The following is a 72089-nucleotide window of genomic DNA, read 5'->3' as shown; positions in this document are numbered from 1 at the left end:
GGTTTTGATGAAAATGATCTCTTTAGTCCTCCGAGTATTGAGGAGAAAGTTTATGTTGATTATGATATGCCTCCTATTTATGATGATTATAATGATAGTGGTCTTTTGGTGCCGCCTACTATGGAGAGTAAATTTTATTATGACTATAATATTCCTCCTACACTTGATGAGAATAATAATGATAGCTACTTTGTTGAATTTTCTCCCACTACAACTAATAAAATTGATGATGCTTATGTGGAGAGTAATAATTTTATGCATGAGACTCATGATAAGAATGTTTCATTTGATAGTTATATTGTTGAGTTTGTTCATGATGCCACTGAAAGTTATTATGAGAGAGGGAAACATGGTTATATGCATCTTAATAATATTAAGTTTCCCCTCTTTATGTTGAGAATTTTGAAGTTGCGCTTGTATTGCCTTCTTATGCTTGTCACTTTGTTCTTCATGAATTTATTTGTGTACAAGATTCCTTTTCATAGGAAGTGGGTTAGGCTTAAATTTGTTTCATACTTGCCTTTTAATGCTCTCTTTTGCTTCAACTACTATTTCTTGAGAGTGCATCATTAAAATTGCTGAGCCCATCTTAATGGCTATAAAGAAAGAACTTCTTGGGAGATAACCCATGTCTTTATTTTGCTACTATTTTGTTGTGTCTTGGAAGTTGTTACTACTGTAGCAACCTCTCCTTATCTTATTTTATTGCATTGTTGTGCCAAGTAAAGTCTTTGATAGTAGGGTTGATACTAGATTTGGATTACTGCGCAGAAACAGATTTCTGTCTGTCACAAATTTGGGCAGGGTTCTCTGTAGGTAACTCAGAAAAATCTGCAAATTTACGTGCGTGATCCTCAGATATGTACGCAACTTTCATTCAATTTGAGCATTTTCATCTGAGCAAGTTAAGTGCCTCTGTAAAATTCGTCTTTACGGACTCGTTCGTTTTGACAGATTCTGCCTTTTATTTCGCATTGCCTCTTTTGCTATGTTGGATGGATTTCTTTGTTCCATTAACTTTCGAAGCTTTGGGCAATGTCCGGAAGTGTTAAGAATGATTGTGTCACCTCTGAACATGTGAATTTTTGATTATGCACTAACCCTCTAATGAGATTGTTTTGAGTTTGGTGTGGAGGAAGTTTTCAAGGGTCAAGAGAGGAGGATGATATACTATGATCAAGAAGAGTGAAAAGTCTAAGCTTGGGGATGCCCCCGTGGTTCATCCCTGCATATTTTAAGAAGACTCAAGCATCTAAGCTTGGGGATGCCCAAGGCATCCCCTTCTTCATCAACAACTTATCAGGTTTCTTCTCTTGAAACTATATACCTACTACATGGTATTTCTCTGCCATTCCAAAGTAAATTGCTTGAGTGCTACCTTTAAAATTCTATTCTTTGTCTTTACAATACATAGATCATGGGAAAATAGCCTTAAAAAACTATTGTGGTGAAGAATATGTACTTATGTATCTTATTTCTTAATAAGTTGCTTGTTGAGCGCTAACCATGTTTCTGGGGACGCCATCAACTTTTACCTTTGTTGAATATCATGTGAGTTGCTATGCATGTTCGTCTTGTCTGAAGTAAGGGAGATTTTCATGATGAAATGGTTTGAGTATGCATATTGTTAGAGAAGAACATTGTGCCGCTAACTAAAGCCATGAATCATGGTGGAAGTTTCAGTTTGGACACAAATCCTCAATCTCTTATGAGAATATTATCTGTTGTTAAATGCTTAAGCATTAAAAAGAGGAGTCCATTATCTCGTTGTCTATGTTGTCCCGGTATGGGTGTCTAAGTTGAGAATGATCAAAAGCGAGAAATCCAATGCGAACCTTCTCCTTAGACCCTTGTACGAGCGGCATAGAGGTGCCCCTTTGTGACACTTGGTTGAAACATATGTTATGCAATGATAATCCGTGTTAATCCAAGCTAATTAGGACAAGGTGCGAGCACTATTAGTATACTATGCATGAGGCTTGCAACTTATAGGATATCTTATACATAACACATATGCTTTATTACTACCGTTGACAAAATTGTTTCTTGTTTTCAAAATGAAAAGCTCTAGCACAAAAATAGTAATCCATGCTTCCCTCTGCGAAGGGCCATTCTTCTACTTTATTGTTGAGTCAGTTTACCTACTTCTTTCTATCTTAGAAGCAAACACTTGTGTAAACTGTGTGCATTGATTCTTACATGTTTACTTATTGCACTTGTTATATTGCTTTATGTTGACAATTATCCATGAGATATACATGTTACAAGTTGAAAGCAATTGCTGAAACTTAATCATCCTTTGTGTTGCTTCAATGCCTTCTACTTTGAATCTATTGCTTTATGAGTTAACTCTTATGCAAGACTTATTGATGCTTGTCTTGAAAGTACTATTCATGAAAAGTCTTTGCTATATGATTCAGTTGTTTACTCATTATCTTCACCATTGCTTTGAATCGCTGCATTCATCTCATATGCTTTACAATAATGTTGATCAAGATTATGTTGGTAGCATGTCACTTAAGAAATTATCCTTGTTATCGTTTACCTACTCGAGGGCGAGTAGGAACTAAGCTTGGGGATGCTTGATACGTCTCAAATGTATCTATAATTTCTTATGTTCCATGCTAGTTTTATGACAATACCTACATGTTTTGTTCACACTTTATATCGTTTTTATGCATTTTCCGGAACTAACCTATTGACGAGATGCCGAAGTGCCGGTTCTCGTTTTCTGCTGTTTTTGGTTTCGAAATCCTAGTAAGGAAATATTCTCGGAATCGGACGAAATCAATGCCCGGCATCCTATTTTTCCATGAAGCTTCCGGAACACCCGAGAGCCGGCGAGGGGGGGCCACAGGGCCACCAGATGACAGGGTGGCGCGGCCAGGGCCTGGGCCGTGCCCCCCTATTGTGTCACCGCCTCGTCAGCCTTCCGACTCCACCTCTTCGCCTATTTAAAGGTCCCTGACCTAAATCTACGATACGGAAAAGCCACGGTACGAGAAAAGTTCCAGAGCTGCCGCCATCGCGAAGCCAAGACTCGGGGGACATGAGTCTCTGTTCCGGCACGCCGCCGGGACGGGGAAGTGCCCCCGGAAGGCATCTCCATCGACACCACCGCCATCTTCATCGCCGCTGCTGTCTCCTATGATGAGGAGGGAGTAGTTCTCCCCCGGGGCTGAGGGCTCTACCGGTAGCTATGTGGTTAATCTCTCTCTGTACCCCAATACAATGATCTCATGAATTGCTTTGCATGATTGAGATTCATATGATGAGCTTTGTATCACTATTAGTCTATGTGCTACTCTTGTGATGTTATTAAAGTAGTCTATTCCTCCTTCACGGTGTAATGGTGACAAGTGTGTGCATCGTGTAGTTCTTGGCGTAGGTTATGATCATAATCTCTTGTAGGTTATGGAGTTAATTATTACTATGATAGTATTGATGTGATTTATTCCCCCTTCATAGTGTAAAGGTGACAGTGTGTATGCTATGTTAGTACTCGGTTTAGATTGCAAAGATCTATTATGCTCTAAGGTTACTTAAACATGAATATCGAATGTTGTGGAGCTTGTTAACTCCGGCATTGAGGTGCTCTAGTAGCCCTACGCAACGAATGGTGTTCATTATCAAACAAGAGTATATGTAGCACAAAGGAAGAGAACTTATTTATTACGTGATCAATGTTGAGAGTGTCCACTAGTGAAAGTATGATCCCTAGGCCTTGTTTCCAATACTGCAAACACCGCTTGTTTACTGTTTTACTGCATGTTTACTTCCTGCGATATTACTACCATCAACTGCACGCCAGCAAGCTATTTTCTGGCGCCGTTACTACTGCTCATATTCATTCATACCACTTGTATTTCACTATCTCTTCGCCAAACTAGTGCACCTATACATCTGACAAGTGTATTAGGTTTGTTGGGGACACAAGAGACTTCTTGTATCGTGATTGCGGGGTTGCTTGAGAGGGATATCTTTGACCTCTTCCTCCCTGAGTTCGATAAACCTTGGGTGATCCACTTAAGGGAAACTTGCTGCTGTTCTACAAACCTCTGCTCTTGGAGGCCCAACACTGTCTACAAGAATAGAAGCACACGTAGACATCAAGGATCTCGCGCCACCATGGTGGGTCGAGGACTATTTCCCCTTGGAGCACTTTCGGGTTGTGGTGTACTAGGGCTTGCAAATGTTGTTCCCATGACTCCAACTCCTGCCATGGCCATCTGATACAATGCTTCTCTCGGGTCCCCTGCCGGTGGCCTAGATGCTAGTATATAGGCTTGAGCCGCCATGTACCCAGCTTCCGGTGTTTTGGGGCTAATGTTCCCTCTTGTATCTATCGACATAAAGGACATGTCGAGGTTCTGGATCAGATGCTCCCATTCATGCTTAGGTATATGCGCCAGGCGAGACCTTCCCCCTCGCGATGCTCTGTGGTTGTCTTCCGAAGTCCCTGATTGTCGGCTTAGGTTAGCTCTTCGCGCGCTGGACGCTGAAGCTGCCGCTCTCCTTTGCTCAAGTGCAATTTTCTGTTTTTCGAGTTCTCATCCAGCACGGGAGAGTTTATATTGATATGCTTGCAGCTCTTCGGCCGTGGCTGTGGTAGTCATCGGCTCTGTGCCATCCATGGCTCTTGATGCTCTGTCCCAAGCTGCTTGTGGAAGTTGCAACTTTTGGCGAGGTGCGGTTCCGATATACTTGGTGCCCAATCCTCGCGTGAGATCAACGGGATTGATGTATGGATTTCCCAAATCATCGAAGGCCTCCGATGTTTAATCTTCTTGGCGACTTGAGTCTCCAATTGTAACTTTGTCTTCCTCTTCAGGGTCGGTGACACCATCGTATAGAATGACAAAGACCTCCCGAATAGAAGTAGATCTATCGATGAAATCAAAACTGTCGATGCTCTCCGAATCGCTGCTTATATCTGAGTCTGTAGACGACCCGAAGGATATGCTGCCGCAGATGTTAGCGAGTTTTCCGCTTAAAGACGGCTTGGTGAAGCTTGACGGCGAGATCTCTTCGTCGCCTGACTCGAACGATGATGATGATTTCGAAAAATCGGAATCGCCCGCTGACGATCCCGAAGAATTCGGTATCGCGAGACGATGCGATCCTTCTTTTCCGACGCGGAAGTGGAAGCTCCCAAACATCATCTCCATGGGCTCCTGCAGATACGCATATGCATCCACACGGGCGGAAGGGTGAGGAACAAAATCAAGGAGACCAGTTTTGATCTGTTTACCTCCGTCCATCGCGTTGCTTGCTACCGAAGATGTTGACGATGTTGTCGAAGATGTTGACAATGCCATCGAGATCAGCTCCTTGTCGCCTCCAATTCCCACAGACGGCGCCAATTGACAAGGGATTAACTTGTCAATGCCTACAAGTTGTAGACTTGGGTTTCACGGAAGTAGAGGGCAAGTAGATCACGAAGGTTTCAACCGAAAAGGTGCTCGACTGCTAAAAACTAGGATTGAGTTGACAATGAGATTGATCCTTTCTTGGTCCCTCGACTCCCCCTTATATAGGAGGCGGAGCCGAGGATTTCGTATTACACAAGTTACAACGTCAGGAGATTCTTTGAGTTCGTCCCATAAAGTTACAAGTCTCTATTCCTAATCTATCTCTTTTTACTATAGTCGATGCTTTAGTGGGCTTCCGAGCTTCATAAACTTCGGGTCGTGGGCCTTCAATAAACCCCGGGTACCTTCTTCGGCAGGCCCATCCGGGATGCCTATATCAGCCCGGGTGAGCAAGAGTGATCAATCGCTCATCCCGAACGGCGGGATCACTTTCCAAGTGAAGTCTGGGGAGGCCTTCATCGACATAGCGCTCCTGAAGAAGGCGCAGGCCCAGTGGCGCAAGTACTGGTTCTACGTCAAGGAGCACACGGCGAAGGGAGACATCGCCATCCCGTAGTACTCGCCTGAGCCGAGTGTACCGCGGCGATGAACGTGCGGTCGCTGCCGTTCGAACATGAGGAGGTGGTGAAGGAGATGCGAGCAGCGATTCAGTCACAGAAGGATTCGGGGCTGACGGTGGCCAACCTCTACAAATGTTGGCTCGCCCGACGGCTGGTGCCCCTGCGGAGCCGGGGCCTTTACATGTGGGAGTACACAGGGAAGAACAACTGCACCCGCGTCACCACCGCAGAATGGACCGAGGCTGAGTACCGGAGGACGCTCTCCAAGATCACCATGGCAACGTTCACCTCATTCGACGCGGAGCTGTAACCCTTCTCGGTGGACAAGCCCATACCGGAGGTATGTGACGACTCGCCTTCTTTGCGACGAGTGGCCGGGATTTTTCGGAGAGTTACTCAACTTTTGACTTTGATGCAGAGGTGGCAAAAGATCGCCAATCACCTGCCCCCGCTCACCGGGAAGGAGGCTCTAGAGATGATCGAGGGCGAGGAGGGCGACGAGGAAGAAGAGGACGACGAGGGCGAGCGCACAGAGTCAGACTCCGAGGCGCTCAGCCAGGAAGCTACGGGTCGCGCCCGGGGCGCGAAGGGAGGATCGACATCCTCCTCGCAGAAATCTCCGGAGGAGAACATCGAGGAGGAGGAGGAGGAGGAGACGACCTCTCCGTCGGAGGGGAGGGCGGCCGGCGACCGGCCCGTGAGCCGCAGCCCAAGCGACTGCGCCAGACCATCCTGGAGGGAGGGATGGCGCTCCAACGTACGCTCGGGGCCGCACTCACGGTGGAGGAGCAAGTTCAGCCGTGCGTGAAGACGCTCCCCACGGTGAAGTAAGCTTGCATTCTTTTCCATTTTGCTAGTTTGTTGAGGGAGTCGACCTGATGACCGTGTCTTGGCAAGGTGAAGCAGAAGATCCTAAAGAAGCCCGCGCCCGCGCGCGGGGCGGCTCGACGAAGGCAGCCGAGGCGAAGAAGGCCACCGAAGTAAAGAAGGTGGCCGACGAGGCCGCCAAGGCGAAGAGGGTGGCCGACGAGGCAACAGCGGCCACGAAGACCGCTAGAGATGCGGCATTGGCGCAGGCAGAAGCGACGGCGAAGAAGAAAGCCGCTGACGCCGAGGCTGAGGCGAAGAAGCATGTCGCCGGGGCTGGGGCGGCGAAGAAGGTCGCCAAGTCCGAGGCGGCGAAGAAGACGACTCAGGCCGGAAAGGCCACAACATCAAAGGACACCGAGGCTGAGTCGGTAGACATGGCGACTTCGGTAAGCAAGGAGCGAGTCACCCCCAAAGGGGGAAGGGCACCAAGGGGTTCTGGCGCGGCCTCGATGGCATCGCTGAGGGAGCGGCGGACGAAGGTGGCCGCTGATCCTGCACGAGCCGATGATCCCCTCGCGCCAGAGGTGGACACAACATCAATGGAGGCCAACATGCCCTCCCCCGCCCGAAGGAAGGGGAGGAACTGCGTACCGCCAACCAGATCCCCATGGCCTCTTTGACGTTTTCGAAGATGCACAAAGCTCTCGGTGATCTTCCATGTGGTAAGTGTTCTGCTTGTGGAGTATGGCATCCCCCCAGTCCTCGAGGGTCGACTCGGGCTGGAAGGGCGAGTCGAGTCTCTTTCCAATCGGAGCTAGACGACTGAAATATTTTTTGATTTTCTTTGTTGACTTGATAGGCCGAGATGAAATCCATGGGCAATGAGATTAAGCACCTGAACGCGCTTGTGGAGGAGGCGGCAAAAAAGAATCGCGCCCTTATCTAAATTGGTAGTAAGTTTTCTTTTGTTGTCCCTTTGTCCTTTGTTGTATCGAATGGAACTTCCTCAGTGTTGTGTATCTGTAGCAGAGGCGCGAGAGAAGGCGCTCGCCGAGGCCCGTGTTGGGTACGTGAAGGAGTCTCTCCTGAAGGAGGTCGAAGGGAGGGCGACTGCGGCTAAAGCGGCTGCCAAGCGCTCCGAGTCGGAGGTGACGGATCTCACCAAGTCCTGAACGACAAGAACAAGGAGCTTGAGGACGTCATCGCCGATTACAAGGGCAAGCTTGTCACGGCGCTGCAGGAGAGGGACGAGGCGCGCTCGGCGACCACCGCATCCCAAAAGCAATTGGCCGCGTGGAAGAAGAAGCACGACGCCGAGCTTGCCGCAGAGAAGGAGGCGTCGACCGGAACTATCTTGGCGTTGCAGAAGGAAAAGACTTCCTTCGAGGCCTTTGTCTAGGAAATGTTGCGACAGCTTCTAGGTGAGTCTTCGTGTGCTCCCCTTGTCCTTTTATGTTACTCGATGATCTTGAACGGCGAGTCCTCGAGCATGGCGAGTCCGCTTGGGCGGCGAGTCCCCGAGCGTGGCAAGTCCGCTTGGGCGACGAGTCCCCGAGCATGGCGAGTCCGGAGTTGTCTTTTTAGTTGCTAACTTGGTTGCTGTTTATCCTTTTGTAGGGACCTGCGACTTCGTGGAGACTGCGACCCCACGCGAATGCCTGGAGAGTGCGACGATCCGCATCATCCAGTGCACGGCGGATATCCTGGCGGCTCTGTAGTACTTGAGTCCACGGGAGAAGATCCCACATGACGCCCCATCGGTGTTCAATGCCGTTTCTGATGTCCCCGCCATCGTGGACTGGCTGCGCTGCTCATCATGTCGGGTGGGCATTACCATGGCTTTGAGTATGGTTTTTGCCCACTACTCTGAGGGATTCGATGTGGAAGAGGTGACAGCGGGCTTCCCCCACCGAAACTGGTGAGTTTGACGTGGCGGAGGTGGTACGGCTGATGGCGTTGGTCCAGCTGTATGCCAACCGGGTCTTGGCTGTGGCCGACCTGGAGTCGCACATCACGAGTCAGAACGCCCCGGAGGACGCCGAGAAGGATCAGGGCGAGGAGAAGCCTTGGGACTTCCCTGCCGAGCGACTGTTCCATGCCGCTGCAACTAAGGCGCTGACGACGTATCTCGTCGTGAAGTACGTGTTAAAGTTCACCCATGGTGAGAGCGGCATGGAGAGGGTGATTGACCCGGGGCCCAGTGCCTAGGGTCTTGTAATCTTGGGGGGGGGGGGATGCCCCTCATTGCCCTCTAATAAAAGACTTCGCATCCGCGAGTCAGTAGAAGCGACTCACGGATCTTTTGAGAAATAATAACAATATGCTTTTGCTTAGTAAATGAATTTTTGTACCTTGTGATTTTAGCTAAGTCCCCAAGCGATAGGCTCCAGTCGCCGAAGGCGACTGCGGGGCTTTTCACTGTGTTAGTTGCTGTTTAGTTAGCATGCCTACTCGTCGTGGCCTGAGGGGCCAGTCGCTGGGCGGCCCCAATGGAGGCTCTCGTCACTGCTCTAAAGGTAGAGGAGAGGGGCGATTGAAATGCGCTGTTAAGTAGCGTGCCACTCGTCGTGGCCCGATGGACCAGTCGCATGGTGACCCTGAAGGAGGTTCTTGTCTCGGCGGTTTTCCTTAACGAGCCATGTGTCCTTTTTGCGGAGTCCCCGATCGCAGTACTTAGCTTTACAAGTCACCAGTCCTAAGGTACAGGAGGGCGAGTGGATGCTGTATAGCATAGCATCGATCGGTTGCTAAGGCCCTTAAGGCTGGTCGGGCGAGCGGCCCTACTGATGGATCCACTCGCTGTTTTCGCTTTGCGGCGTTTAAGGGCGGCGACTGGGATAGTCCTAGGATTGCGACTGGCCTGTCAACCGCTGGTTTTTTTAGCCAAGCTACTTAGCTGTTATGGATTGCTCTTTCACTAGAAGCAAGAGAAAGTCTCCCGGTTCCTGAGTTGCACAGCTTGGCGTCCAACTCATATTGGCGACTTGGGAGATATGTTCGTGCGAGGCATGGTTGTAATTTTGGGTCGGCAAATTGGAAATCAGATGGAGTGGAGGACATCTTTATTGATGATCATGTATTGTTTACATGGCGATTTACGTGTAGAACCAGCGAAGGATATTGACATTCCAAGGGCGCTCGACTTCTCGGGTGAGCGGTTTGCCGTTGTCGTCCTTGCGCACGTTGGTGAGGTAGTAGGCGTCATTTCCGAGCACAGGGCTGACGACGAATGGCCCTTCCCATGGGGGAGATAGCTTGTGCATGCCCTTCTTGTCCTAGATTAACCCGAGAACGAGGTCGCCTTCCTGGAAGGAGCGACTGCGAACATGACGACTATGGTAGCGCCGGAGGCCTTGCTGGTATATGGCTGTCCTGGAGAGAGCGAGTTCTCGGTCCTCGTCAAGGAGGTCGAATCCGTCCTGACGGGCGAGCTCGTTTTCTTCCTCCGAGTAGTTCACGGTGCGTGGAGGGTCGTGGGCGCTATCCGTGGGCATGACAGCTTTTGCCCCGTAGACTGGGAAGAAAGGCATGTAGCATGTCGACCTGTTTGGTGTTGTGCGTATGCCCCAGAGGACAGATGGTAGCTCCTCCGCCCAGCATCCAATGGCTTGCTCCAAGGGTACTTCCAGTCGTGGCTTGAGGCCGTGGAGGATCCTCTAGTTGGCTCTCTCTGCTTGGCCATTCGACTTGGGATGCGCGACTGAGGCGAGGTCGAGTCAGATCCCGTTCTCTTCGCAGAACTCCACCATTTCTCCCTTGGCGATGTTTGTGCCATTATCGGCGATGATGCTGTGCCGGTACCCATCGCGGTATATCAGCTCCCGCAGGAACTTTGTCGTTGTTTTACCGTCACACTTCTTGATGGGTTTTGCCTCCACCCACTTGGTGAATTTGTTGACGACGACGAGGAGGTGAGTGTAGCCGCTGGGGGTTGTCTTGAACTTGCCCACTATATCCATGCCTCAAACGGCGAAGGGCGAGGTGAGGGGGGTGGTCTTGAGCACGGAGCCTTGCATGTGCGACTGGCTCGCGTACTTCTGGCATCCGACACACACGCGGACGAGTTCGACTGCGTCGGCATGCGCAGTTGGCCAGTAGAAACCGTGCCTGAACGCTTTGGCCACTATTGAGAGGGCCCCTGCGTGATGGCCGCAGTCGCCTACGTGTATGTCGCGCAGAATCTGGCGACCCTCCTCTGCAGTGACGCATCGCTGGAAGACTCCGGAAATGTTGCGTTTGTACAACTCCTGGTTGATGATGGTGAAGGACTTGCACCGGCGCACAATCATGCGTGCCTCTGTTTCGTCCATGGGCAAGATTTGCCGCTCGAGGTAGCTTATGTAGGGCTCCGCCCAGTCCTCAGCATCCGAGGCGACTGCGACTAGCACGGAGTAGGGATGGTGGCTCGGCGATGTCAACTTCGCGGGGTGGCTGTACCGACGGGCGAGTGAGGATGTGTAGCACCCTACCTTTTAATAAAGGCAAGATACCTGTGTATAGTGCTATTCCCGGGATCACTGATAGCACACACATTACAAAATATAGTAATCACTGCAATAGTATCAATTTACTACATCGTTGATCCAGAGGGTAAAGTAAAACCTTACAAATTGCATAGTCACATGGACTAGCTCAACAATGTTCAGAATAAACACAGCGGAAAGTAAATTATCAATGAGCCTTCATCATCTTCATGTGCCACAGGCAGTCATGTTGGAATGTAGACTCGAGATCCTACCACGTACTTCTCCTCAGAAAATCCTGCACGTTTGAATATGCAGCCCCACGAATGGAGGTCAGTACAATGATGTACTGGCAAATGACACTTATTTGGTGGCAGTTTTAGACATGACTATCTACATGATATTTGGCTGGCGGAGTTTATTTGCATAAAGCCAATTTTATCCTATGTTTTTTTTAAAACAAAACATTTTGTAATTCTTGAAAAGATTTTACAAAAAGGGGGCACATGGTTAAATCCACCATGAGCACCAAGTCAAGATGACTTCCAGGTCACCACCACATACCATGGTTAAATCCGCTAGGTATGTAGCCCTGGGGCCACTCGACTAGTATAAACCTCAGGTCACCACCACATACCATGGTTAAATCCGCCAGGTATGTAGCCCTGGGTCACTCAACTAGGATAATCCTCAGGTCACCACCACATACTATGGTTAAATCCACCATGTATGTAGCCCTGAGAAAATCCAGTCCTGAGATTGTTTCTACACAAGTTTTAATCATTCAGAAAAGGTGATGAGATTATTCCGTACATCCTTGTCTAGAGACTCAAGTTGTCCATAACCGGGGACACGGCTAAGATCTTAGTTTTTAACTCTGCAGAGGTTGTGCACTTTCACCTTACCACCCATTCTACCCAGAGAGAAGAATGAGACGAGACCTTTCAGAAGGAGAGAGCAACCATACACGCAAGACTCGTTCCCACCTACAATTCTGCTACCAGCCAATGTCTTGCAACAAGTTGAACCCTCACATCTTACTCAATCAAGACAGAGCCCATAATATCATAAGGCTGCACTGGAAGTACACTAAACACGGAAGACATAGCAATCTCTTTGTTCCTGGGTGGCAAACCACAAGTGTACTAACCCACGGGTCACCACCACATACCATGGTTAAATCCGCTAGGTATGTAGCCCCGAGTAGCCACTCAACATAAACCAAGCCACACCAATTCCACCCAGGTGTTTCATTAAGGTTATTAATTTTCAAATTTTTAAACACTCACAACCAAGTAATGAAACAACATTGGCATTTGACGTTGCAAAGCAAAATAAAACATCCTAGCAGGGGTTTAAGGAGGGCTACACACTACTAGGTTTGCTAAGCATAGCTTAAATACTTTACTTTTGAAAACAAAAACCTATCATGCATACTAGTTGAAAAACACTAATGCATAAATATAATAGGTAGGATTGAATGTCACTTGCCTTTTTGGTAATTGAAGATTGTTCACTTCTCTCAACAAAATACGTCGCTCTTCAAACGAACTATACGATAAAATATAGCACAACATAAACACACCATTCATAGCAACATAATCAAAGAAGACAAAAATTGGAAATCGTTCTATGGTACTAAGGTGTGGCATGAGGTTTGGCTTGCAAGATATGGCTGTGAGAGTTAAGATGGCAAGTCACAGGATTAGAAAATAATGTAACATTCAAGATATAATTGAAGAATCTTTATGCTTTACAAAAGCATGAAAAGGATTTGGAACATCTCATGTGAATTGAATCACGTAAGTGACAAATAGTGCAACAACAATACTATTGAATGAGTGTGACAACAATTACTCAAAATAGTATAAATTACACATAGGCTTAGGTATGGATTTGTGATATATTGAATTACTCAATTGACTCATTTGTAAATTGAATAGTTCAATAAGCCAATAAGATGAAGTGGGCATGAGGTTGAATGCATGATAGGTGTCGGGATTTGGTTCACGGATCATAATGGATAACAAGGGTTTAACACATGGGATATGTAGTAGGGTTTCTCGACCTCACCGGAGCAAGGTGAAAGTCTAAAATAGGACAGGTCATACTTTAATCAAATAACTCAGTTGTTATTTGAATAATATGAACTAGGATAATATATTGTGGAGAGATGTGATCATGAAACATGGCGAATGTGTCTAAATGATTTGCATAGTGGAAGAACGATATTGCGGACCATACAAATACCGCGAAAAAAAGCGTGCGAATCCGACGTGCAAAATGTCCAGAATGATCTAGGCATTTTACTGATTCCAACGGTATAAAATTTGTCGAAAACCGACGTGTAGAACTCAAGGTATGGATTTTACAATACACGGTTAGAATTCTAGTGGTGTCCAAAAAGTTATCCGAACAAATTACTCAGATGGAAATACTTCCTACACGAAAGTTGTAGATAATCTAATTACAAACTTAACGGAAGAACAACTATTGGAAACGGAGCTCTAGATATATAGTTACGGAATTTTAAACTTTCTGTAGGAGAATTAGCTAGCATAATATGTGAAACGGATCGATCAGTAGTACATGCGGGCGTGGCATGTTTGTTCAGTTAGGTGAAACAGCAGGGACCATGCGAGCTAGATCCTATGGTGGCCTAGTAGTTTAGTTTAGCTACAAAACTAACCATCTATGGAAATAGAACGACCATGAGAGGAAACTTTACCAACGATGGTGCACTTGATCGACGGCTATGTCACGGACGCGACGCAGTTTCGGGAATCGCCGGAGGCGTTTTTACTCAGGTTCTGTGGCTGGAGAAACATCAAAGCGCTGAGTCAAGGACCCACGCACGGATGAGAGAAAACAAAAGTAAGACAGAACGGGGCCTGAGTCCCCTATACCGACGAAAACGACGACGCCATTGTTGTGGCCGGCGGAACAACGGCAACGGGGCCAACAGAAACCATACGACGCACCAACATGTCCTGGTGGTAGGCGACGGTGAGGGGAGTCCATAAGTAAAAGGAATAGAAGAGAGGATCAACGTACGCGACGTACCGGTCCGATGGACTCCGATGACGTCGTGGCCAACATCGACAACATCATGCCCGACCATGTCTTGGAGGTATCCCTCGACGAGGAACGTCTTCTGGTGCAAGGATTACACGAGGTGGTGACCGAGGGAGACGGGATCTTGCGATGAACTCGAATTTGTGGCTAATGTTGACATGGTTGGTACGAGCTCTAGGGAGGGCCTCTCGGAAAAGTTTGTGAATGAAAATAGTGGAGAAGAACAAGAGACACACGGTGCTCTCGTCGGTTTGTATTGAGATGGACTGAGGAGAGAGATCGGGAGGTGTATGCCGACGGGTGGCATTCGGTTCACCGTTTGTGTTTGGGAGATTAAGTCCACTAAATATAAAATTAATTCCCTGATCGGATTCCCCATCAAATACTGAGTAATTTTCGTGTTTAAGTCGAGAAGAAACGGTCATGCAATTGATGGCAAAATTATAGAGAGAGGGAGTGAGTGCCATGGCTGTACGTTTCTTGAAGGGTTACGTGATGGAGGAGGAAGGTGAGCGAGCGTCGGCTCGGTCGGTTGGCCAGGTGGGCCAGCAAGCAATAAGGCCCAAGGAAAAGGTAAAGGAAAAAAAATAAAGGAATTGGGTTGGCCTGGGCCGGGACATGGCGCGCGTGGGCGAGCTGGGCTGTTCGGCCGGGTGGGCCGTTCGGCCTGGCCGCTCTTTTTTTTCTTCTTGAAATCCAGAAATTTAAAATACACTTTTGGAGGATTAAAAATAATTAGAAAAAGACAAATAAGGTACCGTTGGATTCGTCATCAAAATCCTTTAATATGAAACCAAAATTGGGACAAAAATATAAACTTTATAAAATCAAAATTTGACATACATGTCTATGTGGCTATAGTGTCTTTTTAGGGATTAACGTTTTCTCATAAAAAATGATTTTATAAGTTTCAAAACCTCCGAACAAAAGAGAGTATTGTTGGAAAATATTTTGAAAACCAAGGTTAATGAAAACTCCATTTTTTGAAAATACTTTTTTTATAACCACAAAAGTTTTAATTCTTTGTGAAAATTCAATCATGTTCAATCAATCAAGCATTAAATTTATTTTTATTTTACATTCCGAAATTTAGAAAATTTCGGGATGTGACAGACTACCACCCTTAAAAGGAATCTCGTCCCCGAGATTCAGAGAAAGGCTAGAAAGAAGAGTTGGTTTAGGATATCTAGGTAGCTACCACCCTTAAAAGGAACTTTTGTTAGGTAGTCTCAGGTCTGGGGTTTAGGCTAAGCTCTTCTTGGATATGACTTTGCACATCCGAGGATATGACTTGACCTCCGGTCATCTTTGAAAAACATCTAGGGTTTCTGAGTTAATAACCAATAGGTAGTTGTTATTCACATATAGTGAACAATATATCTCTCCAAGGTGAGTCGAATAGGTTTTCTTCATAGTAAGGCTTCTAATCCAAATGGTTGGTTGTTGACTACTTTTAACACCGATGGGTCACTCTTCGAGTCAATCAAGAGACACAAATGAGTAAACTTCATGACATCCTTCATCTTCTTACTTGAAATCTTCCACTATTTTTCATCTAGTAGTTGGGTCTTTAAACTCACCGTAGTCCTACGCTTGGCAGCACTTGCCTACTATAAGGGTATAATATTTATCCACCCTAGGGTTTAGGCTTATTCGCCGACATCTCTTTGGTAGGTATGTCTCTAGATTCGCAAAGTCAACATTACGAAAGCGAATAATAAGAGTAGTAGGAATGGTGATCAATCCATCCTGCACCCAGATCATTACTCCGTATTTGATTTATTGAATCTCGTATTCTAAAACTTGGTCAACCTCACAAGTTTGATAAAAAAAACTTTCATGGAGAATTGAATCAATGTTTCAATCCCCATTATATTATTGAACTGTTTTGAAAACATTTCTATCGATCCTTAACTACGGTTTTGCGTATCTCACATTATATCCTTCTTCACCTTGATAAGAATCATCAGGGTTGGTTTCACTACTATTGTCTTCATGGCGAGTTGCCGAGAAAATATTCTCTGGGTTGGGTATAGATGAGAATAGATAGAAAGATTCTAAAGAAGATTCCTACTCAAACACATCAGATCAAGGCAAAACATCTTACAAACAACATCTAACAAGCATCAAGCAATATGTTAAAACACAACAACTAGTATGGTCATACCACAATTTGGTATGATCAATGTGTTATTACTATATTGTTGGTACGATGAAAGATAACTAATGGTGGTCTGGTCTATTTCTATTTTGGATGCTTCAAGTTTGTATTCTCCTCCTTCGGTGTATCTTCGTGTGTTGTGCAGTCTGCATCAAAGTCTTTATTCAAGTTCTTCATTTGTGTTCCATGAAACACTTCTTGCGGAGTTGAAGAATATCACATGAAGCATCAGTCCCTCACTTCAGGTGCAAGGTCATCATCTCTACTTCCTTGATGGTTTCATAAGGTAGGTCATCTAAGGCAAGAGGAAAAGATTTTGAAGATGGAATTGATGAGAATACTAGAAGTTCACAAAGCAAACATTTTTTTTTGAAATAGGATTAGCCAAAATTTTCATCCTAGGGTCTTCTTATTTCTAATCCAAACCTAGGGTCTCGATCCTACAGGCAACACTATGCTCTGATACCATTCTGTAGCACCCTACCTTTTAATAAAGGCAAGATACCTGTGTATAGTGCTATTCCCGGGATCACTGATAGCACACACATTACAAAATATAGTAATCACCGCAATAGTATCAATTTACTACATCGTTGATCCGGAGGGTAAAGTAAAACCTTACAAATTGCATAGTCACATGGACTAGCTCAACAATGTTCAGAATAAACACAGCGGAAAGTAAATTATCAATGAGCCTTCATCATCTTCATGTGCCACGAGCAGATCATGTTGGAATGTAGACTCGAGATCCTACCACGTACTTCTCCTCAGAAAATCCTGCACGTTTGAATATGCAGCCCCACGAATGGAGGTCAGTACAATGATGTACTGGCAAATGACACTTATTTGGTGGCAGTTTTAGACATGACTATCTACATCATATTTGGCTGGTGGAGTTTATTTGCATAAAGCCAATTTTATCCTATGTTTTTTTAAAACAAAACATTTCGTAATTCTTGAAAAGATTTTACAAAAAGGGGGCACATGGTTAAATCCACCATGAGCACCAAGTCAAGATGACTTCCAGGTCACCACCACATACCATGGTTAAATCCGCTAGGTATGTAGCCCTGGGGCCACTCAACTAGTATAAACCTCAGGTCACCACCACATACCATGGTTAAATCCGCCAGTTATGTAGCCCTGGGTCACTCAACTAGGATAATCCTCAGGTCACCACCACATACTATGGTTAAATCCACCATGTATGTAGCCCTGAGAAAATCCAGTCCTGAGATTGTTTCTACACAAGTTTTAATCATAAGGTGATGAGATTATTCCGTACATCCTTGTCTAGAGACTCAAGTTGTCCATAACCGGGGACACGGCTAAGATCTTAGTTTTTAACTCTGCAGAGGTTGTGCACTTTCACCTTACGACCCATTCTACCCAGAGAGAAGAATGAGACGAGACCTTTCAGAAGGAGAGAGCAACCATACACGCAAGACTCGCACTAGTAGGAAAAGCCTCATCAGTGGCGCACCAAAAACACATTCTGTGGCGCATGGGTGGTGCGCCACAGAATTCTCGCCACAAAAATAAGGATTCTGTGGCGCACCAGCCAATGCGCCACGTAAGCTTATTTACGTGGCGCACGGACGGTGGTGCGCCACGAAACAAGAAGTCTTATTTCGTGGCGCACCACCGCCGGTGCGCCACAGAATTTTTTTAAAATTTCAAAAAAAGTGGCGGCCAGATCTAGATCTAGATCTAGATCTGGGGCCGCCGAATTTTTTTTAAAATTTTTCTGGAAGGTCGCCGGAGGTGGGTGGGGTGGGTGGGTGGAGGATGAGGCCGGCCGGAGGAGGTGGTGGTGGTGGTGGAATAGGAGGAGGTGGAGGTGGAGGTGGAGGTGGTGGTGGTGGTGGTGGTGGTGGTGATGGTGGAATAGGAGGAGGAGGAGGAGGAGGAGGTGGTGGTGGTGGTGGTGGTGGTGGTGGTGGTGGTGGTGGTGGTAGAGGAGGAGGAGGAGGAGGAGGAGGTGGTGGTGGTGGTGGTGGTGGTGGTGGTGGTGGTGGTGGTGGTGGTGGTGGTGGTGGTGGTGGTGGTAGAGGAGGAGGTGGTCGCCGGAGGAGGTGTTGGTCGTGGTCGCCGTAGTAGGTCGCCGGAGTAGTTTGCCGGAGTAGTTCGCCGGAGTAGTTCGCCGGAGTTGTTGGTCGCCGGAGTTGGTCGCCGGAGTAGGAGAGGAGAGAGGAGAAGTGGAGAAGTGGAGGAGAGGAAGAGAAGAGGAGAGGAGGAGAAGGGGAGAAGTGGAGAAGTGGAGAAGTGGAGAAGGGGAGAAATGGAGGAGAAGGAGAAGTGGGCGCCAGAAATTTCAAATTTGGACGTTAATTCTGTGGCGCACGGGCACTTGGTGCGCCACAGAATTTTTTTTTCTTTTTTTCTATTTTGCAGCAAAAAATCTTTAACTGCCCGTAACTTTTTACTCTTTTGGAATTTTGAGATTCTAAAAATTGTCCAACCGGGCAAGCCCGGTGAATTCGGATGTAGATTTTTCGTGGGAACATTTTGATATATTATGCGTTTTTTTTCGAGTTCGTATGCAACCGTAAATCCAGTTTGATGATTTTCCCACGTAATTTTGCAAAAAAAGTCGAAATTATTGTTTGTTAATTCTCAGTGGTAAAAGATGACATAATACATAGGCATCTTGAAGGGATTTTTTTTTTGAAATTTTTATCTATTTTTTTTATTTTTTACAGAGGTTAAAAAGGCGATCCACGGGGGGGGGGGGTGGAGTTGCATGGAACTCATGTGCGCCACAGAAATAAGGCTTTCTGTGGCGCACCATCCCACGTGCGCCACGTAAAGTCTTAGTTCGGTGGCGCACCGGGAACAATGCGCCACGGAAAGTCTTAATTCGGTGGCGCACCGGGCCGATGCGCCACGGAATGTCTTATTTACGTGGCGCACGTGATCCTGTGCGCCACGTAAATAGTGAAACCAATGATTGGGGCTGGCCCCACCAAATTTCTGTGGCGCATGGATACCTGGTGCGCCACAAAATTAAGCTATTTCTGTGGCGCACCGTGTCTGGTGCGCCACAAAATAACTTTCTGTGGCGCATTTTAAACGGTGCGCCACAGAACTAAGCATCGCCTATAAGGGTTTTCCTACTAGTGTCGTTCCCACCTATAATTCTGCTACCAGCCAATGTCTTGCAACAAGTTGAACCCTCACATCTTACTCAATCAAGACAGAGCCCATAATATCATAAGGCTGCACTGGAAGTACACTAAACACGGAAGACATATCAATCTCTTTGTTCCTGGGTGGCAAACCACAAGTGTACTAACCCACGGGTCACCACCACATACCATGGTTAAATCCTCCAGGTATATAGCCCCGAGTAGCCACTCAACATAAACCAAGCCACACCAATTCCACCCAGGTGTTTCATTAAGGTTATTAATTTTCAAATTTTTAAACACTCACAACCAAGTAATGAAACAACATTGGCATTTGATGTTGCAAAGCAAAATAAAACATCCTAGCAGGGGTTTAAGGAGGGCTACACACTACTAGGTTTGCTAAGCATAGCTTAAATACTTTACTTTTGAAAACAAAAACCTATCATGCATACTAGTTGAAAAACACTAATGCATAAATATAATAGGTAGGATTGAATGTCACTTGCCTTTTTGGTAATTGAAGATTGTTCACTTCTCTCAACAAAATACGTCGCTCTTCAAACGAACTATACGATAAAATATAGCACAACATAAACACACCATTCATAGCAACATAATCAAACAAGACAAAAATTGGAAATCGCTCTATGGTACTAAGGTGTGGCATGAGGTTTGGCTTGCAAGATATGGCTGTGAGAGTTAAGATGGCAAGTCACAGGATTAGAAAATAATGGACCATTCAAGATATAATTGAAGAATCTTTATGCTTTACAAAAGCATGAAAAGGATTTGGAACATCTCATGTGAATTGAATCACGTAAGTGACAAATAGTGCAACAACAATACTATTGAATGAGTGTGACAACAATTACTCAAAATAGTATAAATTACACATAGATTTAGGTATGGATTTGTGATATATTGAATTACTCAATTGACTCATTTGTAAATTGAATAGTTCAATAAGCCAATAAGATGAAGTGGGCATGAGGTTGAATGCATGATAGGTGTCGGGATTTGGTTCACGAATCATAATGGATACCAAGGGTATAACACATGGGATATGTAGTAGGGTTTCTCGACCTCACCGGAGCAAGGTGAAAGTCTAAAATAGGACATGTCATACTTTAATCAAATAACTCAGTTGTTATTTGAATAATATGAACTAGGATAATATATTGTGGAGAGATGTGATCATGAAACATGGCGAATGTGTCTAAATGATTTGCATAGTGGAAGAACGATATTGCGGACCATACAAATACCGCGAAACCAAAGCGTGCGAATCCGACGTGCAAAATGTCCAGAATGATCTAGGCATTTTACTGATTCCAACGGTATAAAGTTTGTCGAAAACCGACGTGTAGAACTCAAGGTATGGATTTTACAATACACGGTTAGAATTCTAGTGATGTCTAAAAAGTTGTCCGAACAAATCACTCAGATGGAAATACTTCCTACACGAAAGTTGTAGATAATCTAATTACAAATTTAACGGAAGAACAACTATTGAAAACGGAGCTCTAGATATATAGTTACAGAATTTTAAACTTTCTGTAGGAGAATTAGCTAGCATAATATGTGAAACGGATCGATCAGTATCATGCTCTCAGTACATGCGGGCGTGGCATGTTTGTTCAGTTAGGTGAAACAGCAAGGACCATGCGAGCTAGTAGATCCTATGGTGGCCTAGTAGTTTAGTTTAGCTACAAAACTAACCATCTATGGAAATAGAACGACCATGAGAGGAAACTTTACCAACGATGGTGCACTTGATCGACGGCTATGTCACGGACGCGACGCAGTTTCGGGAATCGCCGGAGGCGTTTTTTACTCAGGTTCTGTGGCTGGAGAAACATCAAAGCGCTGAGTCAAGGACCCACGCACGGATGAGAGAAAACAAAAGTAAGACAGAACGGGGCCTGAGTCCCCTATACCGACGAAAACGACGGCGCCATTGCTGTGGCCGGTGGAACAACGGCAACGCGGCCAACAGAAACCATACGACGCACCAACATGTCCTGGTGGTAGGCGACGGTGAGGGGAGTCCATAAGTAAAAGGAATAGAAGAGAGGATCAACGTACGCGACGTACCGGTCCGATGAACTCCGATAACGTCGTGGCCAACATCGACAACATCATGCCCGACCATGTCTTGGAGGTATCCCTCGACGAGGAACGTCTTCTGGTGCAAGGATTACACGAGGTGGTGACCGAGGGAGACGGGATCTTGCGATGAACTCGAATTTGTGGCTAATGTTGACATGGTTGGTACGAGCTCTTGGGAGGGCATTCTGTTCACCGTTTGTGTTTGGGAGATTAAGTCCACTAAATATAAAATTAATTCCCTGATCGGATTCCCCATCAAATACTGAGTAATTTTCGTGTTTAAGTCGAGAAGAAACGGTCATGCAATTGATGGCAAAATTATAGAGAGAGGGAGTGAGTGCCATGGCTGTACGTTTCTTGAAGGGTTACGTGATGGAGGAGGAAGATGAGCGAGCGTCGGCTCGGTCGGTTGGCCAGGTGGGCCAGCAAGCAATAAGGCCCAAGGAAAAGGTAAAGGAAAAAAAAAGGAATTGGGTTGGCCTGGGCCGGGACATGGCGCGCGTGGGCGAGCTGGGCTGTTCGGCCGGGTGGGCCGTTCGGCCTGGCCGCTCTTTTTTTTCTTCTTGAAATCCAGAAATTTAAAATACACTTTTGGAGGATTAAAAATAATTAGAAAAAGACAAATAAGGTACCGTTGGATTCGTCATCAAAATCCTTTAATATGAAACCAAAATTGGGACAAAAATATAAACTTTATAAAATCAAAATTTGACATACATGTCTATGTGGCTATAGTGTCTTTTTAGGGATTAACGTTTTCTCATAAAAAATGATTTTATATGTTTCAAAACCTCCGAACAAAACAGAGTATTGTTGGAAAATATTTTGAAAACCAAGGTTTATGAAAACTCCATTTTTTGAAAATACTTTTTTTATAACCACAAAAGTTTTAATTCTTTGTGAAAATTCAATCATGTTCAATCAATCAAGCATTAAATTTATTTTTATTTTACATTCCGAAATTTAGAAAATTTCGGGATGTGACAGGATGTCGAGGAAAACGCCCGGCGGAGGTGGCTGCCACTTGGAGATGAGCCTGGAGAGTGCGTCGGCTTCCTCGTTCTTGCACCTATCGACCCACTCGACGACGACTCGGAGAAGCTGGCGCCGGACTGGTCGACCGCCCGCTTGTAGGCGATCATGTTGGCATCGGTGGCGTCGCAGGTCCCCGAGATCTGGCTGTCGACTAGGTCGGAGTCGCCAAAGCAGGGCAGGCATGATGCACCCATCTCCTTGGCGATCCACATGCAGTGGAGAAGTGCCTCGTATTCGGCCATGTTGTTGGTGCAGGGCTCGAATTGGAGCTGCAGGACGTACCTCATAGTGTCTCCTTTCGGGGATATGAGGACGATGCCTGCTCCATCCCCTTCGAGGTTCTTGGAGCTGTCGAAGTAGAGGGTCCAATGTTTGACTTCTGCTGGGGAGGTTGGCTGCTGCAGTTCCTCCCAGTCGTTATTTATCAACTGGGATTTGACCGCACGGCGAGGTTCATACGTGATGTTGTGGACACCGAGCTCGACTGCCAACTTGGCGATTCTCCCAGTCGCGTCTCGATTGAGGATGATGTCAGCGAGTGGCGTTGATGCGACGACCTTGATGGGGTGCTCGTGGAAGTAAGGGGTCAGTCGCCGCTGGGCCCTAAACACGGAGTAGACCAGCTTCTGGTAGTGTGGGTAGCGCTGTTTTGACTCGGTGAGGGCCTCGCTGATGTAGTACACTGGGTGTTGCACGAGTTGCTCCTTCTTTCTTGCACTCTACCACAATAACTTCACTTACGGCGCGATTTGACATAGCGACGTAGAGGAGCATGGGTTCTTGTGGTAGGGGGCGGCTAGGACGGTGCGTTCTGCAGGGCCTCTTTGAGTGTTTCCAAGGCACTTTGTGCTTCCGCTGTCCACTCGAATGAATCAGACTTCTTCAAGAGGCAGTAGAGGGGCAGGGCCTTGTCGCCGAGTCGAGGTATGAATCGACTGAGCACTGCGACTAGCTCGGTGAGCTTCTGTGTGTCGAGGAGGCATGCGAGCCTTGCGCATGACGGCCGAGATCTTCTCTGGATTGGGCTCGATGCCGCGCTTGGAGATGACGTTGCCGAGCAGCTTCCCTGATGGGATGCCAAAGGTGCACTTCCGGGGGTTGAGCTTGATCTGGTAGCGCTAAAAGTTGGCGAAAGTCTCGGTGAGGTCGGTGACTAAGTCATCTTGCCGAGTCGACTTGACCACGACATCATCGATGTACACATGGACGTTGTGCCCAATTTGGCTTTCGAGGCATTCATGCATCGCTGGTATGTAGCTCTAGCGTTTCTAAGGCTGAAGGTCATGGCGGTGTAGCAATAGGCGTCGAGCGGCGTGATGAACGTCGTCTTCTCTTGATCTTCAACCGCCATCTTGATTGGGTTGTACCCGTAATATGCTTCGAGGAAGCACATCGATTCCAAGCCCGCGATGGCGTCGATGATCTGATCGATCCGCGGGAGGACGAATGGGTTCTTAGGGCAAGCCCGATTGAGGCTGGTGTAGTCTATACACATGCGCCATGTCTTGTTTTTCTTCAGCACTAGGACTGGGTTTGCCAGCTACTTGGGGTGCTTTATTTCCATGATGAACCCGGTGGCGAGTAGCCAGTTCACCTCTTTGGCGATTGCGCGCCGTCGCTCTTCACCTACGGGTCGCATCGTCTGTTTGACGGGGCACGCAGTGGGATCAACGTGGAGTTTGTGCTCAGCAAGTTCTCTCGGCACACCTGCATATTAGAAGGTTTCCATGCAAAGATATCTCGATTCTCACGGAGGAACTTGATGAGCGCACTTTCCTATTGGGTGGACATGCCCGTCCCAAGGATAACCTGCCTACTCGGATCATTCTCTACTAGATCTACTCAACGTGTGTCAGTCATTGGCTGGAAGGTCGGCGAGGACGAGTCGAGCTCCGTTGGCTTCTCGAGGATGGCAGGGTCGTTGTTGTCGACTAGGTACTTGGCGAGTTTGGTGGTGTTGTCGCGCTACGAGGCGATGACGGTGTCGGCGAGCTTGGCGCCGCTGTCCTTGCACTCCAGGGCCATCTTGTTGTCGCCACGTACGGTGATGACGCCGCGCGGCCCCGACATCTTCATCATGTTGTAGGTGTAGTGTGGCGTGGCCATGAAATTGGCGAACGCCTGTCGGCCGAGGATGCAGTGGTAGGGGCTGCGGAAGTTCACCACCTCGAAGGAGATCCGCTCAGTGCGGTAGTTTGCCAGTGTGCCAAATGTCACCGTCAGTGTTACCTTGCGGATTGGAAAGGCCTTCCTGCCAGGGACGATGCCGTGGAAGGTAACGCTCGTTGCTTTGAGGCGCAAGTCGGGCAGCTAGAGTCGCCGGAAAGTGTCATAGTACATAATGTTGATGGGCTTGACGATCAGGGCAAACTCGCCCTGGGTACTCGATGCGTGGAGGGTGGTCCTCACGGCTCCACGTGATGCTTTGCTCCGACCAATTGAGCCAGCGCGGTCCGCGACGACTGCGTTAATAGCCACCGCCCGTGCGAGAACCTTCTTTTCGCGGCGTTCGCCGACTCCGGTGAAGGTGTGGAGGGACCCAGCGCTGCGACCAAAGCCGTCGTCCTTGGGGTTATCCTGGTCCTTGTTGCGGTCCTTGTTCTGGTCGCTGCCGTTCTCCTTGGAGCGGCGGGCTTTCTTGATCTGCTTGAGGGAAAAGCAGTTCCCGGTGGTGTGCATCGAGGGCTTGCTCTCTCTGCTATGATAGATGCACAGAGCATCAAGCAGGCTTTGCGGGTCGAACCGCTTGCCTGGTGGACAGTCCTCTAGTGGGCCGCGGCTGTCGTGGCGAGAGTACTTCGGGTCGAGCTGCCCGTAGTTAGCGTTGGCGATGAACTTAGAGTTGCCGCCGTTGCTGCGGTGCTGGTCGTTGCCCGGGCGAGTGCCGAGTCGGTAATCATCACGGCGGTTGTCGGGGCGGATGGCGCGGCGATTGCGCCACTGGCCGTACACGTCGTCCGAGTCAACTGCAGGATCTTCATCGGCGTAGCGCTTGGCGATGTCGAAGATCTTGGCGATGGAGATGTTGTCACCGCTAACGCGCTTCAGCTTGGAGACGAGTGGTTCGTAGCGGCAGGTCCTCCTGAAGCAGTAGATCGCCGTGTCGGTGCTGATGCCGCTTGAGGTCATCCACATGTCCTGCCAGCGTTGTACCCATCGGCGAGTCGACTCGTGGGGTCCTTGGACGCAGCGATCTAGGTCCTCGATGGTGGTACCACGAGTGTATGCGCTGGCGAAGTTCTTGATGAAGGCAGCGCGGGCCTCCTCCCATGAATCGATGCTGTTCGGGGGGAGGGTGTTGAACCATTGGCGATTTGCCCGGTCCATCATGAGGGGCAGGTAGCGAGCGGCGAGCAGGTCGGAGTAGCCGAGGATGCCCATCGCCATGGTGTACGAGTCGATCCAGACCGTGGGGTCGTTGTTGGTGTCATACTTCTTGATGTCGCGGGGGCCCTTGAACCCAGTAGGGTACTGCTCGCCCCTGATCATCGGGCCGAAGCATGCGGGCCGACTCGGGCAAAGGCGCTCTGACGCGGCTACTCGCCCCTATAGGTATTGTCGAGGCGATTGCGCGCGCCACGCTTGGTCGTTGACGATGTGCGTGCGCGCGTTGATTGGTTGTTCATTGGCCACGACCATCGCACGCAAGGGGCACGAGTCGATTGGGTTGTTGGTCGAGTGAGCGGCGCGTGGCTCCGGGGGCGGGCAGTTGGTGACGTTGGCGACCGCGCGGTTCGCCACTGCAGAAGACGCAGCTCGACTTGCCGAGGAGCGCGAGTATAGCCGCCCCTGGGAGTCTTGGGCCGCGTACTGCTGTTCCAGGGCCTAAGCGACTAGGGCCTTGGCTTGCTGGATAAAGAGGGTGCCTTTGCCGGTGTCAGGGAGATTAGCGAGGGCGACTTGCGCGGCGACAACGTTGTCTGCCGACGAAGAGTGCAAGGGCAGACCGTTGGCGCCGACTTCCACAGGGGGATCGTCCGGCCCTGCGGTGGTGGCGCTGGTTGATGGGGTTCGTAGCATAGAAAACAAAAATTTTCCTACCGCAAGACGAATAAAACCAATAGATCTAATCTATGGAACACCCAAGATCTAATCTACAAGATCGAAGCAACGAGATGGAGATGAGACTAACCCTCGAAGATTCCAAAGCCTACGAGATTGATCTCGTTGTTGATGTAGACGATCGTCCCCGGTGCTGCAATCCGGCAGCACTTCCGTACTCGGTCGCGCGTACGGTGTCGATGAAGCTCCTTCCTCTCCCGTTCCAGCGGGCAGCGGAGGTGTGGTAGATCTCCTCCAAAGTCCAGCAGCACGACGGCGTGGTGGTGGAGGTGGAGGAAGAAAACTGCAGGGCTTCGCCTAAGCCGGAGCAGCGTATGGTGGAGGGAGAGGCGGCCAGAGGAAGAGGTAATGGATGGGGGGTGTGGCCGGCCACCCCCTCCCCTCTTTATATAGGTGGGGGGTCGGCCTAGGGTTTCCCCTAGGGCCCACCTACCCCCTTTGGCCGGCCACATGGGGGGGCAAACTCCTCCCCCAAGTTTTCCCCTTTATCTCCTAATTTAAACCATTTATTTTAGGAGATAGATCTTATCTCTAGATTTAAACCATTTAAACTAGAGATAGATCTTATCTCTAAGGGGGGGCCGGCCTAGGCCCACATGTCATGGTGGGTGGGACCCACTATGCCATGTGGCGCCTATGTGGCCTCTCCCGGGGTGGTGGGCCCACTGGTGGCCCTCTAGAACCTTCTAGAAGCTCCGGTCAAAATACCGGACTTTTTCCCGAACCCCGGAAATTGACTTCCCATATATGAATCTTATTCTCCGGACAATTCCGAACCTCCTCGTGATGTCCTGGATCCCATCCGAGACTCCGAACAAAAACTTCGGACTCCAACTCATATTCCGAATCTACTTATGCGACATCGAACCTTAAGCGCGTCACCCTACGGTTCGCGAACTATGCAGACATGGTCGAGACTCCTCTCCGAGCAATAACCAATAGCGGGATCTGGAGATCCATAATGGCTCCCACATATTCAACGATGACTTAGTGATCGATTGAACCATTTACATACGATGCCAATTCCCTTTGTCACACGATATTCTACTTGTCCGAGGTTTGATCATCGGTATCACCATACCTTGTTCAACCTCGTTACCGACAAGTACTCTTTACTCGTACCGCGGTATGTCATCTCTCATGATCCAATCATGTGCTTGCAAGCTATTCAGACGACATTCCACCGAGAGGGCCCCGAGTATATCTATCCGTCATCAGGATGGACAAATCCCACTATTGATCCATATGCCTCAACTCACACTTTCCAAATACTTAATCCCATCTTTATAACCACCCATTTACGCAATGGCGTTTGATGTAATCAAAGTACCCTTCCGGTGTAAGTGATTTACATGATCTCATGGTCGAAGGACTAAGGCAACTATGTATTGAAAACTTATAGCAAAATGAACTTAATGACTTGATCTTATGCTACGCTCATTTGGGTGTGTGTCCATTATATCATTCAACTAATGACACAACCTTGTTATTAATAACATCCAATGTTCATGATCACGAAACCATGATCATCCATTAATCAACAAGCTAGTTATACAAGAGGCTTACTAGGGACTCCTTGTTGTTTACATAACACACATGTATCAATGTTTCGGTTAATACAATTATAGCATGGTATGCAAACATTTATCATAAACACAAAGATATTATAATAACCATTTTATTATTGCCTCTTGGGCATATCTCCAACGATCTCCCACTTGCACTAGAGTCAATAATCTAGATTACATTGTAAGGTACCTAACACCCATAGCATTCGGTGTTGGTCATGCTTTGCCCTAGGGAGAGCTTTAGTCAACGGATCTGCAACATTCAGATCTGTGTGTACTTTGCAAATCTCTACTTCACCATCTTCGATGTATTCGCGAATCGAATGAAAACGCAGCTTGATATGCTTCAGCTTCTTGTGTGACCTTGGTTCCTTTGCATTGGCGATGGCACCCGTGTTGTCACAATAAATGACTAACGGGTCCAATGCACTAGGAACCACACCAAGCTCAACAATGAACCTCTTCATCCATACCGCTTCCGATGAAGCTTCTGAAGCCGCTATATATTCAGATTCTGTTGAAGATTTCGCCACCGTGCATTGCTTGGAACTGCTCCAGCTTACTGCCGCACCATTCAATATAAACACGTACCCGGAGCCGAGACTTAGAGTCATCGGGATCGGTGTCCCAACTTGCATCGGTGTAACTGGTTACAACGAGCTCTTGGTCACCGCCATAACAAAGAAACATATCCTTAGTTCTTTTCAAGTACTTCAGGATATTCTTGACCGCTGTCCAGTGTTCCATTCCTGGATCACTTTGATATCTGCTGGTCAAACTAACAGCATGTGCGATATCCGGTCTAGTACACAGCATGGCATACATGAGAGAGCCTACTGCCGAAGCATAGGGGATCTTGCTCATCCTTTCTCTTTCATCTGCCGTAGCTGGACCTTGAGTCTTACTCAAGACCTTACCTGGCAACATAGGCAAGAACCCTTTCTTGCTTTCATCCATTCTAAACTTCTTTAGAATCTTGTCCAGGTATGTACTCTGTGAAAGGCCTATTAGGCGTCTTGATCTATCTCTATAAATCTTGATGCCTAAAATGTACGGCTGCTTCACCAAGGTCTTTCATTGAAAAACACTTATTCAAATAACCTTTAACATCTGCTTAATAGTTCTATATCATTCCCAATCAATAATATGTCATCTACATATAATATCGGGAATGCTACGGAGCTCCCACTCACTTTCTTGTAAATACGAGGCCTCACCATGAGTCCGTATAAAACCGAAGTCTTTGATCACCCTATCAAAGCGTAGGTTCCAACTCCGGGATGCTTGCTTCGGTCCGTAAATGGAACGCTGAAGCTTGCATACCTTGTCGACATTTTTAGGATCGACAAAACCTTTGGGTTGTACCATATACAACTCTTCCTCAATGTCACCATTTAGGAACGCCGTTTTGACATCCATCCGCCAAATCTCATAATCGAAAAATGCAGCTATTGCTAACAAAATCCTCACGAGACTTTAGCTTCGCTACGGGTGAGAAAGTCTCATCGTAGTCAACTCCTTGAATTTGTCGGAAACCCTTTGCGACAAGTCGAGCTTTATAGACGAGTAATATTACCATCGGCATCTGTTTTTCTCTTGAAGATCCATTTATTCTCAACAGACCTTGCGGCTATCGGGTAAGTCTACCAAAGTCCATACTTTGTTATCATACATGGATCCCATTTCGGATTTCATGGCTTCTTGCCATTTGTTGGAATCCGGGCTCACCATTGCTTCTTCATACGTCGCGGGGTCCTCATCATTGTTGTCCACAATCATGACATTTAGACAGGGATCATACCAATCAGGAGTGGTACGCTCCCTCGTCGATCTGCGAGGTTCAGTAGCTTCCTCGTTCGAAGTTTCATGATCATCATCATTTGCTTCCTCTCCTATCGGCGCAGGCTGTACGGGAACATCTTCCGGTACTTGCGCTACTCCGATCAATGAGAGAAGGTTCATTAACCTCGTCGAGTTCTACTTTCCTTCCGAGTCACTTCTTTCGTGAGAAACTCCTTCTCAAGAAAGGATCCGTTCTTGGCAACAAAGATTTTGCCTTCGGATCTGTGATAGAAAGTATACCCAATTGTTTCTTTAGGGTATCCTATGAAGACGCATTTCTCCGCTTTGGGTTCTAGCTTGTCCGGTTGTAACTTCTTTACATAAGCTTCGCAACCCCAAACTTTAAGGAACGACATCTTAGGTTTCTTCCCAAACCATAATTCATACGGTGTCGTTTCAACGGATTTAGATGGTGCCCTATTTAAAGTGAATGCGGTTGTCTCTAATGCATAACCCCAAAACGATAACGGCAAATCGGTAAGAGACATCATAGAACGAACCATATCTAAGAGAGTTCGATTACGACGTTCGGACACACCATTGCGTTGTGGTGTTCCCGGCGGTGTGAATTGTCAAAGTATTACGCATTTCTTTAAATGCATACCAAACTCATAACTCAGATATTCGCCTCCGCGATCAGAACGCAGAAACTTAATCTTCTTGTTACGTTGATTTTCTACTTCACTTTGGAATTCCTTAAACTTCTCGAAAGTTTCGGACTTATGTTTCATAAAGTAAATATACCCATATCTACTCGGATCATCCGTGAAGGTTAGAACATAACGATAACCACCGCGCGATGCTACACTCATTGGTCCGCACACATCGGTATGTATGATTTCCAATAAGTCCGTAGCTCGCTCCATTGTACCGAGAAAATGGAGTCTTAGTCATTTTTCCCATTAGACATGCTTCGCATCTATCAAGTGACTCAAAGTCAAGTGACTCAAGAAGTCCATCGGAATGGAGTTTCTTCATGCGCTTCACTCCAATGTGACCAAGACGACGAGTGCCACATATAAGTAGAATTATCATTCAATTTAATTCGCTTAGCATCAATGTTATGAACATGTGTATCTCTACTATCAAGACTTAACAAGAATAAACCATTCATCTCGGGTGCATGGCCATAAAAGACATTACTCATATAACTCGAACAACCATTATTCTCCGACTTAAACGAATAACCGTCTTGCATTAAACAAGATCCAGATATAATGTTCATGCTCAACGCAGGTACCAAATAACAATTATTGAGGTTTAAAACTAATCCCGAAGGTAGATGTAGGGGAGCGTGCCGACGGCGATCACATCGACCTTGGATCCATTTCCAACGCGCATCGTCACCTCGTCCCTCGCCGGGCTCCGTCTATTCCGCGAGTTCTGTTTCGAGTTACAAATGTGAGCAACCGAACCGGTATCAAATACCCGAGCACTCGCTACGAGAACCGAGTAAGATAGACATCAATAACATGTATATCAAATATACCTTTCTTTTTGATGAGGCCGCTCTTCGGATCAGCCAAGTATTTGGAGCAATTACGCTTCCGAGTGCCCCTTCTCCTTGCGGTAATAGCACACGGTGTCGGGCTTAGGGCCAGCCTTGGGCTTCTCCGGAGGCGCAACAACTTTCTTGCCGCCCTTCTTGAAGTTGCCCTTGTTGTTAGGCTTGCCCTGCTTCTTGAACCGGTGGTCTTGTTGACCATCAACACTTGGTTCTCTTTCCTTATTTCAACCTCGGCAGATTTCAGCATGGAGAAGAGTTCGGGTAACTCCTTGTTCATGTTACTGCATGTTGTAGTTCATCACGAAGTTCTTGTAACTAGGTGGCGGTGATTGGAGGACACGATTAATCCCCGGCTTGTTGGGAATCACTATCCCCAAGTCATCGAGTTTCTTCGCATGCCGGACATAGCGAGCATGTGCTCACTGACGGAGCTGCCCTCTTCCATCATGCAGCTGAAGAAGTGTTTCGATGCTTCATAGCATTCCACGGACGCATGAGTTTCAAAAATAGTTTTCAACTCTTTCATCATCTCATACGGGTCGTGGTGCTCAAAACGTTTTTGAAGATCGGCTTCCAGACTGCACAGGATGGCACACTGAACTTGAGAGTACCGAATTTTCCGAGTCTCGTAAACATTCTTTACTTCATCGGATTCAGTCTCTGCAGGTGGGGCACCCAGCGGTGCATCGAGCACATATTGCAGGTTTCCACCAGCGAGGAAAATCCTCACATGACGGAACCAGTCGGTGAAGTTGCTACCGTTGCTCTTAAGCTTTTCTTTCTCTAGGAACTGGTTAAAAGCTGATGGAGGGGACGCCATGATCTACAACATATTTGCAAAGAGTTTAGACTAAGTTTATGATAAATTGAGTTCAATTTTAATTCTGAAATTAACTAGGTGAACTCCCACTTAAAACAACATCCCTCGCATTGTCTTAGTGATTACACGAACCAAATCCACTACACCAAGTCCGATCTTCACGAGAAAAGATGTAGCTTCAAAGGCGAACACTCAAAGTGTTCATCATATCATTCATATGACTCATGCTCTACCTTTCGGTATCCCGTGTTCCGAGACCATGTACGTACATGCTAGGCTCGTCAAGGCAACCTTAGTATCCGCGTGTGCAAAAGCGGCTTGCACCCGTTGTATGCACATGTAGAGTCTATCACACCCGATCATCACGAGATGCTTCGAAACGACAAGTCTTAGCAACGGTGCATACTAAGGATGAACACTTTATTATCTTGATATTTAGTGAGAGGGATCATCTTATAATGCTACCGTCGCGATCTAAGCAAAATAAGATGCATAAAAGGATTAACATCACATGCAATTCAAAATGTGTGATATGATATGGCCTTTCTTCTTGTGCTTTTGATCTCCATCTCCAAAGCACGGACATGATCTCCATCATCACCGGCAAGGCGTCAAGGTCGGTGGCGCCGCTTCATGGTTGTCCATCACTTATAGCTACTATAACAACTACTTGTAATAAAGCTATTACATGATGAATAGACACGCGAGGTCTTTAACAAAAATTAAAGACAACCATTAGGCTCCTGCCGGTTGCCATAATACAATAATGAACATCTCATACATCAAATATAATCATCATCACATCATGGCCATATCACATCACCAAACCACTGCAAAAACAAGTTAGACGCTTCTAATTTGGTTTGCATATTTTACGTGGTTTAGGGTTTTCGAGTAAGATCCAATCTACCTACGAACATGAACCACAACGGTGATACTAGTGTTGACAATAGAAGTGTAAATTACAATCTTCACTATGGTGGGAGAGACGAGACACCCGCAAAGCCACTTATGCAATACAAGTTGCATGTCAAGCGTGGAGCAAGTCTCATGAGACGCGGTCATGTAAAGTTAGCCCGGGCCGCTTCATCCCACCATCCCGCAAGAAGCAAAGTACACAAACTAAAGCAACAAGAGCATCACCGCCCACAAAACCATTGTGTTCTACTCGTGCAACAGATCTATGCATAGACATGGCTCTGATACCATCGATGGGGTTCGTAGCATAGAAAACAAAAATTTTCCTACCGCAAGACGAATAAAACCAATAGATCTAATCTATGGAACACCCAAGATCTAATCTACAAGATCGAAGCAACGAGATGGAGATGAGACTAACCCTCGAAGATTCCAAAGCCTACGAGATTGATCTCGTTGTTGATGTAGACGATCGTCCCCGGTGCTGCAATCCGGCGGCACTTCCGTACTCGGTCGCGCGTACGGTGTCGATGGAGCTCCTTCCTCTCCCGTTCCAGCGGGCAGCGGAGGTGTGGTAGATCTCCTCCAAAGTCCGGCAGCACGACGGCGTGGTGGTGGAGGTGGAGGAAGAAAACTGCAGGGCTTCGCCTAAGCCGGAGCGGCGTATGGTGGAGGGAGAGGCGGCCAGAGGAAGAGGTAATGGATGGGGGGTGTGGCCGGCCACCCCCTCCCCTCTTTATATAGGTGGGGGGTCGGCCTAGGGTTTCCCCTAGGGCCCACCTACCCCCTTGGCCGGCCACATGGGGGGCAAACTCCTCCCCAAGTTTTCCCCTTTATCTCCTAATTTAAACCATTTATTTTAGGAGATAGATCTTATCTCTAGATTTAAACCATTTAAACTAGAGATAGATCTTATCTCTAAGGGGGGGCCGGCCTAGGCCCACATGTCATGGTGGGTGGGACCCACTATGCCATGTGGCGCCTATGTGGCCTCTCCCGGGGTGGTGGGCCCACTGGTGGCCCTCTAGAACCTTCTAGAAGCTCCGGTCAAAATACCGGACTTTTCCCGAACCCGGAAATTGACTTCCCATATATGAATCTTATTCTCCGGACAATTCCGAACCTCCTCGTGATGTCCTGGATCCCATCCGAGACTCCGAACAAAAACTTCGGACTCCAACTCATATTCAAATCTACTTATGCGACATCGAACCTTAAGCGCGTCACCCTACGGTTCGCGAACTATGCGGACATGGTCGAGACTCCTCTCCGAGCAATAACCAATAGCGGGATCTGGAGATCCATAATGGCTCCCACATATTCAACGATGACTTAGTGATCGATTGAACCATTTACATACGATGCCAATTCCCTTTGTCACACGATATTCTACTTGTCCGAGGTTTGATCATCGGTATCACCATACCTTGTTCAACCTCGTTACCGACAAGTACTCTTTACTCGTACCGCGGTATGTCATCTCTCATGATCCAATCATGTGCTTGCAAGCTATTCGGACGACATTCCACCGAGAGGGCCCGGAGTATATCTATCAGTCATCGGGATGGACAAATCCCACTATTGATCCATATGCCTCAACTCACACTTTCCAAATACTTAATCCCATCTTTATAACCACCCATTTACGCAATGGCGTTTGATGTAATCAAAGTACCCTTCCGGTGTAAGTGATTTACATGATCTCATGGTCGAAGGACTAAGGCAACTATGTATTGAAAACTTATAGCAAAATGAACTTAATGACTTGATCTTATGCTACGCTCATTTGGGTGTGTGTCCATTATATCATTCAACTAATGACACAACCTTGTTATTAATAACATCCAATGTTCATGATCACGAAACCATGATCATCCATTAATCAACAAGCTAGTTATACAAGAGGCTTACTAGGGACTCCTTGTTGTTTACATAACACACATGTATCAATGTTTCGGTTAATACAATTATAGCATGGTATGCAAACATTTATCATAAACACAAAGATATTATAATAACCATTTTATTATTGCCTCTTGGGCATATCTCCAACAGCTGGTGGTGCAGCGTTTGCCGCTCGATCGGCGGCAGCCCGGCTCGACTCCGGTGCGCCATTGTTCTGGACTCGGGCGACTCGGACCTCCCCGCCTGGGTCGTCGAAGTTAAGGCGAGCGTTGGGGAAGCCGTGCTCACGAGCACGCTCGATGCGCTAGCGAGGGCGGCTTTGATGATGGAGCGACAAGGCTCTTGCCGAGTCCTGCTTGACATGGAACTTCTGCCGCTCGACGAGCTCCTTCTTCTTCTGCGCCTCCAAGGCCACCCGATGCGCCTTGATGTCAGCTGCGGTTGCGAACACGGGGAGCGGCATGTTGAAGGGATCGTTAAGTGGTTTATCACCGGGCGCCATGTGGACGGCATCGGGGTACTGGTACCACGGGACCTCAACGGAGTCAACTCCGAGTCGCTCTTGAAGCGGGGGAGGATGGAGCTGTCCTCGAAATCGCCCGGGTTGGAAACCGGGGTGATGGAGTCTGCGACTGACGGCGCAACGATGGATCCGGCGACTGACGCCACAGCCGCCGAATCGGCCTCAGCCTCTAGGGCTGACTCGTCCTCGACGTATGGTTCGCCGGAGAGGGGGAGAGTGGCAGTGAGGAGTTGGCCCGACGCATACGGGTCGTGGAGTTGGCCGGGGCGGACCTCGGCGGGGTTTCTCATGCCGACTGGCACCATCCAGGCGTGGTTGAGAGGCGACGAATCCGGGTGGTAATTAAGTGCTCGACTGGATGTGGAAGAAACTGCCCGTGACGATCATCCTGCCGGAGGCGACCGGCCGACGGACATGTGAGTAGGGCCTCGCCGTAACTCGGAGGCTTGATGTCCCACGCCCCACAGTTGGCGCCACTGTCGTGGATATGACCACGACAGATGCTACAGGGTGCAGCACTTCGTTGATGCGGGGGCAAGGTGACGTAGCCATCTGCAGAGCGAGGTGCACAAGACACAAGGTTTTACCCAAGTTCAGCCCCTCCGAAGAGTAAAAGGCCTACGTCCTGCTAGATCTATTGCTCAGTGGAGATTACAATGGGGGGGGGGGCTCAGTCGGCTAGTCGCCAAGAGCAATGGTGGTGAGATGCGATCTCGAATTGTGTTTCTTCTAGGGTTTAGCTCGGGGTTTATATAGGCACCCTTGATCTAGGGTTACAAGAGGATAAGTCCGAATCATATCAGTTGCTATAATCCCGGGACTTGATATCTCGCGCCCAAGGAACCTAAGCTTTCTTGGCCCACACTACAAGAAAAGTTCTGATCCTCAACGTCAAATTTTCGTCAGGTATGGCCCCTTCTTCGTCGCCTATGGGCCTAACCCGACAATATGGGTTCTGTGGTCCATACTTCGTTAGGTAAAGGACTACCACAGATTTTACGGCACGTCGCGTTTGGGCACCCTTTGGCACGGAAAATCGGACCGTTGCGGAAGAGTTTCAGGAGGCCGTTGACTGTTGACGTCATGCAAACTGACACATGGCAGACGCCGTTAACTGTCAATTAACGCCGTTAACCGTCTGAAATCCCGTGGTAGATAGTAGGCCCACACAAGGCATGCCACGCCTTAAGCAGGCCGGCCCATTTAGTTTGCGGGCCGGGCCAGCTGACTTAGTTTGACCAGTCAACTATGTAACTGGGCTGGCCTATTAGGTACGTGGGCTGGGCCTAACCTCTAAGGTTGACTGGTCAAAACTTAAATGGGCCGGCCCACTAAGCACGTGGGCCAGGCCGAATGCCTTCGTTTGACCGGTCAAAAGGATAACTAGGCGGACCCACTGAACAAGTGGGCCGGGCCGAATGTCTTTGTTTGACCGGTCAATACGATAAATGGACCGGCCCAATAGTCATGTGGTCCGGGCCGAATGACTTTGTTTGACCGGTCAATAGGCAAACCGGCCTGGCCCAATAAGCATGTGGACCGGGCTAAATGTCTTTGTTTGACCAGTCAACAGACAAACGGGCCATCCCAATAAGCATGTGGGCCAAACCGAATGTCGTTGTTTGACCGATCAACAGGATAAACGGGCCGACCCAATAAGCACGTGGGTCCGACTTTCCTGTTATCGGGCCGACCCAGTTAGTAAGTGGGGTCCACCTTAAAGCAAGTGGGCTGGCCCAAAAATTAAGTGGGCCGACCCGTTTAGTTGGTGGATCGGTCCATTAGCCCACTACATAATATATATGTGGGTCTAGTAAGGCCCAATGGTCTTGTTGGGCCGAGGTGTGTGAAGCCCGTTGTTACTTGTTGGGCCGGCCCATCTGCGAATTGCTATGTTAACATGCCGGCTTGTAAGGCGCTTTAGGATTTTGCGGGCCGGCCCATATGTGATTTCGCTTAGTTAGGCAGTTGCCGGGATGGGAATTTGTGATTTAGTTTGCGCCAACAACGCCGGTTACATAGTGAGAATATTTATGCAACATATGATTTCTGTTGGATAGCCTCACTTACCACAAGCACCATAGAAAGAATGCATGAAAGAACCATAGAAACTAACTAAATATCTCATCAGCTGCAAGGCTTTGAAAAAATATTACATCAGCTGCAAGGCTTTGAAAAAATATTACATCAGCAGCAAGGTTTTGAAAAAATATTACAGAACCCAGAGAAATTGAATGGTAATTGAACCTAGCAATACAATGAAGGGGTTCAGCAATCTTTTATGTTGTCCGTGCACCGCCTATATCTGAAACAAAGACATTACAAGTTAAGACATCAACAATGGAACATCAACAATGGAGAGGCAAAGACACTACAATGTTGTTTGCCAAAGAATTTGGAACTCACCATTTCCTCGTTATAACAAGACCATTGTAATGCGCACAGATAGTCTACCTGTATGGGGCTAATATAGACTACCAATAAGCAAACAAAGAGTGCATGACGCATAGCAACAACCAGAACATTTTAACGTGGACATATGGCAAATAATAAGCTGTAAGCTTCCTTTTGATGTGTATAATCTATACCAACATAAAAAAAATGTGATGTTCTAATTATTAAGCAGCTGAGATAGTGCAAGATAAACAAGCAATCAAATTATTTTGTGGCTTATATAACCGAGCACGTCAGAATAAAACAACAGACTTACTACTGTCAAGTCCCATGCAGCTCGCCATGTTGATACACTCGTTGAAGATGTCCGATGTTGCCCTTATTTATAAAGGGAGTTCTTTTTACTCTGCATCAAGACACGATCAGTCATGCACATACGAGTTCCAGCATGATAAACAGTATGTATGTACTCCCTTCATCCCAGTGGTATTCATGCATTAAACACTGAAAATAGTGAGTGATGGGCTACATAATTACACTATATATGTGGTTGGAATCTCTCAAGAATGTGTGTTCATGCATATATACACACACACAGGCCTATAGCAATACGAAAGGTACACGTACTTGAACCAGAGCAGCAGTTACTGGCCTGGCTTATGACAAACCAGATAGATACAATAGTTGTATCATTTGCAGTGCATCAAAAGCAGACCAACATGTTCAGTTACTTCCAAATTGACATGAACTACTACATAATAGAAGGCACTTATTTTTGTAATAAAGAATGAACCAGATATTAGTTATAATGTCAACAACTATAGAGTAGGTAACGCAAACCAACATGCTCAATTACTTAAATTGGCCATGAACTAAATAATGCAACATTTTACTGTCATAGCTAGTAATAAACCGTAAAGGAATTATAATCTGAACTTTATTGTGCAGGGAACGTTAATAAACGCGTTGAGGGACTTAAAATACGTAACATGCATCACATAGAGGGTAGTGAATGAACTGATAGCAGGCAGTCTCATGATGAACCAGGTACAAATAATAATGGTATTACTTATACAGGAAATGCAGAGTAACATGTTCAGTGACTTCAATTTGGCATGAACTATGTAATAGAAGGTTGTTACTTTTATAACAAACAATGAGCCAAATAGAAGTTAAGATGGCAAAATCTATAGAGCAGGGAATGTGAACCAACATGTGCAATTACTTAAAATTGGCCATGAACTAAATAATTGCAGGATGTTACTGTAATAGATAGGAATGAACCATATAGGAATTATAACAGCATCATTCTTGAACTTGTATTGAAGGGAATGAAAATCAATATGTTTCGGGACATAAACTTGTAATGAGCAACACACAGAGGATAGTTAACGCTGGAGCTAAGGATGAACCAGATACAAAATATAGTGGGATCACCTGTGAACTTGTAGAAGAGCTGAAGAGGGAATGCAAACCAATATGTTCAGCATTCCATGTGTGAGTGCCATGCAAAGTAAGAGAAGCGAGTTAATGTTGCAGCTTTTGAAGAACCTGATGGCACACAAAATAATTATCGAAGTAGCTAGTATGACGAGTTTTAAAAAAATTGTACTGCAGGATAGCAGAGCGATAGCATGCAGGAACTAATAGTAGTCAGTTAATTTGTTAGCTTACGATGAAGTAGATAGAAATAACAATGGCATCACCTGTAGTACAGGGAATGCAAACCAACATGTTGAGGGAGTACACAATTGGCATGAACAGAATAGTAGCAGGATATAATTTTTGTAACAACGACTAAGCAAGATAGAAGTTATGATGGCTACATCTACAGAGCAGGGAATGCAAACAAAAATGTTCAATCGCTTAAAGTTAGCAATGAACTCTGTAGCAGGGTGTTACTATCATAGCTAGGAATGAACTTAAAGAGCTTAAGACAGACAAACATCTGAACCTAGAATATGGTGCTAAAACAAGGGACTTACATTAGGAGAAGAACTTTGTGGGAGTCACTGCAGATCTTCCTGGGGTTGATAGATACGGTGATGAAGTACACTACATCTGCTACTTGGGGTTGGAGAGACGGCCATTACACTTCATGGTTTCTCATCTCATCTACAAAAACGTAACGGCGCGTCGTTAGCACAAACAGGTTCCCCAAGATTAATCAAGAACTTGCAGGCAGCAATAGAAAAGCGACAGCAGAAGAGTTTAGATAGGTATGGATCATGCACGACGCCGGTGAAGTAGATTCGGTTCATGCACATCAGTGTCGGTGAGCTAGATCCGATACGGTGGACGACGGATCCGGCGAAGCGGCTCCGGTGGGGTGGATGATACCGCAACTGAAGTGACTGCGGTAGACAACTGGATGAGTATATGGTTTCAAGGTTTGGCGGGGATGATCCGATCCGGTTGATGATGGCGTCGATAAAGCGGCTCCGGCAGACAGCTAGATGAGGAGGATCGCGCGGCCTCGGGTAGGCCAGGGAAGTCCGGCGGGGATGTTCCAGTGCGGTGGTCGTGGGTGAGAGAGAGGGACTTGGGAAGTTCCGGTGGGTCGTCTCAGAGGGAAGACTGAGGGAAATGAATTTTTCCGGAGGGTTTCCGGGGCTAGGGAGGTGGTGATCAAAAAAATGACGGGCAGTCCCCCCACCAACCGACTTTGCTATCATGTCCACAGGGGTAGAATGGGAATTTGGAAGCATGTGAAATATTTGTGGGCGGGAAGTTTTGCCGCTATGAGATTTTGAATTTGGCTATGGTTCAAGTATAATGATAAAAAATTGTGAGACCGTACTAGTACCTCTGTTCAAGACCGAGTACAATATCAAATCTTCATCATGTTGAATATCGGTTACTACCATGATCATGATCTATCTTCTTAATCCCATTCAAAAATGCGTTTGAAATATTTCAGGATGAGATTTCATTTAAGGTATGGCTATGGTCCAAGTAATATAATATAATAATAATATAAAAATGGTAGACCCTGCTTAGTACTAGTTCCTCTGCTCTGGCAGTTAAGGCCAATGGTCACATCAAGCCATCATCGTTAAAAACAAAATCAGTCACTCCCATGTTCTCCAAACTATAATTCAAAAAAGCTTCTGAAATATTTTTGATTTAATTGGTTGGACAGTTGCTACTCAACCGAGATTTGATTTTGAGTCTGGCTACACTACCTCTGTTCAGGAATCCAGGGCCTAGAGTCACATCAAGTCATAATCACAACCAAATTCGGTTCGCATGTTCTCCGGTTCAAAAATGTGTACCTAAAATTTCGGGTATATACCTTTAGAGTTTCAGAGCAAATTTACTTGTATTATGCCTTTTACGATTGATACGTTTGGATTTGAGCAGATGTGTGCATCCTAGTTATGCAGTGGCCAGACCTAATGCTACTGTAAAACCTTTTCAGTAAAAAAGCATCATTTATCAATAAAAACTCCCATTTGTTGGGTTTGGTAGGAGGTTTTGCCGCTCAGTTGAGTTTTTGATCAAATATGGAAAACTTTCTTGTCCATTTTAGATTAAAACTAGCTCGACATCAGTACGCTGAGTGTGAGCAAACATGAGGCTCAATCTTTCGCTCGACTCAATCAGAGCTAGCCCAAATTCTAAGACGAGCTGAGCTGAGTCACTCGAACTCAACTCGTTTGCATCCCTTCACATAGTGGGCCAGAGTGAATATGATTTTTTATGCAAATTAGTAAGTGCATACCATATTCCCAGCGAAAATTGGATAGCATGATCTTCAACTCAAATGAACATAGTGCTTCACCATAGGCTAATTAATAATTATGCTTTTCTGCTAGGACCAAACAGTTAGCATCAGCAACCATACATAATTATAGCTGCATCTAGGTCATTCCTGCCTTGGCTACATATAAAAATAGGTACCATCAAATCCATAGAATAAGCTTGGGTGACTTCGCCTACCTGTCTACCGTCCATTTGAGATCCAACACATCAGATATGCTCTGAGTTTGATCTATAAGTTAAACCAGACTATTTTATATTCACAACCACTTTGTTTAAATGGAATGGAACCTTTTTTAGTTTTTCCAAACACTGAGTCAACAAGGCTGAGTCAAAAATCCACATTCCAATAAGGAACTATATTAAACTTATGCAGTAGCAAACACAACCAAAAGTCAGAAGTGCAGGTCGGCTGAGTCCCAAAGGCACAACACAATTAATAAGAAAGTTGCAAGCTTATATGAAAGGGGCTATGCAATCCACTTATACACACATTAACACCCATCCTCGTGTTTGATAGAACAGAAATTCAACACACCTGGAACTCGAAGGTAGGCACATGAAGCTTTACAAGGGCTAAGGGGGCACCAACAATTTTAGATTAAATTAAACCACACATTCGACAATTAAAACTTGATACCTTGACTATGATACCATTTAAGTTCGAACTGATTGAAAAGGCTAGGAAATTAATTTATAAAACATCCACATGAACAATTACCAAGTTGATCCCAACCGCATATAAATGCATCCATCAACAAAAATAGGAACGGTGCCTTAGTCTAAGGAAACATTTCACAAGACCAATGTACTCACTATGTTAGTGTTCATCTCCAATTATCTATGGCATTTTCTTAGTATTTGGGAGATTATAACGAACTTAATTGGCCTCGTGCAGTAGGGCATCACATGCTTCTGATCTCGATCTCAACATGTCAACTTTTATTCTTACCATAGCTATTGCAGCTCGTTCTGCTTGGAGTTGTTCCTCCAGAACTTGAGCAGGGAAAGACTTGGACTTGGGCTTCAAAACCCAGCATTTCGCAGGAAAGTATTTTTGGTGATATCTTTATTTTTTAGTACCATGGTAAATGTCTCCACACATTCTTCTAGAGTTTTCTCCATACATTTTCCCAGGTTTTTCCATCTCGAATTTCATATTAGCCTGACAAGTTTTGAGTTGTGTAAAAAGAAAAGTTATTACAGAGAAAAATGCAGATGGTAGATTTAATGTGTATGAACTACTTTTAATTCTACAAGTTGGCATGCCTGACTATAATAAGGACCATCTATCTTGCTAGCAGGACTAATTATTAATGGGCTACCATGTTCGCAGGCCTTCGAAGTAATGGCATTTATTGCATTACGAGCCCAAAACAGTTCACACTTGCGCTCAGATTAAAATTTTCAGCATGCAACCCATTTGAGCCCGATTTAGGGTTTAATTGAAGTACACATCAGGATATTATTTCACACAAAAATACAGCAGCGACATGGAACATATCTAATTTTAGTACAACAACAAAATTTGCAATTATTACCGACCATGAAATTTTGAACGAAATTTTGAGCAGTAATTAATTACAGCAGTGGCATCATGTCAACACCCGGATTTTTAAGTGAATTGTTGGTAAAACTTGGTGTTGCCCAGCTGGTAAAACTTGGTGTTGCTGACTTGCTCCATCTGTAAGTGAATTGGATGAGTAAGTTAGAGAAGTGCAAGTGTGTCAAAATTTTATGTAGAATTTAAAGGGAAAGTAAAGCATGAATTTCCCATTTTGAAAAGATCTCAAGGGTAAGAGTGTGAATAAGTTTTTCACAAATATTTACTTCACTTGTTTCGAAACTAAGTTTTTCAGACGTCCATTCTAACTAGGGTCTCCTAAGGTCAAACAATGGCTCTGCTACCAACTTGTCAACACCCGGATTTTTAAGTCCAGATGCCTATTATGTCATACATCGCAATCCCAGGAATATTGTTTTTGCGAGATATAATAGATTGATATCACAGAACATCAATCATTACAAACCATAATAGTCTTACATCAAAGGATCACATGATCCAGTCTTACAACAATAGTTGATCTACAGATCAACATACAAAACATGCAGCGGAAGAAACATAGTAGCGGTCCATCTGTTCCACAGGCAACGCTTGACGTCAGGAAGTAGTCCTAGTTATCATAGACGTCCTGCTGTCCATCTTCCTGGTACTGGGGCTCTCCTCTTCATAGTCTAGCCATTTGAATAGCCAGGGACACAGCCATGAGTACTTTAAAGTACTCGCAAACTAATACTAGTTAAGCACTTATCAACTATAGTAAGGGGATTCTAAGCTCTAGGTTTATTTGCATAAAGCCAATTTTATTTCATAAGAACTTAGTAGTAAAAGACTCTTTATTTGCCTAACTAACTCAAGTGGGAACATTAGTGTCATTCCCACAACTCTGTTGTGATCAAGTCAAATTCACCTTTAAAGTTCAAGTCACAAGTCACCAGTCATATGTCACATTTTTGAAATTGTCTGATGACGGAACAATATGGCCTTTCCAACTGCCCATGACCGCGGGCGCGGCTATTCGAATAGTTTTACACTCTGCAGAGGTCGCACACTTTTGCCACAACATTTGCAATAATCCGTCAGGGGTAACTGGCACTGATTTATCACACTCAGTGTGCGGACTACCAACCATAACCTTTCACTTACATACCCTAGTACATGAACCTCTCCCCATGAGCTTGGCCTCCCAGCCATGGCAAACCGCCATCCTGGGAACTGCATAGGGCTTGGGTAGGACATTCACCTCATTTCACGTCATTTCACTTTTCACGGAGGCAGCCTCGGCATAATGATGTCTACGTGTGCTTCTATTCTTGTAGACAGTGTTGGGCCTCCAAGACCAGAGGTTTGTAGAACAGCAGCAAGTTTCCCTTAAGTAAATCACCCAAGGTTTATCGAACTCAGGGAGGTAGAGGTCAAAGATATTCCTCTCAAGCAACCCTGCAATTAAGATACAAGAAGTCTCTTGTGTACCCAACACACCTAATACACTTGTCAGATGTATAGGTGCACTAGTTCGGCGAAGAGATATTAAAACGCAGGTGGTATAGATGAATATGAGTGGTAATAACAATCTGAAATAAATATGGCAGCAAGTAAACATGCAGTAGAACAGTAAGTAAGCGGTGTTTGCAGTATTGGAAACAAGGCCTAGGGATCATACTTTCACTAGTGGACACTCTCAACATTGATAACATAATAAATAAATAACTTCTCCTCACTTGTGCTACATACACTCTCTTGTTGGATAACAAACACCATTCATTGTGTAGGGCTACAAGAGCTCCCTCAAGCCGGAGTTAACAAGCTCCACAACATACGGAATTCATATTTAAGTAACCTCTAGAGCATAATAGACCGTTGCAATTTAGACCGAGTACTAACATAGCATACACACCGTCACCAATAGCTATGAAAGGGGGAATAGATCGCATCAATACTATCATAGTAATAGTTAACTCCATAATCTACAAGAGATTACAATCATAACCTACGCCAAGAACTACATGATGCACACACCGTCACCTTTACATCATGAAGGAGGAATAGACTACTTTAATAACATCACTAGAGTAGCACATAGATTAATAGTGATACAAAGCTCATCATATGGATCTCAATCATGCAAGGCAGCTCATGAGATCATTGTATTGAGGTACATGAGAGAGAGATTAACCACATAGCTACCGGTAGAGCCCTCAGCCTCGGGGGAGAACTACTCCCTCCTCATCATAGGAGACAGCAACGGCGATGAAGATGGCGGTGATGTCGATGGAGATGACTCCGGGGGCAATTCCCCGTCCCGGCGGCGTGCCGGAACAGAGACTCCTGTCCCCCGAAACGGAGTTTCGCAATGGCGGCGGCGTCCCTGGAGTCTTTCTGGAGTTTCGTCCAATTCCGAGAATATTTCCTGTGTAGGATTTCTGAAACCAAAAACAGCAGAAAACAGGAACTGGCGCTTCGGCATCTTGTTAATAGGTTAGTGCCGGAAAATGCATAAAAACATCATAAAGTATGAACAAAACATGTAGGTATTGTCATAAAACTAGCATGGAACATAAGAAATTATAGATACGTTTGAGACGTATCAAGCATCGCCAAGCTTAGTTCCTACTCGCCCTCGAGTAGGTAAACGATAACAAGGATAATTTCTGAAGTGACATGCTACCAACATAATCTTGATCAATACTATTGTAAAGCATATGAGATGAATGAAGTGATTCAAAGCAATGGTATATAGTTTGCTAACCAAAATATAATGACTAAACAACTGAATCATATAGCAAAGACTTTTCATGAATAGTACTTTCAAGACAAGCATCAATAAGACTTGCATAGGAGTTAACTCATAAAGCAATAAATTCAAAGTAGAAGGCATTGAAGCAACACAAAGGATGATTAAGTTTCAGCAATTGCTTTCAACTTGTAACATGTATATCTCATGGATAGTTGTCAACATAAAGCAATATAACAAGTGCAATAAGTAAACATGTAAGAATCGGTGCACACAGCTTGACACAAGTGTTTGCTTCTAAGATAGAAAGAAGTAGGTAAACTGACTCAACATAAAGTAAAAGAAAGGCCCTTCGCAGAGGGAAGCAGGGATTAAATCATGTGCTAGAGCTTTTTAAGTTTTGAAATCTTATAGAGAGCATAAAAGTAAAGTTTTGAGAGGTGTTTGTTGTTGTCAACGAATGGTAATGGGTACTCTAACTACCTTATCAACCAGACTTTCAAGAGCGGCTCCCATGAAGGACGTTATCTCTACCCAGCAAGGTAGATCATCCCTCTTCTCTTTTGTTTACACATGTATTTTATTATTTATAGATGACACTCCTCCCAACCTTTTCTTTCTCAAGCCATGGCTAACCGAATCCTTGGGTGCCTTCCAACATTCTCATACCATGGAGGAGTGTCTTTTTTTTCTTCTTTTGCAAAATTAAGTTGCCTACTGATTGATCAGGGCAAAGCATGTGAAGAGAATCATTAATGCAAGTTAATTAATTGGGGCTGGGAACCCCATTGCCAGCTCTTTTTGCAAAATTATTGGATAAGCGGATGAGCCACTAGTCCATTGGTGAAAGTCTGTCAGATGTAAATGACAAGATCGAAAGATAAAACACCACATACTTCCTCATGAGCTATAAAACATTGACACAAATAAGAGATAATAACTTTTGAATTGTTTAAAGGTAGCACATGAAGTATTTACTTGGAATGGCAGAAAAATACCACATAATAGGTAGGTATGGTGGACACAAATGGCATAGGTTTTGGCTCAAGGTTTTGGATGCACGAGAAGTATTTCCTCTCAGTACAAGGCTTTGGCTAGCAAGGTTGTTTGAAGCAAACACAAGTATGAACCGGTACAGCAAAACTTACATAAGAACATATTGAATGCATTATAAGACTCTACACTGTCTTCCTTGTTGTTCAAACACTTCACCAGAAAATATCTAGACTTTTAGAGAGACCAATCATGCAAACCAAATTTCAACAAGCTATATGGTAGTTCTTCATTAATAGGTGCAAAGTACATGATGCAAGAGCTTAAACATGATCTATGAGGGCTCAAAACAATTGCCAAGTATCAAATTATTCAAGACCATATACCATTTACAACATGAAGCATTTTCTGTTTCCAACCAAATAGCAATAAGTGAAGCGATCAACTTTCGCCATTGAACATTAAAAGTAAAAGCGAAGAACACTAGTGTTCTTATGAAAAAGCGGAGCGTGTCTCTCTCCCACACAAGGTATGATCCAATTTATTCAAACATAAACAAAAATAAAAGCAAACAGACGCTCCAAGTAAAGCACATAAGATGTGACTGAATAAAATATAGTTTCACTAGAGGTGACCTGAAAAGTTGCCGATGAAGAAGGGGATGCCTTGGGCATCCCCAAGCTTAGATGCTTGAGTCTTCTTGAAATATGCAGGGATGAACCACGGGGGCATCCCCAAGCTTAGACTTTTCACTCTTCTTGATCATAGTATATCATCCTCCTCTCTTGACCCTTGAAAACTTCCTCCACACCAAACTCAAAACAAACTCATTAGAGGGTTAGTGCATAATCAAAAATTCACATATTCAGAGGTGAAATAATCATTCTTAACACTTCTGGACATTGCACAAAGCTACTGAAAGTTAATGGAACAAAGAAATCCATCCAACATAGCAAAAGAGGCCATGCGAAATAAAAGGCAGAATCTGTCAAAACAGAACAGTCCGTAAAGACGAATTTTTTAGAGGCACTTAACAGGCTCAGATGAAAAAGCTCAAAACTAATGAAAGTTGCGTACATATCTGAGAATCACGCACGTAAGTTGGCATATTTTTTTGATTCTTCTACAGAGAGATCTACGCAAATTGGTGACAGACAGCAAATCTGTTTCTGCGCAGAAATCCAAATCTAGTATCAACTTCCTATTAAAGACTTTACTTGGCACAACAAAGCGATAAAATAAAGATAAGGAGAGGTTGCTACAGTAGTAACAACTTCCAAGACACAACAAAACAGTAGCAAAATAAAAACATGGGTTATCTCCCAAGAAGTGCTTTCTTTATAGCCATTAAGATGGGCTCGGTAATTTTAATGATGCTCGCGCAAGAAATAAGAGTTGAAGCAAAAGAGAGCATCAAAAGCAAATAAGAAACACTTTTAAGTCTAACCCACTTCCTATGAAAAGGAATCTTGTAAATAAACAAGTCATGTAAGCATAATGCAACAAGCATAGAAAGGCAACACAAGTGCAACTTCAAGATTCTCAACATAAAGAGGGGAACTTAATATTATTAAGATGCATATAACCATGTTTCCCTCTCTCATAATAAATTTCAGTAGCATCATGAATAAACTCAACAATATAACTATCACATGAAACATTCTTATCATGAGCCACATGCATAAAATTATTACTCTCCACATAAGCATAGTCATTACTATTAATTGTAGTGGGAGCAAATTCAATAAAATAGCTATCATTATTATTCTCATCACCATAATCATCATATATAGGAGGCATATTGTAATTATAATCAATTTTCTCCTCAATAGTACGTGGACTGAAAATATCATATTCATCATTGTAAACATCATATATAGGAGGCATATCATAATCAACATAAACTTTCTCCTCAATACCCGGAGGACTAAAGAGATCATTTTCATCAAAACCGACCTCCCCAAGCTTAAATTCTTCCATAGCATTAGCAATAATAGTGTTCAAAGAGTTCATGCTAATAACATTGCTACAACTATTTTGCAAACAAAGTTCCATGGGTTTTTTAATTCTCTCTTCAAACACATCATGTCCTAATTCAAGATAAAGTTCATAAAGATCTCTCATTTTGTTGTTGTTTTCCATTAAGCCTAACTAGTGAAAACAAGAAACAAAAAGATATAATTGCAGGATCTAAAGGAAATATCTTCGAGCACTCACACACCGGCAACGAGTGCTAGGAAATAGCTTAGTAGTCGGAGGATGTGAATACCTTTTACCTTACCTCCCCGGCAACGGCGCCAGAAAATTTAGCTTGATGTCTACGTGTGCTTCTATTCTTGTAGACAGTGTTGGGCCGCCAAGAGCAGAGGTTTGTAGAACAGCAGCAAGTTTCCCTTAAGTGAATCACCCAAGGTTTATCGAACTCAGGGAGGTAGAGGTCAAAGATATTCCTCTCAAGCAACCCTGCAATTAAGATACAAGAAGTCTCTTGTGTCCCCAACACACCTAATACACTTGTCAGATGTATAGGTGCACTAGTTCGGCGAAGAGATATTAAAACGCAGGTGGTATAGATGAATATGAGTGGTAATAACAATCTGAAATAAATATGGCAGCAAGTAAACATGCGAGTAGAACGAGTAAGTAAGCGGTGTTTGCGGTATTGGAAACAAGGCCTAGGGATCATACTTTCACTAGTGGACACTCTCAACATTGATCACATAATAAATAAATAACTTCTCCTCACTTGTGCTACATACACTCTCTTGTTGGATAACAAACACCATTCATTGTGTAGGGCTACAAGAGCTCCCTCAAGCCGGAGTTAACAAGCTCCACAACATACGGAATTCATATTTAATTAACCTCTAGAGCATAATAGACCGTTGCAATTTAGACCGAGTACTAACATAGCATACACACCGTCACCAATAGCTATGAAAGGGGGAATAGATCGCATCAATACTATCATAGTAATAGTTAACTCCATAATCTACAAGAGATTACAATCATAACCTACGCCAAGAACTACATGATGCACACACCGTCACCTTTACATCATGAAGGAGGAATAGACTACTTTAATAACATCACTAGAGTAGCACATAAATTAATAGTGATACAAAGCTCATCATATGGATCTCAATCATGCAAGGCAGCTCATGAGATCATTGTATTGAGGTACATGAGAGAGAGATTAACCACATAGCTACCGGTAGAGCCCTCAGCCTCGGGGGAGAACTACTCCCTCCTCATCATAGGAGACAGCAACGACGATGAAGATGGCAGTGATGTCGATGGAGATGACTCCGGGGGCAATTCCCCGTCCCGGCGGCGTGCCGGAACAGAGACTTTTGTCCCCCGAAATGGAGTTTCGCGATGGCGGCGGCGTCCCTGGAGTCTTTCTGGAGTTTCGTCCAATTCCGAGAATATTTCCTGTGTAGGATTTCTGAAACCAAAAACAGCAGAAAACAGGAACTGGCGCTTCGGCATCTTGTTAATAGGTTAGTGCCGGAAAATGCATAAAAACATCATAAAGTATGAACAAAACATGTAGGTATTGTCATAAAACTAGCATGGAACATAAGAAATTATAGATACGTTTGAGACGTATCACATAACCCCTATGACGCTTGTTTAGAGGGAACCCATTTTAAAGCACATAAATTTCCAGTTAAGCCCTACCCATGATCAGGTATTGTGGGGGTACTCTAAAATTGGAATGGTATCGCATCCGACCCCAACCATCAGTTTTTGTCAAATTCACCATGTCATTCACAAGTCATATTCACCTTCAAAATTTCAATAGAATGACTCATCATTCTAAGGTTTTCAAAGTCATTTGATTCACATATTCCCATCTAGAGTAGTCAAGTTTTAGCACTAGCAACTAATCATGAGGGGTGCTAACTAACTTGTAGCTCTCTAGGCTAATTTTGATGTTCTTGTAATACTCTATACTTAGACCAAATTTAACTATAAAAGTAAGCTTTGATAATCAAAGTAAAAGTTTGCAAGAATAAAGACTTGGGATTGGATCCTAAACATAAAATAGAAGTGTAATGGTGCCTTGCTCTAGTAGAGCTTTGCATTAGGGTAGCTTGCAAGAGTATAGCTTGCATCGGTAATAGCTTGCAATAATATAGCTTGCCTTGAGCGGTGTAGTGATCAAAGTTTTCTTCTTCGTAGACTTCTTCTTCCTCGTAGCACTCGGTACTAGCGTCTATAAATAAATACGAGGTCCACAATCACCAATCAATACTTAAGGGGACTACTTAGCCTTAATGGCTCACTCAAGATGATCTATCATCATCACAAGAATTAATACTAGGGTTTTCTATTTATTACATTTGAAAATTAATTTCCTCTCATTGAATATTACTAAGATTTAATCTCCTCAAATAATAAGTATGAGATCATGTTGACCAAAGTCACCACTTCATATTTATCATTCGGGAAAATGATTTAAATGAGATAATACATCTCATACAATTTAAATACTACTTTGGAAAATGATTTAATATTCTCAAGTAGTAACATATGAGGTCATGAAGACTAAGGTCATCACCTCACATTGAATTACTTGGAATGGTGATTTAAATGAGATGCTACATCTCATAGATTTAAATTATTATTTTTGAAATACTTTAAATGAGCTAGAAATAGCCACATAGCCATTATTTGATTCTAGCCCATGATCATATGAAACAACTATGTATTTTTGCATAAACAAATAGAGTTTTTGAAATATGAATTATGAGAGGTGGAATCACCTCAAAATTCATCATGGTTGATTTTCTAAAATTGTTTGAATTATGAAAAGTTACTACTTTATTATTTTTGTTGCAATTGCTCTACAATGAACTAGGGTTTGAGACCAGTGGGGTTTGCTTGATAATTTCATAAGCTTTCCAGAACAATTTGAATCACTCAACTTGGGTTTGTATATTTGAAGTTATTCAGTTTTGAACACAGCACCAGTATTGGATTTTGATTTAAACGAATTAAACTAATTTGAATCTGTGGGCTTGCGCGGGAAAAGTTAACGGGCCAGAGAGATAAATAGGAAAAGGGTCGGCCCACTACGTGTCTCGCACACACATGCTCCCTTACAATGGGCCCCACTTGTCAGTGGCTTTTATAACCTGAAGCGGTAAGTTTCAAAGTGGGCCGCAGGATTAGAATCAGATCGAACGGCGCACAGTCGTCGTCGTCTCCGACGAGAGGCAACCCTACTGGCGGCGCGCGTAGGGGGTCGGAGGGTCACCTGAGCTCCGGCGAGCTTGGCGTCGGCGGCGATCAACGTGGAAGACGATGGTGAAGCTTCTGGTACCGGCGGCTTCTCCTGGAACTGCTCCAATCGACAGCGAGCTTGCAGGGTGCTGGCGGGGCTCCGGCGAGAAATTGGGGCGACTCCGGCGATAATGTGAAGGGGGAAGTGGTCGAGGAGAGCGAGGGGAAGGAGGGGAGTGAGGTAGTGTGCTCAGAAGGCTTGGGGAGGGGCTCCTTTTATAGCGGGCGAGCGAGTCCGAGGCGCACGGGCATGACGATGGTGGCGATGGAGCTACAGGGGCTCAACTGCGTGGGCGAGGATGCTGCGCTGTTCTTTGCGTCACGGCAAGCACGACGGGCGTGATGGTACCGAAAATGGAGGTCAGGGGAGGTCGCCATCGTCGTGCGGTCGTGCTGTACTGTGGCGGAGAGCGTCGACGGTGACGGCGGCTAAAGCGCACGCGCGGGACAATGGGGATGTCTGGGCGGTTGCTGGGGTCATGGTGATGGTGTGGGCGAGAGGAGAGGGCAAGTGGATGACGGAGTTAACGGGGCACTGCCGCGCTCTGTTGTGCCCGTGAGCGCGTCCATGCCGATCCTGGCATGCTTTGGGCGTCGTGGGCACGTACTGTGCAGGGTGGTGTGCTTCTCTCCTTCATCCTTGACGAGTACTGGCAGGGTCAGGGGAGAATTGTCAACCTCCAGGACAAGGTGGAAGAGAGAGGAGGGGGCTGGTGATGATGAATGGCATGGTGAGGTCATGAGTGCATGACATAGGCTTGGCATGATCATTCTCCTCAAGGAACAGTGGTTGCAAAGGCTTGGTTTTGCTCAATGGGTGCCAGGAGAAGTCAAACATGATGGATATTAGAGTGTATGCATAATCCAGAATTTTGCACACAAGGTGTTTGATGTAATGGCCGAAAGAGAATTAAATTTGAATTTTGGCAAAATATTTTATGGGTGTGAATCAAATAATATTTGGCAGCTATTGGTGGTGTTGGTTTGCAAAATGGAAGAGGTTTGGTGAAATCCAAAATGGGTATGATCTATAATCTGATTCAATGTTGCCACTTGGCATGCTTATATTAAGAAATTGAAAAAGAACTTGCATAGATGGTCAACACCAAAAATGTTCACCTTGATGAGGTCTTGGATGAGGTTCAAAGAGTTGAGAGAGTTTAGTTTAAAATTTTCTTAATACAGGGGCTCAAAGTGGGTAAGATGTTAAAATTGTCACATGTGACCATTATCATATGTGAGTAGGTTTTTCTTTGTATTTTGATTTGTTTGATATTTCCTTGATTCAAATGTTGTTATTATTGGTTAGTAATGTTATCCAACCATTGAAACAAAGTAAAAAGGCCTAGGTTGAGATTTGGCAAAAATGGCCATAAGCTCATATGTGAATTTCATGTTGTTATTTTATTTTCTTTTTCCTTGACCAAAGGTCATTATTTTGGGTTCATTGAGTGTTAGGTTAAGTTTACTAATGGTTTCCAACCATTTTGGTAAAGTAAATATGGCATAGTTCATTATTTGCAAATATGGCTATTTGCTCTCATATGCCTTTTTCTTTTATTTTACTTTTCTTGTGCTTTGTTTCGTTTTGACTTCAAAGAGCAAGGTTTAGGGTTTAGGAGCATTGTTAATCAACTTCAAACAATCATCATAGCAAGATCACAAAATATAGGCATGAGCACTATGCACACCATATAACTCAATTAAAGTTTTTGTTGGTTCCAAATTTTGGAAATAGGGAAATTGAATTTTTCTCTGTGTTGAAAATTTGGGGTGTTACACATCAGCAGTCCACTTGACTAAACAACAGAATCAAAGTTTATTTAGACAGCTTAAATTCCCAGACATGTCACAACTGGCTTACCATGAAAAGTGCATAGGAGATTCTTTAGAACATTTTCTGTCAAAGTTTGCCTATTTTTCAATTCATGTATCTCTTGGCGTGTGATGACAATTGTTTCATCAACATCTTTGTTTTCTTGCCCAAATATATATCAACTGCCTCTTGGAGTGCATCCCCCAAATCTCTTTGTGTCGGATTAAGTTGACCAATAGATACCATGGGCCTATGCAAGCAATATGCACTCTCACTGTTGCTTTGTGAAACATCAATACTTGAGGCAGGGGCCCTTGCTTCTGGCTTTGTAGCTTTATTTGAAGCCTGAAATTTAGATAAAACAAGTTACAACATCATATGATGCGATAAAAGACCTCCAATTTCAAGAGCATCATTGGCCTGATATAACATAGCAGGCAATCAAAAGTAGAGCCTCATACATCTATTTCTTTTGGAACGGTTGGTGTATTGGACTCAGTGGACCAATGAGAGCATGTGCCACTGTCACTGTTGCTATGTGAAATAACTGCAACACTTTATAAAGGGGTTGTCCCTACTGACATTACAACTTTTTTGCAGGCTGAAACTAAGACAAAACAAGTTAAAATACAATACAATACAATACAAGGCAAACAAACATCACTGTTGACATAATTTTGAAAGAATCATGGGCAGATATAACAATGAAACCAGTTAAGCCACATGCCTATTAGAACAAACCAAACTAGAGCATGGTGAAGATGTATACAATGAACCAAGCAACTAGACATCATGTGCCCAATAACGAAGCCAGGTCACTGCACAGAAGAAATCTCGCAAATACAGTCAGAAGATGTGCATGTTGGATTGGATACAATTAGGAAAATAATATATGATTGATTTAAGCATGACTCAGATAGTCCCTTAGACATCGTAGAAGGTCAATGCCACAATTAATTGTATGGCTTGTATGAAGTGCCATAACATTTAAATTAATCATAACGAGGCATTCCTTAATCTTGAATTCATGATCAAACTCAAACAAAAAGGGCAAACAACCAGTAGCACCATGTGCATCATGTATAATAGATTACTAGAAAATGAATGAAGCAATTGTACATGGAGCATATTATATAAACAGCCAGATCATTTGAATATGGAAATACCACATCATGTCAATGGGACTCAGAAAAAAGCTAAACATTTAAACAAGCAATATAACTATTATGTTCATCATGTTTCAAGTAGAATAGGAAGCTAGGTTAGGAATAAAGCAATTATGTTTCAAGTAGAATAGGAAGCTAGGTTAGGAATAAAGAAATAAAAAACATAAAGTGCATCATTTCAGCTAGGATCATTTCTATCAAGCTTCATGCACTAGCCATGGAACAACATGCAAACTCAATGAAGCAACCGGCAAAATAAATTAACATAATAGAATTTCAGGACTTGTATTAACATAGCCAAATAATGTAACTTATACCCAGGCACGCCGGATGCCAGATGGGTCAAAGGCGGTGTGCAATTTTCCATATGGTCATTGTTTATATTTTATTAGATTCCATTAGGCAACTTAGGTAGTGCAACATACAGAAAATGATGCAATTGAACTAAGCACATAAGGTAAATTAACATTCAAGAAAAAAGAGGGAACTTACGTGACTTTTTTTTTGAGTCACACGGACCTCATCAGGTACTTGGACAGAAGAACCTGGTGCCTCACTATTTCTCCTCTGCATGAAGGAGAGGCCAATTGTAAACAGAAAGAGGATCCAAGATATAGAAGTTTGCATTAAGCAATATACAAAAAACAACAGGTACTTACGTGATTATAGGCGGGCTTTACTCTACGTTTTTGAATGTAAGATGTGCCTGTTGCAGGTGTAATAACAACAAACAGTTACGAGTCACGGCTTTGCTATAACTAAATTGACACCAAATAGTAGTAGAAGCATTATGACATGCATAAACATGTACTACAAGATCGCAAAAAGATATCAAACATGAAGTAACTAGAGTAGTAGCCTACGGCCAAATAGTGAGAAATTGTAATCGTGTCAATTGTGGACTTGTATAGCCTACCCCAACTTGTTTGGGAATAAAGGCTTTGTTGTTGTTGTTGTCAATCGTGGACATGTAGAGCATTCAACGACTCATGATCGGTGACTCATATTTTGTAGAGTTTCAGCGAATGGGTGGGTTAGGTCACTCAGACCACCACACTCTGTATTTATATCATTTGAGTTAGGTTTACAATACTACTGGACATGCGCCTCTATGGGCCTCACACTGGATACATTATTACTGCATCGCTACTACTAAACTCACTCATGGTCCAACACACCCCCTCAAGATGATCATGGGTAAACAACCATGGCCATCTTGCAACAACAACATGACACATATGACAACTACCAGTAATGAACATTCAGCATAACTCCTAGGATACATGACAGCATTGTCCTTTCCATCATCTTGCCATCTCGATTCATATCTTCATCGGCAGCGAAGACCTCCAGCTTCAACCATCTGGGATACGCAAAACGCCTTACCATACACGTCCTCAACAACCCCGGCTGCCTCACCACACAAGTTCTGTAGAACCATCCACGCTCGCCGCAATGTCCTCAACATCTCTTCTCCATGCCGCCGGCCACTGACCTCTTCCATCTCTCCCACAAACCCCCGGCCAACTCCGGCCTCAACCATCCACTCCTTAGGCACGCATGCCTATCCCCCGGTCAGGCCTCAACCAGTCTCACCTCAGGCACGCATGCCTTTCCCCTGGACATATCCACAACCATCACCATCACTACTCAACCGCAGCCTCATCAACTCCATCACCACATATCCTCACAGCCTCCCATCTCCATTTTCTCCTCACTTCCACTCGGATGGCGCCTCGTCTGCGCGCTCTGACCAACCTCGCGGTACGCACCTGGCTGCATCGACCGGCTCGCGCTGGTCAACGTCCAGCACCAACCTCCGGCTCCGCCCTACGCTCAAAGGCTCGCCCCACTCCGCACGCCTCCAACTTCTCCCCCTCACACGAATCCAGATCTCTCTGCCACAGATTCACTTCCTCTTCTCTCCTTTCTAAACCAAAATGATCTTCACCCTCTTCTTTCTACCCATGCGAGAAGCCGCCAATCTCACAAAACTCACATCGCTGTGTGAGATAGCCGCAACCCACGCAGAGCACCTGATGCGCCCTCCTGCCGCCTGGATTTCTACATCTCAACGGTGGTTTTTGTGGTCAAAGGAAGAACTTGTTTGGTATTGTTTGTGGCGGCTAGCAGAAAGGAAATCTAGGCTCTCATACCATGTAGAGTTTCAGCGAATGGGTGGGTTAGGTCACGGAAAAATACTTATGCATCGTGTTTAAACCTAAAGGATGAGGCGGTTATCAACGAAAGCACTTGTAAGTTAGAAATATAGCATGAATTCAGAAATACAGTCACCTGCAATACTCCTAGCAGGACAAAACGCGCAGGGATGTCTGGTTACCTATTTCTAGGCGGCATTTAGACGTCTTCCGCGTTCTTACGGGTGACGTGGAGGTCGGCGAGGGGACTGCGGTTGCGGTGGGTGCCGGGGAAGTAGATCTTGGGGGGTCGAAGAAGCACATGCTGGACGGTCGATGAAGTGTTCAGTGTGCCGGCCGAACTAGAAGGTCGGTGAAGCAGATGATGTGCAGTGCACGGGGGCGTCAGCGTCAGCGTCGGTGAAGCTGGTCAGGTGCGGTGGACGATAGAGTCGGCGAACTAGATACGGTGCGATGGACGCCGAAGTAGGTGCGGATCAAGCGGATAGGGCATGCTCGGGGTTTGAAGCCGTGGAAGGTTGGACGGCGAAGTGCGGCGGTGATATTCCAGTGCGGCGGTCGTGAAGGTCTCGAGGTAGGTAAGAGGGGCAGTTTCTCTGAGGGCTTGCGGCCGAAACTAGGGCGAAGCTGGGCGATAGAGGTGGTGAATGAAGATATTATATGAACAAACCTCCGCACCAACCAACTACATTACTTGCATACGAGGGGTTGAAGGGAATTTCGCAGTCCTTCTTTTGAGGAAAAAAATATTCGCAGATCTTGAAACTTTGCCGCGCGAGATATTTGGGCGTTGGCAGGGAATTTTACCGCTCGATGAGATTAAATTTTGGCTGCAATGGGTAATAATCAAAAATAGTAGGACCTACTAGTACTGTACGTCTGTTCAGGAATCCAAGGGGGTAGAGGTATAGATATGACAATATAGAGATAATGAGTGGCGGGGGCTAGGAGTTTCCATACTTCTTATGGCACATCAAATAAAATGTTGTTCAATCAATAATAATAATGTGCTTATGATTGTTACTCCCTTCCACCATGAATAAAGTCCACATCGGTTTCGTGTCAAACTTTGAATCAAGGTTTAGGTACCCACATCTAATTATATGACATCCGCAAAATATACCATTGGAAAGTTCATCGAAATAAGCATCCGATGATATAGTTCAGAATGACATGCAACTCATAATTGGCGGGTCCAAGTATTAGTATAAGTTTGCCTCTGAAAACAAATTGGCATTGTACTCTAGGACAAAGGGAGACAACTCACAATGGCAATATCATAAGTAGTATCATGCACTACATGCATCTAAAATATTGACGTGTCATATCAATTAATGATGAAAGAGATGATAGTGATATCCTAGGTAGATACCGTATCATAACACGTAGAACTAGAAAAATTAATGCCAAACAAATCTTGTAAACACTTTTCTATTGAGATTCTACAAATCATTAAATACATGTAACATATGATACTACTACATGATACTATGGATTGTGAAGATAATATCGTACACTAGTATCATATGCATGATACTACTATATGATACTCCCCATTGTGACTAGTTGATAGGGCAAAGGTGGCCGATCTTTCGATGAGAGGATGATAGCGTCGATTTATTGGTGGAGTTCGTGCTTGACGATCCGACTGCACGTGCAAAGCTCGTGCGCCAATGCAATCGCTAGGACAATCTCCCGGAGTTACTGATCTTGCGGATGCACGATCAGCCTGACCAGCGAGGGTCTTAATTCCTATCTGAAATCCAGAATGTAAGAACTAATAATGCAATCAGAAGTATTGCAGATATAGATGAAATCTTTATTGAAAAGGTGGGATTCCGAATAGTCGGTCTTGTTCTGGGCGTTGGCCTCAAAAGAAGTACACGAGAGTTGCAGCAATGGCTAACTTTTAGTCTAATCAAAATTTGAGTCTAAACGTGACGGCTATGGGGGTATTTAAAGGAGGAAAAGGTGGGGTTTCGGCCAGCCATACGTATGGTGGCCGAACAAAACCCTAGAAGGCCTTTCCCCCTTCAATACGGACTCTAAAAAGTGGCTGACTTAATTCCTGCGAAAATTACATGGGCCTGGCCCAAAACTAATGATGTCGCAGCACCATGTAATCATATGGATGAAATTATGAAGTGGAAAACTCTATATTTCGTCCATGTCTTCATCTCCAATTATGGTGGCTTCAAAGTTCTGAAATCTCCAGTCGGGGCATCCTCTTCAATCCTCACATGCTTGCTGCCATCTCCTCCATGCGTGATCATGCTCCAATGCTTGTCTTCCTCATCCATGCTAGGTCCATCATTCCTAACAGTAACAAACACATCTGATTTAGGCAGCATCATATTCTCATGTATGTGAGGAATAGTTCCAAGAAACGAAAGTACCTGATAGTTAAGTTGTTTGGCACGAGCTCGAGCGATTGGTCCTTGTATTTGTGTGGCTGTAGGTACAGCGGTTGTATCCATAGATGGGATGTCCTCATCATGCTCCCCTTCTTGAATTGAAGTCGTCCTCGAAGAAAGCTCAGCTTCTTCACCAAAGTAAGGCTTCAAATCTGCAATGTTAAATGTAGGACTAACCGTACCCAATTCTGCAGGAAGCTCAAGTTTATATGCATTATCATTTATTTTCTCTAACACCTTAAAAGGACCAGCAGCACGTGGCATTAGTTTGGACTTGGGCAATTCAGGAAAACAATCTTTGCGCAAATGCAACCAAACAAGATCACCAATATCAAACACAACAAGCTTTCTTCCTCTATCCCCATAAATTTTATATTTAGCATTCATGCGTTCTATGTTATCTTTCTTAGTCTCATGCAATTTTAGTATCAATTCAGCACGATCTGTAGCATCCAAATTATTTTGCACCGAAGATGGTAAAGGCAACAAATCAATAGGTGCACGTGGTACAAAACCATACACAATCTCAAAAGGGCACATCTTAGTGGTAGAATGCAGCGAACGATTGTAAGCAAATTCAATATGAGGCAAACACTCTTCCCACAATTTTAAGTTCTTCTTCAAAACAGCCCGCAACATAGTAGACAAAGTTCTATTTACTACTTCAATTTGTCCATCAGTTTGGGGATGACATGTAGTACAAAACAACAATTTAGTCCCCAACTTAGCCCATAAACATCTCCAAAAGTGGCTAAGAAACTTAGTATCACGATCAGAAACAATAGTATTTGGCACACCATGTAAACGAACAATTTCGCGAAAGAACAAATCAACAACATGTGTAGCATCATCAGTCTTATGACATGGAATAAAGTGTGCCATCTTGGAAAACCGATCCACAACAACAAAGATACTATCCCTCCCCTTCTGTGTACGAGGCAATCCCAAAACGAAATCCATAGAAATATCCTCCCAAGGTACACTAGGAACAGGAAGAGGTATATATAAACCATGTGGATTAAGTCGAGACTTAGCTTTTTGACATGTAGTGCAGCGTGCCACAAATCTCTCAACGTCGCGACGCAGACGTGGCCAAAAGAAGTGTGCAGCAAGTACATCCTCCGTCTTCTTAACACCAAAATGTCCCATCAATCCTCCTTCATGCGCCTCCTGCAACAACAAACGACGAACGGAACTATCTGGGATGCATAGCTTGTTAGCACGGAACACGAATCCATCATTGAGGATGAATTTGTTCCATGTTCTACCATCTTTACAATTCAGCAACACATCTTTAAAATCAGCATCATGCAAGTATTGTTCCTTTATAGTTTCTAATCCAAAAATCTTGAAGTCAAGTTGAGATAGCATAGTATAACGGCGCGACAAAGCATCGGCAATAACATTATCTTTACCCTTTTTGTGTTTGATAACATAAGGAAAAGACTCAATAAATTCAACCCACTTTGCATGGCGACGATTCAACTTAGCTGACTACGAATATGCTTCAAAGATTCATGATCATAATGTATAACAAATTCTTTAGGCCATAAATAATGTTGCCAAGTTTCTAATGTCCGAACCAGCACATATAATTCTTTATCATAAGTAGAATAGTTCAGACTAGGACCACTCAATTTCTCACTAAAATATGCAACAGGTTTACCCTCTTGTAATAACACACCTCCCAAACCAATTCCACTAGCATCACATTCAAGCTCAAAAGTCTTACTAAAATCAGGAAGTTGGAGTAATGGAGCATGTGTTAACTTATCTTTGAGTATCATGAAGGCTTCTTGTTGTGCATCGCCCCACACAAAGGGCACATCCTTCTTTGTAAGCTCATTCAGCGGCGCAGCAATGGATCCAAAACCTTTCACAAAGCTCCTATAGAAACCAGCGAGGCCAAGAAAACTCCTCACTTGTGTGACCGTCTTTGGCTGCGGCCAACTCTCAATTGCCTCAATCTTGGCTGGATCAACTTCAATACCCTGCGTAGTAACAACATAGCCAAGAAACGCAACTTGATTGGTGCAAAAGGTGCACTTCTCAAGATTACCATACAAACGTGCATCACGTAAAGCATTGAAAACAACACGTAAATGATCCAAATGATCCTCCAAAGATTTGCTATAAATCAGAATATTATCGAAGTATACCACCACAAAACGTCCAATAAAAGCACGTAAAACTTCGTTCATCAGTCTCATGAAAGTACTAGGTGCATTAGTTAAACCAAAAGGCATCACAAACCACTCATATAAACCGAACTTAGTTTTAAACGCTGTTTTCCACTCATCTCCTAATTGCATACGAATCTGGTGGTAACCACTACGCAAATCAACTTTAGAGAACATAATAGAACCACTCAACTCATCAAGCATATCATCCAAACGTGGTATAGGGTGACGGTATCGAATGGTAATATTATTAATAGCTCTACAATCAGTACACATGCGCGAAGAACCATCTTTCTTAGGTACCAAAATAATAGGAACATCACATGGACTAAGAGACTCACGAATGTAACCTTTATCTTGGAGAACCTGAATTTGTCGCTGAATCTCTTTCGTCTCTTCAGGGTTGGTACGATATGGCGCACGGTTGGGCAGCGAAGCACCTGGAATCAAATCAATCTGGTGTTCGATCCCACGGATAGGTGGTAGACCAGGTGGTACATCTTGTGGGAACACATCAATGAATTCCTGCAAAAGGTTAGCAACCGCAGGTGGCAAAGAAGGAGGCATATCCTCAAATGAAAACAGAACTTCTTTGAAAATAATAGCATAGCATTGAGTAGTGTTCACATCAAGTTCAGCAATATCAGATTTGCTAGCAAGCAAACAAAGATTTTTCAAACGAATTTCAGTAGCATGGTTTGAATCAGCTTTAGTATTAGTCTTATGTGGCACAAAATCTGCAGCAACAATCTGATTTTCACTCTTATGTTTCTCCTCGTTTTTTACTCTACTAGCTTTAACAAGATCATCTTTTAATATTTGTTCAGGAGTCATAGGTTTGAGACCAATTTTCTTTCCATCATGCATAAGAGAATACTGATTAGTTTTACCATTATGAACAGATTCTCTATCAAATTGCCAAGGTCTACCAAGTAACAAAGAACAAGCTTGCATAGGTACAACATCACAATCCACAAAATCAGAATATGTACTAATAGTAAAATGCACACGTGTAGTTCTTGTTACCTTGAGCTTCCGAGAGCTCTCAAACCATTGAATGTAATATGGATGTGTGCGCTGTCTTGTAGGAAGAGAAAGCTTCTCCACCATGTCAACGCTAGCCAGATTATTGCAACTCCCTCCATCAATGATGATCCGTATAGCTCGCTCTTTTACCACACCTCTTGTTTGGAACAGGTTGTGGCGTTGATCATGCTCAGATTTGCTCAATTGCACGCTCAACACACGCTGTTCAACTAAGCTCCTGTACTGATCAGCAGTGTCAGCTTCCATTACCTCCATCTCTCTCTCAGAATCAGAATTGGTGCCATCACGTGCAGCAATAAGGGCCAATGTATCTTCATCAAAGTCACTTGCAGAATCATATTCTCCATCTTCACGCACCAACATCACACGCTTGGTTCTGCATTCTCTCTCTATGTGTCCAAATCCCAAGCATTTGCGACCTTGAATGTCGCGCGTCTTCCCCGTAGAGGCCATCGAAGATGAACTTCGAGGAGGACTAGCAGATGGTGGTGGAGTAGCAGCCGGTGGTGCTCGTGATGCAGGCGCAGTGTACTTGGAGGTAGTAGGCGCTGGTGCAGCCCCACGAGATGGTGGCGCTGATTGTCGTAGAGTCTATGACGATGTACGACCTGCAGAAACATTAGCTCTTCTCCATGGTGGTTGACGATCCTGCACTTCACGTTCAACTTTGCAGGCAAGATGAAACAAGCGAGTAATAGTGTTGTACTCCTTATAATCTAGAATATGCTGAATCTCTTTATTCAAACCACCAAAGAATCGTGCAAGCATAGCCTCATTATCCTCTACAATACCACAACGAATCATGCCATTTTTCAATTCTTGATAGTAGTCTTCTACAGAATTTTTTTCCTTGTTCTAAACGAGACAATTTTTTCAGCAAATCATGTTGATAATGTGGAGGAACAAAACGAGTACGCATGGCAAGTTTTAAACCAACCCAAGTAGTAGGAATATTAGCATGATGTACTCTACAATGCTCAGACCACCAAATAGATGCAAAATCTGTGAACTCACAAGTAGCAACACTAACACGCAAATGATCAGGATAGCGTACACATGCAAAGCGTTGCTCTACTTCCAATTCCCATGTAAGATATGCATCAGGATTATATCTACCCTCAAATGGCGGAATATTCAATTTTAGTTTAGCAACATGATCATCATCACGTACCGGCCGTGGAGGTGGGCGAGCGTTGCGGTTCAGCTGTCGTGGACGACCAGGTGCAGGTTGTTGGACCTCCTCGTCATCCAGCACATTCTCATCGACTTGCTCGTCCTCGTTCCCTCCATAATCCTCGTATCCTTCATCAGAAGGCGCGTCATGTGCGGCTGCTGCTGCAGGAGCGGTACCCGCTGGCACGTCCGCACAGGGAACGCGGCGTGCGCGACATCGCACGTTGTCGCGAGGCTACGATAACTGAGTCAATACCTCCTGGAACTTGGCGTCGAGCTTGGAGTTGAAAGCTGTCTCGAGGCCATCCAGCTTGTCCAGCGCGTCGGTGAGTTTGGCGTCCACGTCACTAATGCGCGCATCAACGTCGCGTGCATGCCCGCCCAAAAGGTGGGTGAAGTGAGCATGCAACTCCTCACTCGTCATCTTGGCCGGGTCAACAGCGGCCGGTGTAGGTCCTGACATGGTTAGTACTCAAAAAGCACAAATGTATATGCCTACAAACTACGGAATATGGTGGTTCACGCGCAATTCGTCAAGCAAAATACAAAGCACTTACAAGTTCTTACCAACAGGAGGAAGGTGATATGGCAACAAACAAGGATCAGCGTCTCCAAAGATTGCTAAAGCGATTACCACGTGTCGACACCAAGCACGTCGAGACAATATGTAGAGCTGTAGGAAGGCTAATATGGTAGCTGATACGTCTCCAACGTATCTATAATTTCTTATGTTCCATGCTAGTTTTATGACAATACCAACATGTTTTAGTCATACTTTATAATGTTTTTATGCATTTTCCGGGACTAACCTATTAACAAGATGCTGCAGTGCCAGTTCCTGTTTTCCGCTGTTTTTGATTTCAGAAAAGTTAGTTTACGAATATTCTCGGAATTGGACGAAACAAAAGCCCACGGTCCTATTTTCCACGGAGCCTTCCAGAACACCGAAGAGGAGACGAAGAGGGAACACGAGGCGGCCGCGCCGGCCTATGGGGTGGGCCCCTCAGGCGCCCCCCGACGCTGCCCCTTCGCCTATTTATTCCTTCCGTCGCGAAAACCCTAGTACCGAGAGCCATGATACGAGAAAAGTTCCAGAGATTCCAGAGACGCCGCCGCCGTCAACCCCATCTCGGGGGGTTCAGAAGATCGCCTCCGGCACCCTGCCGGAGAGGGGAATCATCACCGGAGGGCTCTACATCACCATGCCCGCCTCCGGACTGATGCGTGAGTAGTTCATCCTTGGACTACGGGTCCATAGAAGTAGCTAGATGGTTGTCTTCTCCTCTTGTGCTATCATGTTTAGATCTTGTGAGCTGCCTATCATGATCAAGATCATCTATTTGTAATGCTACATGTTGTGTTTGTTGGGATCCGATGAATATGGAATACTATGTCAAGTTGATTATTGATCTATCATATATGTTATTTATGTTCTTGCATGCTCTCCGTTGCTAGTAGAGGCTCTGGCCAAGTTGATACTTGAAACTCCAAGAGGGAGTATTTATGCTAGATAGTGGGTTCATGTCTCCATTGAATGCGGGGAGTGACGAGCAACCCCTAAGGTTGTGGATGTCTTGTTGCCACTAGGGATAAAACATCAATGCTTTGTCTAAGGATATTTGTATTGTTTACATTACGCACAGTACTTAATGCAATTATCTGTTGTTTGCAACTTAATACTGGAAGAGGTGCGGATGCTAACCTGAAGGTGGACTTTTTAGGCATAGATGCATGCTGGATGGCGGTCTATGTTGTTTGTCGTAATGCCCTAAGTAAATCTCATAGTAGTCATCATGATATGTATATGCATCTCTATTTGTCAATTGCCCAACTGTAATTTGTTCACACAACATGCTATTTATCTTATTGGAGAGATACCACTAGTGAACTATGGACCCCGGTCCATTCTTTTACATCTGAAATACAATCTACTACAATCATTGTTCTCTTTTGTTTTCTGCAAGCAAACATCATTTTCCACACCATACGTTTAATCCTTTGTTTTCAGCAAGCCGGTGAGATTGACAACCTCACTGTTAAGTTGGGACAAAGTAGCTTGATTGTGTTGTGCAGGTTCCACGTTGGCGCCGGAATCACTGGTGTTGCGCCGCACTACACTCCTTCACCAACAACCTTCACGTGGCCTTCATCTCCTACTGGTTCGATAAACCTTGGTTTCTTACTGAGGGAAAACTCGCTGTTGTACTCATCATACCTTCCTCTTGGGGTTCCCAACGGACGTGTGCTTTACCGTCACAAGGAGCTGCCTCCCACGCCAGCAGCAAATTTTCTGGCGCCGTTGCCGGGGAGATCAAGACACGCTGCAAGGGGAGTCTCTCACACCCAATCTCTTTACTTTGTTTATTGTCTTGCTTTATTTTAGTTTCTATCTTGTTTGCTTTCTTTATATCAAAAACACAAAAAAATTAGTTACTTGTTTTACTTTATTTAATTTGGTTTTGCTTAGTTTATTTTTATTACTGCTAAAATGGGTACTCCTGAGAATACTAAGTTGTGTGATTTCACTAGCACAAATAATAATGATTTTATATGCACTCCTATTGCTCCACCTGCTACTACAGCAGAATTTTATGAAATTAAACCTGCTTTACTAAATCTTGTTATGAGAGAGCAATTTTTTGGTGTTAGTACTGATGATGCTGCTGCCCATCTTAATAATTTTGTTGAACTTTGTGAAATGCAAAAGTATAAGGATATATATGGGGATATTATAAAACTGAAATTGTTTCCTTTCTCCTTAAGAGGAAGAGCTAAAGATTGGTTGCTGTCTTTGCCTAAAAATAGTATTGATTCATGGACTAAATGTAAAGATGCTTTTATTGGAAAATATTATCCTCCTGCTAAGATTATATCTTTGAGAAGTAGCATTATGAATTTTAAGCAATTGGATAATGAGCATGTTGCCCAAGCATGGGAGAGGATGAAATCTTTGGTAAAGAATTGCCCTACCCATGGACTAACTACTTGGATGATCATCCAAACCTTTTATGCAGGATTGAATTTTTCTTCAAGGAACCTATTGGATTCAGCTGCTGGAGGTACTTTTATGTCCATCACTTTGGGTGCTGCAACAAAGCTTCTTGATGATATGATGATCAACTACTCTGAATGGCACACTGAAAGAATTCCTCAAGGTTTGAAGGTAAATTCTGTTGAAGAAACCTCTTCATTGAGTGATAAGATTGATGTTATTATGTCTATGCTTTTTAATGGTAGATCTCATGTTGATCCTAATAATGTTCCTTTAGCTTCATTGGTTGCTCAAGAAGAGCATGTTGATGTGAATTTCATTAGAATAATAATTTCAACAACAATGCTTATAGGAATAATTTTGGTAACAACAACTATAGGCCATATCCTTCTAATAGTGGTAGTGGGTATAGTAATTCTTATGGTAGACCTGTTTTGCCTAGTGAGGAAAAGATGCTGGAAATTGAAAGAGCTACTAAGAGCTATATGCAATCACAATATGAGCAAAATCAATTGTTTACTAAAACTATGAATGAACAATCTGCCTTGTTGAAAAATATAGGGAATCAACTTGAGAATTTGAATATGGAAATTTCTGGTTTGCAAACTAAGCTTTCAAATGCCGAAAACCGAATTTCATACATGTCTGAGTCACAAGCTTCTTTAATTAATAAAATGGCTGCTAAACCTGAGGATAATGATAACAAAATTCTTGCTAAAACAAATGCTATCCAAGTTCGAATTAATGACAATATTAGAATGATGGCTGAATTTCATGCTAGATGGGAAATAGAAGAAGGAGAAGAAAAACTTGCTAAAGAGAATAATATAGCTAAAGTTTGGAATATTACCACCACTAGTAATGTTGATGCTTCACATGTTGCTAAACCTGCTAGTATCAATGGTAAAATAATTGGTGTTGGCAATGTCTCTACTTCTACTACAAAGTGTGCAAAACTGCCTGAAACTGTTTGTGATAAAAGTGCTGAAATTTTTCAGAGTGTTGGGGACAATGGTCCCATTGCTGTAGATCATAATGGTTTTGATTTTGATAATTGTCATATTTCTGAAGTTATTAAGTTCTTACAAAAACTTTCTAGAAGTCCTAATGCTAGTGCTATAAACTTAGCCTTTACAAAACATATTACAAATGCTCTCATTAAAGCTAGGGAAGAGAAATTAAAACTTGAAGCTTCTATCCCTAGGAAGTTGGAAGATGGTTGGGAGCCCATCATTAAAATGAAAGTCAATGATTTTGATTGTAATGCTTTATGTGATCTTGGTGCAAGTATTTCTGTTATGCCTAAGAAACTTTATGATATGCTTGACTTGCCACCTTTGGAATGTTGCTATTTGGATGTTAATCTTTCTGATAATTCTACAAAGAGACCTTTGGGGAGAATTGATAATGTTCACATTACGGTTAACAATAACCTTGTCCCCGTTGATTTTGTTGTTTTGGATATTGAATGCAATGCATCTTGTCCAATTGTTTTGGGAAGACCCTTTCTTCGAACTGTTGGTGCTATTATTGATATGAAAGAAGGAAATATTAAGTATCAATTCCCTCTTAAGAAAGGTATGGAACACTTCCCTAGAAAGAGAATGAAGATGCCTTTTGATTCTATTATTAGAACAAATTATGATGTTGATGCTTCTTCTCTTGATATTACTTGATTTGCACTTTCTGCGCCTAGATGAAAGGTGTTAAAGAAAAGCGCTTATGGGAGACAACCCATTATTTTATTTCTGCAATTTTTGTTTTATATTTGAGTCAAGGTGCTTGTTACTACTGTAGCAATACCTTTGTATCTTTATTTTCTTGCATTGTTGTGCCAAGTAAAGTCTCTAATAGAAGTTGATACTAAATTTTGATTTCTGCGTAGAAACAGATTTCTTAGCTGTCACGAATTCGCGTTTTTCTCTCTATAGAAGAATCTAAAAAATTTGCAAAACTTCATGCGTGATCCTCAGATATGTACGCAACTTTCATTAGTTTTGAGTTTTTCCATCTGAGCAAGTTAAGTGCCTCGAAATAATTCATCTTTACGGACTGTTCTGTTTTGATAGATTCTGCCTTTTATTTCGCATTGCCTCTTTTACTGTGTTTGAGTGGATTTATTTGCTCCATTAAATTTCAGTAGCCTTGGGTAATGTCCAGAAGTGTTGGGAATGATTGTGTCCTTGCTGAACATGTGAATTTTTGATTATGCACTAACCCTCTAATGAGATTGCTTTGAGTTTGGTGTGGAGGAAGTTTTCAAGGATCAAGAGAGGAGGATGATATGATATGATGAAGAAGAGTGAAAATTCTAAGCTTGGGGATGCCCCCATGGTTCATCCCTGCATATTTCAAGAAGACTCAAGCGTCTAAGCTTGGGGATGCCCAAGGCATCCCCTTCTTCATCAAAACTTATCAGGTCACCTCTAGTGAAACTATATTTTAATTCTGTCACATCTTATGTGCTTTACTTGGAGCGTCTGTTTGCTTTTATTTTGTTTATGTTTGAATAAAATCGGATCCTAGCAATCCTTGTGTTGGAGAGAGACACGCTCCGCTTTTTCATTTGAACACTTGTGTTCTTCGTTTTACTTTAATATTCATGGCGAAAGCTGAAAGCCGCAGCACTTATACTTGTTGTTATTTGGGTGGAAACAGAAAATGCCTCATATTGTCTTGAATAATTTGATACTTGGCAATTGTTTTGAGCTCTCAAGTAGATCATGTTTAAGCTCTTGCATCATGTAGTTTAAATCTATTAGTGGAGAACTACCGTAGAGCTTGTTTAAATTTGGTTTGCATGATTGGTCTCTCTAAGGTCTAGATATTTTCTGATAAAAGTGTTTGAACAACAAGGAAGACAGTGTAGAGTCTTATAATGCTTGCAATATGTTCTTGTGTAAGTTTTTGCTGTATCGGTTCATACTTGTGTTTGCTTCAAACAACCTTGCTAGCCAAAGCCTTGTACTGAGAGGGAATGCTTCTCGTGCATCCAAAAACCTTGAGCCAAAACCTATGCCATTTGTGTCCACCATAACTACCTATATGTGGTATTTTTCTGCCATTCCAAAGTAAATTGCTTGCGTGCTACCTTTAAAAATTCATTCCTTATCTTTGCAATACATAGCTCATGGGAAAGTAGCCTAAAAAACTATTGTGGTAATGAATATGTTGTTTATGTATCTTAGTTCTTATAAGTTGCTTGCTGAGCGGTAACCATGTTTCTGGGGACGCCATCAACCTGTCACACCTTTGTTGAATATCATGTGAGTTGTTATGCATGTTCGTCTTGTCTGAAATAAGGGAGATTTGCCATGAGTTGAAATGGTTTGAGTATGCATGTTGTTAGAGAAGAACATTGGGCCGCCAACCAAAACCATGTATCATGGTGAAAGTTTCAGCTTCGACATTAATCCTCAAAATCTCTTATGAGAATATTATTTATTGTTGAATGCTTAAAGCATTAAAAAGAGGAGTCCATTATCTGTTTTCTATGTTGTCCCGGTATGGATGTCCTCAAGTTGAGATCTATCAAAATCGAGAAATCAAATGCGATTTATCTCCTTCGACCTTTGTACAGGTGGCATAGAGGTACCCCTTTGTGACACTTGGTTGAAACATATGTAATGCGATGATAATCCATGGAAATCCGAGCTAATTAGGACAAGGTGCGGGCACTGTTAGTATTCGATGCATGAGGCTTGCAACTTATAAGAAGTTTTATGCATAACCCATATGAATTATTACTACCATTGACACAGTTGTTTCCATGTTTTCAAAATAAAAAGCTCTAGCACATGAGTAATTCCTGCTTCCCTCTGCGAAGGGCCTTTCTTTTACTTTATGTTGAGTCAGTTTACCTACTTCTTTCTATCTTAGAAGCAAACACTTGTGTCAACTGTGTGCGTTGATTCTTACATGCTTACTTATTGCACTTATTATATTACTTTGTGTTGACAATTATCTATGAGATATACATGTTGAAAGTTGAAAGCAATTGCTGAAACTTAATCATCCTTTGTGTTGCTTCAAAACCTCTTATTAAGAATCTATTGCTTTATGAGTTAACTCTTATGCAAGACTTTTTGATACTTGTCTCGAAAGTACTATTCATGAAAAGTTTTTGCTATATGATTCAATTGTTTAGTCATTATCTTTTTGTTAGAAAAATTATATACCATTGCTTTGAATCACTTCATTCATCTCATATGCTTTACAATAGTATTGATCAAGATTATGTTGGTAGCATGTCACTTCAGAAATTATTGTTTTTATCGTTTACCTACTCGAGGGCGAGTAGGAACTAAGCTTGGGGATGCTTGATACGTCTCCAACGTATCTATAATTTCTTATGTTCCATGCTAGTTTTATGACAATACCAACATGTTTTAGTCATACTTTATAATGTTTTTATGCATTTTCCGGGACTAACCTATTAACAAGATGCCGCAGTGCTAGTTCCTGTTTTCTGCTGTTTTTGATTTCACAAAAGTTAGTTTACGAATATTCTCGGAATTGGACGAAACAAAAGCCCACGGTCCTATT

The sequence above is a fragment of the Lolium rigidum genome, chromosome 4, assembly GCF_022539505.1.
Source record: "Lolium rigidum isolate FL_2022 chromosome 4, APGP_CSIRO_Lrig_0.1, whole genome shotgun sequence".
NCBI classification, from domain to species: Eukaryota; Viridiplantae; Streptophyta; class Magnoliopsida; order Poales; family Poaceae; genus Lolium; species Lolium rigidum.
This window is presented reverse-complemented; position numbering follows the sequence as displayed.